The sequence below is a fragment of the Phragmites australis genome, chromosome 18 (assembly GCF_958298935.1).
Source record: "Phragmites australis chromosome 18, lpPhrAust1.1, whole genome shotgun sequence".
NCBI lineage: Eukaryota > Viridiplantae > Streptophyta > Magnoliopsida > Poales > Poaceae > Phragmites > Phragmites australis.
The window spans coordinates 13,883,747-13,955,835 of NC_084938.1; the positions used below are offsets into that span (position 1 = coordinate 13,883,747).

General features: G+C 43.9%; 2 protein-coding genes and 2 pseudogenes across 3 annotated transcripts; 3 read left to right on the forward strand and 1 right to left on the reverse strand.

Annotated features, from left to right (window-relative positions):
• The first annotated feature begins 14,568 nt into the window (after nucleotides 1–14,568).
• LOC133898550 (uncharacterized) lies at nucleotides 14,569–15,201 on the forward strand. The gene has a single exon (XM_062339262.1). The coding sequence runs from the start codon at nucleotides 14,569–14,571 to the stop codon at nucleotides 15,199–15,201; it is 633 nt and encodes a 210-aa protein (XP_062195246.1).
• A 3,770-nt stretch (nucleotides 15,202–18,971) lies between these two features.
• LOC133898551 (uncharacterized) lies at nucleotides 18,972–30,945 on the forward strand (annotated as a pseudogene).
• A 781-nt stretch (nucleotides 30,946–31,726) lies between these two features.
• On the reverse strand, nucleotides 31,727–35,124 carry LOC133899600 (grpE protein homolog 2, mitochondrial-like). 2 transcript variants are annotated; one of them, XM_062340608.1, is made up of 6 exons: nucleotides 34,865–35,122; nucleotides 34,196–34,370; nucleotides 33,933–34,123; nucleotides 33,653–33,820; nucleotides 33,345–33,473; nucleotides 31,727–32,156 (listed from the first exon to the last, which is right to left on the reverse strand). In XM_062340608.1, exons 1-6 carry the CDS (start codon nucleotides 35,009–35,011, stop codon nucleotides 32,064–32,066), a joined length of 903 nt encoding a protein of 300 aa, XP_062196592.1. In that variant the 5' UTR covers nucleotides 35,012–35,122; the 3' UTR covers nucleotides 31,727–32,063. The 2 variants fall into 2 exon arrangements, with proteins under 2 accessions (XP_062196592.1, XP_062196591.1); XM_062340607.1 differs by having other exon boundaries at nucleotides 33,933–34,370; nucleotides 34,865–35,124.
• A 7,718-nt stretch (nucleotides 35,125–42,842) lies between these two features.
• On the forward strand, nucleotides 42,843–49,841 carry LOC133898552 (uncharacterized; annotated as a pseudogene).
• The last annotated feature ends 22,248 nt before the right edge of the window (nucleotides 49,842–72,089 follow it).

Consider the following 72,089-nt stretch of genomic DNA (forward strand, 5'->3'; position numbering starts at 1 on the left):
GTCGGCATGGAAGCTCTGATCCATCTCTCATTCCTTGAGTCCTTCCCCATCATGTTTGTTCTAACATATATAATTCTCTTTAAATCCATACATGACCAAGTGTGTATGGACATTGTCTAGTTTCGGGAACTTTTTATCATTCCTGCAATCGTGACATGGATAATACATTGTCATTTTACCATGATATTTCGTATCCGCCAAAGTAGCATTCATAAAATACTTCACCCCGCTCAGGTGCTCCTGACAAGTTCGGGTCTCAAGGTACATCTAACTTCTGTCTACCATCTACAATGTAAAAACATTCATTCTTGATTAACAATTATTATCGTAATTACGTGATTAAGCATGTAATTAAAAAATTCATATAATTACACTAGATCTATAGCATTTATGGTAGATCAGGCAAACCTGGTATCAAATCTAATATAAATACAACTCACTTGCATTAAGATTTTAGATAAAGATGCAATATAGTCAATTACAACTCAAAGTACAAAAAATCTACCAAATAGGGGTTAGAGGAGGAGGAAAGGGAGAGATGCAAACCTCAAAGACATAGTAAGAATTTAAACTTCAAATCAACAAGATATTAGAGTCCCTCTAGCAGAACCGAAGAAAATCGCCAGATCTACTATGCGTGCAATAAATGTTGTGGAGATAGCGGGAATCAGCGCGCGCGCATAGGAGGAATGGAGAGGCTACGGCTAAGTCTGGATTATATAGGGATAGACTATCAGTGCCGGCTGTGGTACACAGCCGTCACTGATAGTTAAAGCTGACACTGATATTATCCATATCAGTGCCAGTATTTTATATTGAGCCGGTACTGATAGCCCCACCCCTTACAATATATACATAAATAATGCCACATATTATGTGCTGACATGATTATATGTGCATGTGCTTTATGTGGCATTATTTATGTTGTTGTCAGTAAAGGCTATATATTGTAAGGGGTGGGGCTATCAGTACCGGCTCAATATAAAATACTGGCACTGGTAGGGATAGACTATCAGTGCCGGCTGTGGTACACAGCTGGCACTGATAGTAGAAGTATCAATGCTGGTTTGTTGATCCAACTGGCACTGATACTTGGAGTATCAGTGCTGGTTGTAAAACTAACCAGCACTGATAGTAGAAGTATCACTGCCACTTCCTGCATACAACCAGCACTTATAATTAATTTTCCCCTTGAATTACAATAAATAGTTTTCAGCTGATACAAATTACAGTTTTCAGCTCCTTACTTTAACAGTCAAAGCATACACTTTGAATATTTAGATACAATATTTAATTTGCTTTCTAACGATGTTTGAGGCGGTTGTTGGCTATAGATTGATTTCGAGTGAAATAACACAAAACATCAACTTGTTTGGTCAAAGCCCTAATATCGGCTTCACTTTTTTACATGCCCCTGATACAAATTACAACAAATCCTAAATTAATTATTACATCAAAGCTACTTTCATTTAACGATTATAGCTTTGTTATGATTGCAGCGTATGTATGTAGGTTCCTCAGTGTCATCAATGAGAGGCAGGTCGACATCCTCACCGAAAGGAGGCAGGTCGTCGAATTGATTGTAGTCTTTCTCGTCGACGACATTCTCAACACTGATAATCTTTCTTTTTCCTTGTAGAACCACATGACGTTCCTTCTTGTTAACTGGGTCTGTGTCCTTTACATAGAAGACTTGAGTTACATCTTTGGCAAGCACGAATGGTTGTTCTCTGTATCCGACGAGTTTGAGGTTGACGATAGTCATACCGTACTTGTCGGTATTCACTCCACCTGGGAGACTGACCCATTGGCACCAGAATAGGGGGGCCTTCAATTGTTCTCCATGTTGAAGCTCCCAAATCTCCACCATGAATCCATAATATGTCTCCCTGTTGCCACCGCGGTCATACGTATCAATACGGACACCGCTATTTTGCTTGTTGTCTTGTGCTCTCATATAAACTGTATAGCCGTTAATGTCGTATGCTTTGTATGTATGAATCATAGTTGACGGCCCATTAGCTAGTATTTCCAACAGTGTATCATCTATACCTTTATCCATCATGTGTCTACGTAACTAACTATTGAAATTATCTTTGGGCGCTCTTGCAATCCAATCGTCTGACTTTATTGGATTTGTGGACCGTAGCATTTGCACGTGCTTATTGATATACGGGTCCACTACAGTTGCTTGTTGCAAAACTGCAAAATGTGCTTGGGTGAATAAAACACAATCATTGGAACAGATTGTGTTATGACCTAGAGTCCCTTTCCCCTTAAGCCTTCCCTCATGGCGAGATACATGCTTACCAATTGCTTTCAGATCCATGTAGTTGACGACGAACTCAACGACCTCCTCCGTTCCCCAGCCTTGGGCCATGCGATCTTCTGGCCAACCTCGGTTACGAACATATTTCTAGGTCCAACCGTGCATTGAGTGTATCTTTTGTTTTGTCAGGTATATCCAGTAAGGTACCAATCAAGCTGTCAAACACATTCTTCTCCACATGCATGACGTCGATTGTGTGTTGGACCATCAAGTGCTTCCAATTAGTTAGGTTCCAAAAAATTGATCTCTTCTTAAACATAGGAGTGAGTTTTCAAGCTGGGAATTTTGTACTGCCTTTCCCCTTTCCAAAGATAACTTTAAGATTCTTTACCATCTTATATACATACTCCCTAGTGTAAACCTTCGAAGCTCGACGAGTCTCCACTGTCCCGTCAAAATCTCTTTTATTCCTGCAGAACGGGTGATCCGAGCGCAGAAACCTACGGTGACCCATGTAGACCATTTTCTTACACTTCTTTAGCCATAGCTCCCCTGTTTCATCTAAGCACTATACACATCCATTGTAGCCTTTTAAAGTCTTTCCCGAGGTTAGCAAGAGCAGGCCAATCTTAGATTGTTACGAACAGTATTGCGCCTAGGTTGAAATGCTCGCGTTTGTATTCATCCAACACCCGTACGCCATCTGTCCATAGTACAAGGAGATCATCAAGCAATGGTTGAAGATACACATCGATATCGTTGCCAGGTTGATTCAAGCCACTGATCAGCAAAGGTATCATAAGGAACGCCCGCTTCATACACAACCAAGATGGAAGGTTGTAGACATAGAGAGTCACGAGCCAAGTGCTATGAATATTACTCATATTGCCGAAAGGATTCATCCCATTCGTACTCAACCTGAACCTTATATTCCTCATTTTAGCTTTGAATTCCTTGTATTTTGTATTGAAGTTCCTCCATTGCTTTCCATCACCAGGGTGTCTAAGCATTCCATCTTTCTTGCACCCTTCGGCGTGACATCGCATCAACTTAGCATTCGCTATGTTGGCAAACAATCGCTTCAAACGGGAGATTATAGGGAAATATCAAACCATTTTAGCAGGGGGTCTTTTATCTTTACTCTTCTCCCCTACGTCATCGCTATCGATATCATCAATGTTGCGTTTGTACTGTGATGCACCGCAAACGTGACACGCTTCCCTTTCTGCATCCCCGTTGCGAACAACATGTAGTCATTTCAACATGCATGAATTTTCTCTACTTCCAACCCCAACGGACAGATAATTTGCTTGGCGTAGTACATTTTTTTAGGCAACTTGTTGCCCTCGAGAAGCAAGTCCCTCAAAAATCGTAACAACTTGTTAAAGCCCTTATTAGATAAATCATTGCTAGACTTCATTTGCAGCAATATCAGCACAACATGCAACTTGTTGTGCTCTTCCTTACAGCCTGGGAACATCGGTGTTTTATGTCCTCCATCATGCACTGGAACTTTTCGTGTTGCCTATCACTGGTGAAGTCTCCCTCCGCATTGCGCAACATTTTGTGAAGTTCGTCATCATCGTTGCCGACAAAAGTATCTTCGAACGCCAACATATTGATGTCTTCGTCAGCCGTCATATCATTGCCTCTGTCTTCCTCGACTGTGGACTTCTCTTCATGTACAACCTCCTCATGTTCACCGTGCACGGTCTAGCGGATATAGCCAGGCTTGAAACCCATGCGAAGCAAGTGTGCACGGATCTGCTCTATGCCTGAGAACTGCTTCTCATTCTTGCAATCAATGCACGGATAGCATATATAGTGATCATCACTCTTGCTTTTTGGCTTTCTGTACGCCGTGACAGCCCTCAAAAAAGCATGCACACAATGAAAGAACTCTTAGCCGCGACGGTCAGACTTGTATATCCATGTCCGGTCCATCTGCAAATTTATGATTATCATTATGTTTTAGCAATTAACAAAAAACCGATGAAATGATAACCATGCAATATTTTAAAATGCACATCTAATTTATTGAATTACCTCGCATCTCGATTGCTTCATGTTAGATGACCCATCACCTTCTGGCACTTCACTAGGTCAGAGGACCCACCTTCTAAATACTGCCGCATTCACTTGCGACTAGCGGGTGGAGCATCCCTACAGCACAATATTCATTCAATATGTTGATCTTATTAGAGGTGATTTTAATCTTTTTTTTTACTAATTCACTACTAATTCACAATATTCATATTCAATATGTCAAAGCACACATGCTCTAAGGGCCTGTTTGTTTCAGCTAGAGATTCTGAAAAGCAGCTTATAAAAGCTGGATTGTAAAAAGCTGGATTGTAAAAAGCTGGATTGTGAAAAGCTTTTAGACTGTAGATTCTAAAAAAATTTAATGGACAGTTTAGTGAAATGGACTTTCACAATCTATCAAAAGCTGAGGAAAACCAGCTTCTCAGATTCTCACAATCCAACCAGCAGATTTTAAAAAGCTATAACCAAAAGCTGCCTGTTTGTTTGAGCTTCGGATTATAAAAGCTGAAAGCCAGAATCCAAAGCTGAAACAAACAGGGCCTAAGACACATGCAGCTGAGAGCATGAGAGACTTCGAGTTCAGAGGTTGGAAAACAAAACAATATTAATCGTCTCTTAAAAAAAACAATATTAATCTTTATTATTGAGGCAATGAAGTTGACCCGAGTCGGGTCTAAATCGAATCGCCACAATAGACTTTCATTGTACCTACTTAAAGAAGTTTACAAGGTAACCTAAATTTGCATAAACTGAAAAGGTATGTGGCGGAATTTCTCACAAAAATGAGCAAAGCCACTAAAGCTTGATCTCTTCCCTCTTCCAGCCATCTTTCACAAAGTCACAAATAAGCAGCTCAACACTTGTATCTCTTCCACACAAATTCCTCCACACAAATGGTGCTTTCGAGGCATGGATTTCCAAGTTCAGATGAGTTTTAGTGTGCCTCTTCTCCATCTCCTTACCGTGCTCGTTGACCCATCCATTCATTCATTCTGGTCGAGCTCGGTGGGTGTCAGCGGTAGGAGCATCAGTGCAACCATGTGAGTCCGTTGGAAGCACGTGTGGTCGACGGTGATACCCGAAGCATGGCCGGCGGCGTGCAAGGCGGCACAGCAGCGCACGACGCCGAGGGTAGCCGCGCCAGCTTCGGGCCGAGGGGAAAAAGAGGTGCGCGAAAGGAAGAGGATGACCCTGTGAAGCTCACTATGTGCTCGGTTGGCGCGAAGAGACGACGGTGATGCGGCTCGATGGAGAGGGGTGCAAAAGGTTGGTGCGAAGAGCTTCAAGAAGAATTGGCACGAGGAGCTTGGGGAAGAGGAAGACGCCTTTAATAGACAGTCGACTTATTAGTGTCGGCTCGTAATATGAACCGGCACTGATACTCATTATCAATGCCAACTCATAGTTACCAGCTAGCACTGAAGTATCAGTGCCGATTCAACCTGGCTCAATCGTTGATTGAGCGTGGGAAGTTATGAACCAGCACTGATACTTTATTATTGCCGGTTCTATCATAACCAGCACTGATGGGGCGGCACGGAAGACTGATTCTATTGTAGTGTGTGCTGCTTTATGAAGAACCAAAAGTTGTGTCTAGTTTGGACGCTGTGCAGGATCAATAATCTAAACTGCTGTCTTGAGCATATGGCGAGGCACACATACAAATGGGCCACAAGTTAGCTAGCGGCAAATGCATGGCTTGATTCAGCTTCCTCCATGGTGATTTGGCATATAGTATTTTGAGAATGTTGTTTGCTAGACCTTGTACTTCTGAGGTTTGACCATAAAAAAAAGCATTTTGTCCTCTACTTTTTTTGAGGAAACCTTGGGCAGGCGTTCTGCCATTTCATTATAGAAGAAACTTAGAGTTTATGTTAGAGAGAGAGGGGGGTGGGGGGAAGAACTCGGACAGATACAGGTTGTGACAGAGTTCAGCACAGCACTAGGCCTTCTTGCGCCAAGTGCAGTGCATCAACATCATTTTTTATCAAGACGGACAGCTGCTGTGCCGTGGCAGCCTTGTTGTTGAAAACCCGCCAACATCGTTCCTTCCAGAGGTTCCAAGTCATATATGTGACTAGCTGTTGGTGTTCCATCACCGTTTCGTTAGTTGCTCTACCCATCATCTGATTCCACCATGTTTTGAGCTTGGTGGCAGGGACCGGCTGCTGAAGTGCTGTCCTGTGTGACCATCTTGCCACTTGTGCCCAGACTTGTGCTGAATAGCTACAATTGGACATCATGCGTAGTGCTGATTCATTTGTCATGCAGCATAGTTGACAGATCGGGTTGGCTTGCCCGCCACGCTTCAGTATTCTATCCGCAGTGAGGAGTTTTCTTTGTAGCAGTAGCCATATAAAGAATCTGCACTTGTGTTCGATCTTCGCATTCCATATGGGCAGCCAATTGTGGTCAGGATGTGCCCTTGTGAACTGAACCTTGTAAGCTGAGCTCGCCGTATACTTGCCGTTAGCCGTGAACCTCCAACAAATGGTGTCCTCCTGGTTGTTGAGGTTAAAATCCTGCAGCTGGCTCCATAAGTCCACGAACTGTTGCCTCTAAGTTCGCGGATATACGCCGGAGACCACGCATCCACTTCCTATCTGTCAACCTAGCGGCAACTAACTGGTTTTTGCGCCATGCAAGATTGAAGCAGGCTGGAGCAATCTCTCTTGGCGGACAGCCATGCAGCCACAGGTCGTTCCAGAAGCTTGTTTTGTGGCCATTGCCGACTGTGATCTTTGTACATAGTTTGAACAGCTCCTCATCGGCGTGGGTGCTTGGTAACTGCATGTCTGACCATGCTTTGTTGGGGTCTATCCATTTGAACCATTGCCACCTCAGTCGGAGTGCTCTGCTGTAGTTTTGTAGATTGGCAATACCCAACCCACCAAGTTGCTTGGGGCAGCAGACGTGCTTCCAGTTAACAAGGCAGTCGATTCATTAGAAATTCCGGCGAAGGCAGTCGATTCGCTTGACTGCCCATTTGGAGAGTGGAAACACTATGATGTGGTAGGTTGGGATGGAGGATAGGACCGAGCTGACTAGCGTGAGTCTTCCTATCTCGGTGAGTAAGCGTCCTTTCCACCCGGGAAGCTTGGCCCCAATTTTATCAATGATTGCTTGTTTATCTGCTCATCGGGGACGTCCAATGCGGAGGAGTCCAAGATATTTACATGGAAAATGACATTGCTTGCCCTGAAAGTGGATCATGATGGCTTCTGTATCCATGTTCTGAGTCAACCACCTCCAAGTCAAAAGCGTTGTCAAGAGGGAAGCTTTTTGAAACCATGCCCCTGCTCTCGCCCCTCCCGTCTCCTTCCTCCCCAAGCCCGCTGCCGCCGCCCCCACCTCACAGCCCCAACCAAGCTCGCCGGCACCACTTCACGTATTGCTCAGCCACTACTCCGCAGCGACATCCACCTCCCCCACCCTCGACCGCATTGATTTCAATTTCTCCCATAGCCCATAGCGACTGTTGAATGCTGTTGGTTGCGTCAGGGGAGAATCTTCCCCATCTCCGTTTTTTGACAACGAGAAGCCATCTTTCAAGGAGGTGCTCCTCCATGCCTCTCCGGCACGGACCCCACAGCCCATGAATGCTCCTGAGGTGGGGAGGGTGCAGTGCACGCAGCTACCCAAGGTCTGCGTCCAACTTCGCTATGACTACAAGATGGGCAACGGCTCATCCCCGACTCCCAAGGCGACGACCATGACACTGTCCCCTCCTGGAAAGGCGCGCCGGCCTTGCCTCCAGTCCGTGATTGTTGCTCCATTCCGGGTACCTCCCCCTGAGGCCTTCCGGGGCTGGTGCAGTTCTGCGGGCCACCTTCCTGTGAATCCTCCTGTCTGTCGTCTTGGTCAACCATCGACGCAGCGCTCATCTACGGTTGCCAGCAATAATTGGCAGGAGGTCTGGGGGGAACGATGACAGAGAAGGGAAGCTACGCTACACTAGAGTCTGGTCACCCCGAGGCGATGCGTCAGAGATTAGCTCTTGTGGCCTACCCTCGGGAATGGCCAACGGCCCGTGTCCCAACAACTCAGACCATCGCGCTCCATCGACACCCAGGAATCCTTCTTCCTCCTCTTTAAATTGCGGGCTACCGGATGGTGTTTCCGGTGCCTCGCATCCGATCACAAGATCAAACAATGTAGAGACCCACCAAAATGCATCCTCTGCCTCAAGTCCGGCGACCGCGCTCGCCACTATAGAGCAAACCCAACCATGCAGCCCACATTCCCACTCCCACCACCGCCAACATCCCACCACTTCCCTCCGCTACCCGCCATCAACTCTACACCAGAGCATGCCCCATCCGCAAAACTCGCCATGGAGGTCAACCCCAACCCTCAATGCTCACGACCAGATTGGGTGACTACTTGCGCCCCTTTCACCGCTGCCAGGGGTGCGATTGAATACTGCCTCCTCACTAATTGCGGTGATTGTTATAGCCATCGGCAATGCTCATGATCGGCCGCCCTGCAAGCGGGTCACCGCGACGTTCGCAGATGCAGTGACGGCCAAAGCAGACACCATCCAGGCCTCCCTGTACCCCCAGAAGGGTATATTGTCGATTTCAAGTCAGAACGCCATAGAGATGCAGCCCTCGGCATCCCACCAGGTTTCCACATTGGTGACATGTCACTGCGGATCCTGCCTTGGACTGTAATGTCTCATGCCAATGTGGAGACTTTGCACTTCAACGTTCGCCTTTGCGTCGAGGGGATCCCACGACATGCATGGGACCTCGACACAGTGGCGAAGTTTCTTGACACAACCACCATGATGGAGAAGATCGACCGTCACCCACGTATGGAGCAGGAGTCTGCGTGCTGCTGTGTTTCGGTGTGGGCCAAGAACCCAACCGCCTTTACCAAGGAGGGGACTCTGCTCCTGGAGGCGGGACACGGTGGCAAAGTTTGGACCTACAACAATGAAGGTTACATCAATGAGCGCCGCCCACACGTTGGCCCGGTAAACATGGTCTCCTACAACACACTGATTCACCTCGAGCACATCATCGACTACATGCCACCGATGACGCCAACCTCCAACAAAACCTGGCCGAGGCAGTACCCCTACACCTGGCTCCTTGGCATTCATGACACTGACCGACCTCCATCACGTCGGTCGGTCCTTGATCGCCTGGGACACCATAAACGCGACCGCTTGCCGCCTGGTGGGCGTACCATGGCATGGGTCGCCGGGGCACTGGTAGCCTCAGCACCAAGGGGAGTGGGTCCCAGAAGTGGGCCTGCTACAAGCGTGACAAGAGGTGGTCCAGGAGCCTGTGAACCTGCCTCACCTCCCAAGCATGCCTGATGAGGTAATGGCTCCGGTAGAGGATGCTGACACTACTGGTGTAGAAGGTCCTGTCCTAATGAAATTTCAGGCTTTGGAGCTTGCTTGCCCAGATGATCCCATGTTGCTGGAAGATGACCTGACAGCGACAGTAATGGCTTCGTCAACACTCAAGCAAGAACATGGGCCCCAAGCTCAGCCCCTGATCTTCTCAATAGCCAAGATGGGACCTTTGAGCCCTGAACAGCCGGGTGCATACTTCAGTGCCACTAATTAGTGACTTTTTATTGGCCCTTTACCTACACCATCACCCTATGCGACGGCCCACCCGCCAAAGTTCAACCCAATGACTGAATGGGAGGCGGAACAAATGAAATGCAACGTACCATAACTCAGCACAAATGCAGACCAACTAGGCACTCCTGCTGTGACCAACTCCATCCTACTCGATGAAGATGCAGAGCTCACCGCCCTTCCTCTAGGTCTGCTCAGCTCACTGCCTAGGGACAACACAACAACGACACAACACCATGAAGCTTCCTCCTCATCAGCCACAACTGGAGCACCATCATCAATTGATGCATTCATCGCCCACCTCACCACTCAACCGTCGGCACCGTAATTGATGCTCCAACTGGAGCTTGCTCAGGGACCAGCAGCATCAACCCTGATGCAGTTTGTGGCACCACCACCAGCACCACTGGCGCCCGCTCCACCAGTGCCTGCACCACCCCAGGTTCCTGCTCTGGCACCAGCCCTAGCTCTTGCACCAGCACCTCAAGTGCCGCCAGCTCCATCTGAGGAGCCACGGAGGAGCGCTCGCCTTTTCACCAAGACCATAGTCAAGATTGACCTAGTGGAACGTGCTCATGCGGTACTGATGCGCAAGTGGGCTCTACTTGAATAGGATAAGTCGCCTCAAGAAGAGCAAGCAGCACTTCATTGACATGTTCAAGAACCCTCTGCCTCTGAACGCCATCCGTGCAGCGAAAGATCTCTTCGACGAGGGGGATGCGCCTAAGAACATGGAAGGGACAGCTACCATCAACGGCGCTTGAATGTACCCAGATGCATGCCCCAAAAGACCGGTGTCTAATCAGTGGTAGTGTCATGCTCTCTGTGAGTTCAGTAGAAAGAAATAATTGTGTAGTTGTAGGGTGGATCATTGGTAGGAGGATGGTGGATGATGTGTGGGTATCAGTGCTTGTTGCACAGCCTCTTGCTCGGCTCCACGACTGTGAGGCCACCGTGAGTCTTTGTCTGCTACAATAGGCAGTTAACCAACGGTGCTTTGTCCTCATTCTATGAATGGAAATTGCATCATATTTAATTGGAATGCTAGAGGATTGAATGATATATCCAGAAGGCAGGTTGTTCGAGACTTCATACAAGACCATTAGGCAACATTGGTATGCATACATGAAATTAAGTTATCCCAGGTTGATTATAGCGTAATCTCTTAGACCCCAAGCCAGTAATTCATAGGAGGATATGCAGTGTTGCCAGCACAAGGGACCAGGGGTATCGTGATCATTGCCTGTTCACAAGAGCACTTCAAATTCGGCCACATTGAAGTGTCACACTTCTCTGTTTTGGCAGTGATCAAACAACGCGTAGACAATTCAACTTGGAGCCTCACGGGTGTGTATGGACCGCAAGATGATGAAGAAAAGCTGCAGTTCCTGGTAGAAATCAAAGCCATAAAATTACACATGTTACCGTAGTGGGTCGTCATGGGTGACTTCAATCTAATTTATCGCTCATCTAACAAGAGTAACTACCGGATCAACTGAAGACTAATGAATAGCTTCAAGGATGCCTTAGATGTGCTGGCATTATGAGAAATTCACCTCAATGGGAGAAAATTCACATGGTCTAGTGAAACGGCAACACCAACTCTTTCCAAGATAAACCACATTTTTTGCTCTCATGATTGGGAGCTGGCACACCCAAATTGTCATCTGTAGTTGATTTTTGGTCTCTGACCACTATTGTTGACATGCTCACCACTCAACAAAAGATACAAAGGTTTCAGATTCGGGACATACTCGTTACGCATGTCGGGCTTCATTGAAACAGTTCTGGATAGTTGGACCAAGCCCTTCCTATCACATGACAAGATCAGAGTGCTCCATTCAAGCTGGCCTGTCTAGCCAAAGCGCTTAAGAAGTGGAGTCGAGCACAAGTAAACTCTCTAAAGCTCAAGTTGGATATTGCATAGGAATTCATGTTTAGACTAGATCAAGCTCAAGAATACCATCCGCTAAGCACTGAAGAAATGGTTTTGTAGAAGAAGTCTAAGACCGGACCCTAGTATTCGCTACAGTGCATCGAATCAAAATTCGCCAATGGTCACGCTTCATAGGCATCAAAGTAGGGGATGCGAACTCCAAGCTTTTTCACCTCCGAGCAAATGGCAGATGACGGAAAAACAATATTCCCTCTTTAATGGTAGAAGGTCGTACTATCACAACTCAACAAGACAAGGCTGGCTATTCAGTCATTACACACGGCAATTCAGTAGCAACCTGCCCAGAGCGCACTGCCTCAACTGGGATTTTCTCAACATCCAACGTCATGAGCTACAACATCTTGATAGTGTCTTAACCGAAGTTGAAGTGAAGAACGCCATATTCCAATCACCGACTGAGAAGACGATCGGTCCTGATGGTTACAATGGCTCCTTCTATAAGACTTGCTGGCTGATAATCAAAGAGGATCTCATGATTGGTTTACATCAACTCCACAACCTGAGAGCACAGCGCTGGAATCTCCTAAACTCAGCCAACATCACCCAACTGCCGAAGAAAGAAGGTGCTACTACTGCAGTTGACTTTCGACCTATCATTCTTATGCATAGTGTGGCAAAGATCCTAGGGAAGACGCTGGCCAATTAGCTCCCCACCTGGATGGCTTGGTGTCCCACTATCAGAGTGCCTTCATCAAAGGTACAAGCATCCAAGATAACTTCTAGTATATCCAAGGGGTCATGAAACACTTCCACAAGCACAAAACCCCAATGCTGTTTCTTAAGCTTGACATAGCAAAGGCATTTGACAGTGTGTGGTGGGACTACATGCTAGAAGTAGTGCAACAAATAGGGTTTAGGTAGCGCTGGAGAGACATGATGTCACTTCTATGGTCAACCACATCATCACACATCCTGTTGAACGGCGAGCCTGGTCATCCAATTGTTCACCGTCGTGTCCTTCGCTAGGGAGACCCATTATCATCGATGCTCTTCATCCTTGCGATGGAACCCATATAGCGCATTCCGGATTTGGCAACATAGCAAGGCTTACTCGTACCAATTGGTATAGACACAATTCGATTGCGCACCAGTCTCTACGTTGATGATGCAGCACTGTCTGTCCGACCCAACACCTCAGATATGACAAACCTCCAATGGATCCTTCAATGCTTTGGAGAATTATCTGGACTAATGACAAGTATCCAAAGTCCTCTCTCCTTTTCCAAACCATCATATGGCATAGTGGATTCATGCTACAAATACAAGGAATGCTTAATAATTCATTGTTGTCTTAAAAAATGAACCTGTCATCATTGCTAAGCCTTTGTTTGATTCTCTCCCTTGCAACACTAGTAGTCATTCATACGGTTGCCAATCCTTAAAAGAAGAAAGTGTTTGTAAAGCACAAAATTACAAACACTCGTACATACAATTGTCGTCATTCCTTAAAAGATGTATTGTTTGACACTTGTAGTTATAATGCAATCCTTGTTGGAAATTAATCTTATTTTGGTGTCTTTAGGTAAGTTAAGTATTTAGTATAGGCAAGTCAGATGCATGCACGTGGAAAGCTTGGATGGTTTTGGTTGGCTAGTTGCCATATACATACTCGTATAGAAGGTCTATGAGTCCGCGAAATACGTGATAGTCGATCAAGTCCGAGTCGTATGCTTGCATGTGTCCAGGTCGTAGAGTTCGAGTTGGAGTCTATTTTCTTATATGGCAAAGTACATGTGCAGGTGCACGGAGTCCAGATTGTATACAAGTCAGAGATGATGGCTTGTATGTCTAGCCGGTCATGTACTTAGGGCTTATATAAGCATGGGCATGTAATAGGAGTTTAGATGCATCGAGGGGGGGGGGACTCAAAGTACTTGGTTAGGTATCGGAGAGCTCGGATCTCTTCGGGGTGTCGAATCGTGGAATGCTCAAAGTACTTGGTTAGGTACTCAGAGAGCTCGGACCTACGATCGGGTCGAGGAAAGCTCGAGGTACTCAGTAAAGTACTTGGCGAGCTCGGATCTCGAATCTAGACTTTGGAAGATATAGAAGAAAAGAAAAGTCTAAGCTATTGCAGCCTCGAATTTTTGTGTGTTCTTGTGTTTTCTCGATGAGTTCCGGTTGACGGATCGTCTGTCTTGCTTCTCGCTGGGTTGTTCGTGTGATCGAGCGCTCACCTGGTCGGACAGGGTGATTGAGCACGTACTTGCGTGGTCACTGCGGATCACGTGGTCGTGCACATGCTAGTCGGAAGCTACACAAGTGCAACACGTCTTGCTGGTTGCTTGTGTGGTCGAATCTTCCTTGTCGGGCTCGCGTGACTGTATACTCACATCGTCAGGTGTTCTGCTCGATCGACTGGTCGCTGGCTCGAGCTGGTCACGTGATCTGCTCGTGGGAGCTAGTCGTGGTCCTAGTGGTCGGGGAAACCCAACAATTGGTATCAGACCCTCGACGACTTCGGTAAACTAGAAGATCTGTTGTGTTCGGTCAACAGATAGCAGAGGTAGCGAATCAACATCGGCGATGATGTTTGGATCAGGAGCACCAGCGAAAGAGAGTTCACTGGTGTCGCTACACTATCCAATGCTCATGAGGAGCAACTACACAACATGGGCAATTAAGATGAAGGTGTTCATGCATGCACAAGGCGTTTAGGACATTGTCGAGCACGATGAACCGAAGGAAAAGGTGGACATGAAGAAGGATCATATAGCTCTCACCGTCATCTATCAAGGCATCCCAAAGGAGACGCTGCGGGTAGTATCTGAGAAGGAAACTTCCAAGGAGGCATGGGAGTGCATCAAGATGATGTACCAAGGTGCTAAACGTGTCAACGATGCTCGTGTTCAAACCCTTAGAGAAGAGCTAGATGGCTTGTGGATGAAGAGCACGGAGTCGGTCGACAACTTCGCAATGAAGGTGAATTCCATCGTCAGCATGATTCGTGGGCTTGGTGACAAGATGGAGGACTCATATGGGGTAAGGAAGATCCTCAAAGCCACACTGAACAAGTTCTTGCAGATTGTCGCTTCAATCGAGCAATTCGGTGACCTCGAGACCATGACAGTCGAGGAGGTCTTCGGCAGGCTCCGGGCGTACAAAGAAAGGTTGCGTGGCAATGATGACGACATCAACATCAATGCTGAGCATGTGTTGCTCACCAAATCCCAATGGAGAGCCAAGGAGCAGAAGGATGGTGGTGAAGGCTCCTCCAACAATGGCGGACAAGGCAACAAGAATCAGAAATTCGACAATGCTAAAGTAAGGTGCTACAAGTGCAAAGATTATGGGCACTACCAGTGGGAATGCGAGGAGTTGAAGAAATAGGAGAAGGCGTTGTTCATGGCTGCAGAGGAGGATGACCACCCGGCGCTGCTCTAACGTGAAGAAAACAAGATTAAGGGGGAGTGTTGGAAATTAATCTTGTTTTGGTGTCTTTAGGTAAGTTATGTATTTAGTATAGGCAAGTCAGATGCATGCACATAAAAAGCTAGGATAGTTTTGGTTGGCTAGTTGCCGCCGTATACGTACTCGTATAGAAGGTCTATGAGTCCGCGGAATACACGGCGGCCGATCAAGTCCGAGTCGTATCCTTGCATGTGTCCAGGTTGTAGAGTTCGAGTCGGAGTCTGTATGCTCTTATGGCAAAGTACACGTGCAGGTGCACGAAGTCCAGATCATATACAAGTCAGAGATGATGGCTTGTATGTTTGGCCGGTCATGTACTCAGGGCCTATATAAGCAAGGGCATGTAATAGGAGTTTAGATGCATCGGGTGGAAAAGCTCAATGTACTTGGTTAGGTACTCGGAGAGGTCGATCTCCTCGGGGAATCGAATCGTGGAAAGCTCAAAGTACTTGGTTAGGTACTCGAAGAGCTCGGACCTACGATCGGGTCGAGGAAAGCTCGAAGTACTCAATTAAGTACTTAGCGAGCTCGGATCTTGAATCTAGACTTCGGAAGATATAGAAGAAAAGAAAAGGCTAAGCTGTTGCAGCCTCAAATTTGTGTTTGTTCTTGTGTTCTCTCGATGAGTTCCGGTTGACGGATCATCTGTCTTGCTTCTCACCGGGCTGTTCGTGTGATCGGGCGCTCACCTGGTCAGACAAGGTGATCGTGCACGTGCTAGTCGGAAGCTACTCAAGTGCAACACATCTTGCTGGTCGCTTGTGTGGTCGGATCTTCCTTGTTGGGCTCGCGTGACTGGATACTCACGTGGTCAGGTGTTCTGCTCGATCGACTGGTCGCTGGCTCGAGCTAGTCGCGTGATCTGCTCGTGGGAGCTGGTCGTGGTCCTGGTGGTCGGGGAAACCCAACAATCCTATTGAACCCGTGTTTTCAGTGTACTTATACAACATGAAATTACTTCCCTTTTCCATCCATCCCACTGTGGTAACTCTAGACATTACAACAATATAGCGCCATTCATTTTGTTCATCGAACCACATGGCAGGAAGGGCAGATCGTCACACACCACTTCTGTATTTTAAAGGAAAGGCCATTTACTCTGGATTAAAAAAAGAAGAACTTAGCCCTGGAGGCTAGGCCATTTAACTCCGGATACAATTATGCAAGAAGGTTCAACCACCCGTTAAGTTACAGAGAGGACCATACACAAAAGCCTCCAGTTCATCGAATACAACAAGTTTCACCAAAGCTTGCGAACCAATGTTCCATAGCAGTTTAGACAAGATTTGTTGGTTGCATAGAGAATCATTTCGCGCGTACAACGTTGCATCCAGTTGCCTCTTCCATTTGTATTGAAAATAATCATCTCGCTGCTGCTACCACTTCTATTTCTTTCCTGGTGTATCCTATTCTCAAATGTTCGTCACACATTTTGGTTTCTTTTCTCCACAACACTCAATCTTGTCCACCTAAATATTTTACTATTTCATATGTGTTGGAAGACCTTATAATGAAGGGCTCGATGGAGTTCTGGTGCTCTATATATTGTACTGCAAACGCCGAAGTTGGTGGGCTTATTCATGATAAATTGATTTTTGTGTTCAGAAACTCATAATTCATTGCTGCAATGATTTTAGTGCCTACATGTCGCTTTAGGGATGGAAACGGATCGGATACGCATGGAATCGAATTCGGATAGTACGATTTACCACATTTTAATCCGAATACGAATATGGATCCGGATATCTTCGAATACGAATACGAATCGGATAGTTCGAATACGAATCCGCATTCGGATATCTACTCGATCTTCGAAATTCAGGTTGAAAATTTAAATTTTTGAAAAAAATTTACTGAAATTTGATAAAATTCGAATGAAATTTGTTCTACTTTGATTGGGCCGGAATTTTACAAATTTTGTTCAAAATTCATGTTGAAAATTTAAATTTTTGATCAAATTTAACTAAAATTTGATGAAATTTGACTGAAATTGTTCCAATTTGATTGGGTTGGAATTTCATTCATATCTGAAATTTCTAAAACTTTAGCAAAATTTAGTTCCCTGGTTGGTGGATACGGATACGAATCGGATATATCTCGAATTCGGATATCCACATTTGAATCCGAATCTCGAAAACGAATTCGGATATATCCATTTTAGTATCCATTTCAGAAACGAATACGAATACGGATATCCATATTCGCATTTTAACGGATACGGAATCGGATAATTCGGATTTCCTGCCATCCATTTCCACCCCTATGTCGCTTGAATAAATAAGATGCTACCTTTGCTTATGCATTTTTATTTTCATGAGGCTATACGTGCTCGGAAATTGTATATTTTCTGTTTTCTGTATGATTTATGTATTGTTTACATGGAACTTGCTTGATGTTTTTTCTTTTGTGAAAGTAAGAAGTGCTCAAATAGGGCCTAATAATGTTTTTGTCTCCAAACTTTACCCGCCTGAGGGTGCATATTTTCATCCAGTAATCCTGGTTATAGTGTAGCAAAGTAAGCATATGCTTTTTGATAGTCTATCTGAAACTCCACTCCGGCAAATGCAAGGGCCTATCTTCCTCCAAGCTGTCCACGAATGAGATTGACGATGAGTAGTGTAAATCTACTGTACATGATGATCTTATATGTATACGAATATTTAGGGTCTCCTTAGATACTTAGAACATACAGTTGTATCTGGAAAAAGAGTCTCTTAACGTATGAAAACTACATGTAGGTATTAGGGTATCCTTAAATATGGAAGTCTATATCTAAGTTTAAGGATAATAAAGTTCTACTCGGAAAGGAGTCTAGGTGCTACATGATAACCCCTTATACATATAGCTAGGGGACCCTGCGGAGGAGGCATTGCGATCTATAGAGAAAAGCCATACACCTTGCAAGACAACGCACAAGGAGCATTCGACTAGCTGTGGATCCTGTCTAGACTAGCCACAACCCCTTGTAATCTGTCTTAATATTAATACAAGAACATATGACATAGGACACTATCACAAAAACAACAATAGCAGCATCAGTCATAGATGGTTACTTAAAAGCTATCACTGATAAATTACGCACATACGGTTGATAAGAAAAAAATATTTGTAATATTTCCAACTGTTTAACTAAAAGGCCATCTGTGTGTTGACGACTCCTAGACACAGACGATTTTCTTGAAAAATCATCTATGTATTGTTGAACAACACAGACAGCTCTGTATAAAAAAATCATATATGTCTAGTGACCGTCTACATATAGACGGTCTTTTAGTAAAACCGTCTATGTGTTCTCGCTCTCTTAGACACATACTATTTTTCATAAATATCTGTCTGTATCAGATCATCCGCACATATGGGTTTTATAAATATCCATCTGTAGTATATTAAAGATTCATAAAATATTCATACAAATTCGGATGAACAAACTTTTTATATGAAAATTGTAGCTTTCGACAAATCTACAACTTTGTAGTTTAAAACCTTTTCATTTGAAGTTATTTAGATGCCTAAATAATTATCCAGAGTTTTAGACAACAAGGGTTAAAAGGATTAAATATCCTATTACTATTATCAATGATTTACAGGTGAGATGGTAAGGTAGCTACGTGCGAGGTATGAGATCATGATTTCGACGCTTACAAACTGCATGCACGCAAAAAATCTCGTGATTTGTGACTTGCGACCCTATGGGTGGCTCAGGTACAAAATTAATTTTTGTTTTTCCTACGTTGAAAATATTATTTTTTTCTAAAAATAATATCACATAGGGTTTTTATTGAAAACCGTCTGTGCTATGTCATATTATAGATGAATGGTACTGTCTGTGACAAACTCAATATCACAGACATTGTTGCACAGACAGTTTCGTTCCCCATCTGTGATATGCATTAAAAACCGTTTGTGATACCGTGATCTGTGGTAGTGGGGTTATTATCCTTCGGAAGGTCCAAACCTATATAAATTGTTATCTTTTGACACTTGATTCGGCACGAGGTACTATCCCCTATATTCATCACGCACTAGGTGAAAACAGACAAATAAGACACAATTTAGTGACATGTTATTATACGACCCGTCACTTATATAGTCTTAGGTCTGAACTAGACATTGATAGGTCACTGATAACAGGTCATCAGTGACGGGTCATAATATTACTTGTTACTTCTCACATTAGTGACGGGTTATAACTACACTCGTCACTTATGACTTGTGCAGGGAGACATGTCATAAGTGACGGGTCATATTACGACCCGTTAGCAGTTATAAGTGACAGGCCATATTACGACCGTCACTTATGACCTAACATAGGTGATGAGTCTCTCTAGACCAGTCATAAGTGATGGGTCATATTACGACCCATCATTTATGAATGTAATGAAGTGACATGTAATGTTATTCCCCGTCATTTAGTCCCCGTCACCGACGCCGGCTCCCTGGCGTCCTTGTAGCAGACACCGCCTCCCCGCCGTCCCCATCTCTGTCGGCGACGTCGCCTTCCTGCCATCCACGTCGCAAAGGCTGCCTCCCCGCCATCCCTGTCCCCAAAGCCAATGCCGCCTCCCTCCCGTCCCCGTCCCTAGAGCCGACGCCTTCTCCCCACCGTGCCCGTCCTTGTCGCTGATGCTGCCTCCCCATCGCCGAGGCCGCCTCCCTGCCGTCCCCGTCCCCGGATCCGATGTCGCCTCCCCGTCATGCTCATCCTCGTTGTTGACGCCACCTCTCCGTTGCCGAGGCCGCCTCCACACTGTCCCCATCCCCAGAGCCGACGCCGCCTCCCCGCCGTTCCCGTCCCCGGAGCTGACGACGCCTCCCCACCGACACCGACAACTTGGGTGACTAGGTAAAAGCTCTGTTGATGTGGCGAGACACGTCGGCACAACGGCTGAGGTAGCAGTGACATGGTGCATATTGACAAACGAACCTAGGGCATCGGGTGGCTCCAGGAAGCAGTGAGATACACTGGCGGTGAAGGACGTTGGGTCCTTGTCGGTGACGGCGTTCCAGTGGTGGTGAGGCGACAAGGAGCGATGGAATCGACTCCCTACGCGCGGTAGATGGGCCGGGCATGGCCCAGGCGGGAGGGGCGAGTGGCGGTGGCTGCAGGCTGTGCCAGGGCGTAGCCTAGGCAGGAAAAAGGGTGGAGGCTGGTTTGGCTGGGCCAAAGGAGGAGAGATGGGCTGCAGGGGAAAAAGGAAAGAGAAAAGAAAAGAAAATGAAGGAGACTCGACCCGAGGAGGAAAAAGAGAATTTTCTTTTATGAAAGCATTGTTTCAAATACTTTTTTCAAAATTCAAACGGCGAGCCTCGATATTTTCAAAATTTTATTTTTCATACAATAAAACTGTAATGCTTCTACTCAGCATGAAAACAACACATAAAAATAAATACAACCTAAATTAATTATTTAATTTAGAAAACAAATTTCCACTTATAGTTTTGAGACAAGGAAGAACACCTAAATCTAAAGAAGAAATATTTTATTACTATTTTCAAAAAGTTAAAAATTAGGGCGTTATATTTGGCTCTGTATGTGGTTGGTATTTATCCTAGTCTTTTCAGCATAATGTAAATACTCCTTTGTTTGGGTCCTTAGAGTCAGAAGATTAACTCCACATGCTTTAGATAAGTTCGGGGCATCATCTATGGACCCTTTGGTTCGGTGAGTATTTGCTTGAACAAGCCATGTACTCATCCTTTTTTAATAAACTCAGTCGATAGGTTATATATACTGTGTTTTTGTATGCTGCCTAGTTATATGCATGGTTCTTGATTTGCCTGAAATTTGTATGCTTGTGCTATCTTCCTGCCTTGCCCCTGCTAGTGTTATGTCCCACCAGCCGTGGGCATGGTTCCCGCATATTAATTGATATGTATAGAGGTTGCGGCAGAACGCTAGCAGAGGCTATGCAGCAGAAAAACAAGTAAACTGACTTCATGCATGTCGAGAACACGTGCATAAAAAAGATATAACCAAGCATCACCACTTCGCCTGTTGATCATATTCTGTAGCCTGTCCTGTCCACTTTGTCGCTGGGAGAAAATTCTTATCATCGCGTCTACTGTCAGCACGCCCATCCTTTGATGATCTTAAAATCTGCCATCACCACCGAGCATGCGACACCTACTTGCCTAGAAGGAACCTGTCTATTTTTCAGCTAAGGGTCTATTTGTTTCAGTTTTAAATTGTGGCTTTCAGCTTTTACAATTCGAAACTGAAACAAACAGATAGCTTTTGGTTATAGCTTTTTAAAATCTGCTGGTTAGATTGTGGGAATTTGAGAAGCTGATTTTTCTCAGCTTTTGATAGATTATGAAAGTCCATTTTACTAAATTGTTCATCAAAGTTTTTTAGAATCTACAATCTAAAAGCTTTTCACAATCCAGCTTTTTACAATTCAGCTTTTCACAATCCAACTTCTATAAACTGCTTTTCAAAATCTCCAGCTGAAACAAATAGGCCCGAAGATCTTCTCCCAAAAAAATGGCTAGGGTTGGCCCACCTTCTAAGTGCTAGGGTTGACGACATTCAACGGCGGGGCAGCGTCGGCAGTGGATCCCTCGGGAATAGTTTTGTACTGTTCAAGTGGACCCCCGTGAACGGCGCCAACGGGGGAGGATACAGGACCAGGCGGCGGAGACGGCCCTGAGGTGGCGGCGGTACTTGCCGGTGAGAACTCTTGATAATAATTACTGGGCTTGGTTCGGTCGATTTCGTGGGCTCGAGTTGGCAGGACCGTTAGCTTCTTTAGGTCGGCCTGTTGGCGTTAAGATAGGAATATTTTGGATCTTGTGCGAGTTGAGCTCTCGGATTTGACATTTATGTTTAGATTCTGGGAATTATGTGTTGGTATCAGTAATTAGGGATGTTTGATGGTTTAGTTGAAAAGCTTGTGAATTTCTGATCCCCGAATATGTTGGAGAATTCTAAAATACTTGAATTGCGTATTGAGATTTGGTAATTGTGTATGTTATTGTGGTTCAGTATAATTAGGTAGGGGTTTAGGACTTTTCCTGGTACTAAACTAGTCTTGAGACCCTTGTTATTTCTGCAAGTAATAATTTGATAGATTCCACGTGGTAATTTGTGGTCATGATCATATTTGGCTTGGAATTTAGTTGGCTAAGCAAAGTTAGCATATTGACGAAAAGGATAGCTGTTGTTGACTAATCCAAGCAGATCTGCGCTGCACCCTAATTATTTGTTAGTAGATCATCAGGTAAAATGTTTACCCAACTCTTTCTTTGACCACTAAAGAATATACAATTCTTTTGTAGGCCTGATATTTGCACAATAGTTTCTGGATAGAAACACCTTTTTGCCAGTGGTTTAGGTTAGTTCACTAATTATGAATAATTATGGACTGCTTGTGAACTGTGAACATTTTAATATCGTGGGTAGATTAATATGTTACTGCATTTACATGGCTCCTAGTTGGCTATCTAGCTCTTGCGACTGTTCTATTTAATGGTATTTGGCGTTACTCTATATTTTTCTCAAATGTTCTTTATGGGTGGGTACATTAAATGGTTTAATATTCATGCTCATAGATCGCTGATACGATCTCTAGCCGTTTGATGCTTTTTTCACTCCTTGTATAGCTGTAAAGGATTATGTTGTGCTATTTTGCATATATGTTCAATATTTCTGATTTCTCATGTTGCCAAAATTAAAGTAAACTAGATTGGAGCTTATTTTCTATTGACAGCACAATGACTACCTAGGCTTAATAGTGTCCATCTACTCAAATTTGCAGAGAAGTTCACTGTTCATGGGACATTTATCTTCTGGAACAACTGGCTTTTTCAGTATTTGTTTCAATATCTTGTCCATGGATATTTACCCAATCTCTTCATGTACAGGTTTCAGTAGTTGAAGAACAAAAACAGGAGTTTGCGAAATCTGATGATGACAATAAGGCTAGTGATGAAGATCTGTCATCAGAGCCATCAAATGGAAAGATTGATATCAATGATACACCCATGGATGAATCTCAGGTAACAAGATCCTTCAGATGTGACACCATCATTAATTTGCAACAGCTGACGTTGACCTTGGTAATTTACTAATCTGTAATTTCTTTTGCATTATCTATTCCTCATTATTGCCGTTTCAATGTACACGACAGCCATTGTTCTTTTGTTTTTTTATTATCTTATTGATTGGCATCTTTATGCAAACAAAGTTGCTGCCAATTTTCCTTGCCAGAGCATATGGCTTTGCATCCCCAAGCATCAGGCCGTTTATTTTCCCAACTAGCATCCCGGTTTTTGAAGTACAGATATTTACTTCAAATGGCAATCCCCCAGTGCCAATCATGAAGTTCTCATGAGTTGTATAATAGTTGGTATAATTTTAAGCTTCGTATACCATATTCCTTGGTAGAAGTAGCAATAATTCACTGAAGATACCACTTTCCTTTCTGCTACTCAGTCTACAGTTCTACACTACTAACTCAAAAGGATCAACGACCCAATTGCACCCCCACCCCCACCCCCCCCCCCCCCCCCCCAGTTCAAAAAAGGGACACTTCGCCCCTTGACGTATAAAATGGGCCATTTTGGTTCTTGAGGTTTGTATTAGAGTCAAACATACCCTTGAGGTGACATGGCTCTCCACACCAACACATTTGCATCCATTCTCTTGACCTATCTTTGCTGACCCAGCCTGTGTGTCAGAACTTCGATCGAGCAACTCCAGCAGATTGTGTATTAGTCAAACGCGCACTTCAAACAATCAATCGACCCCAGCCAGCTACATCAAGAACTCTGATTTTCAGTGTCTCAGTGGATGCATGTGGGGATGCACATGTGCTTCCTATGCAACCTGTGACTGTGTTCTTGCTCCAAACGTCTGTCAATGATATCCTTGCTGAATTGAGAGAAACATTTGATGTAGATGGTGTCGAAAAACTATATAGTGAGCTGCAGTTTGGCAGCCATCTCACATGCTTAATGAGATTGGGCATGGTTGTCATGGTGTCGCTATAACGATGATATGACGGTGTTGCGGTGGTTTGGGTCTTGCCATGGCGAAGCCACGGTGCCAGCGTCTATGGTGTCCGCCATATAGGTATGGCGTCGTCGTGGCGCTAATATGTCACCGTGTGGCGTCTGTTTTCGTGTGGCGGACACCGTACTGGTTGGGCGGAGGGGATTAGAAGGGGAGGAGAGATCGAGTGGGTCACAAGAAGCGCATCACCTTTACCCACTAGCGATTGGTCCAGTGGTCCTCATTGATCCTCGCCGCTGCCGCCGAGATAGCTCCTTGCCAACGTGCTGCCCTCAGATTCGGCCGACGCGCCACCGGCCGCCCTCAGATCCGGCCGTCGTCCCCGCACTCGTCGTATCCGCCGGCCGCCCTCAGATCCTACATGTTGGATTGTGATCCGAATTTTTGTTGGACCAGACAAGGGACGCCTTCGGCCTATATTCTGGAACAGTCCGTATTAGACTAGAGTCATATATGTTCACCCCTATAAATATATCTTGTAAGCTGTAAGGAGAGCCAAGACGCTCATTGTAATTCCCCGCATTGTACACATCCCTGATACAGTGAAGATTACCGATTGGCGCCCGTGATTTTTTCCCGTAAGGGTTTTTCACGTAAAAATCGTGTCTCGTGTTCAATCCTGTCGTGCTTTATTTCTAACAAGTGGTACCAGAGTCGGATCAAACACACGAGCATAAGAAAAAAAAAAAATCTATTCGCCGTCTGAGTTTTTTCTCTTCGTTCAGTCGACCGATCTCCCGATCGCTGCCGCCGGTCTTTCGCCGATCCACGCGCTTCCCCGCTGCAGGCCGGCGCAAGTCCCGAGATCCGATTGGAACCCGCCCGTCCACCAGAGAAAAGCCAAGTCCACCGGAAAAAAGCAAGCGATTCACCCATCGAATTAGAAGGAAAAAAGAAACAAGTCCTGAGGACACTCAGACGTCCTCACGTGAAGAAAGGAAAAAAAATTAAATTTGCTAGGTGCACACAAGAATCGTACCAGAAGATTGGTTTTGATTTCATTGCTAAGCGTACACGAAGTGTACCAGGACTTCTTCAGTTTATTGCTTGGTGCACACAGATTGTACCAGAGGCGCTACTGATTATTTTTGTTGCTGATTATTCTTCATCATGACTTCTTTAAAGTATGATATTCCACTGCTAGACCGAGATACAAGGTTTTTTCTATAGCAATTAAAGATGCGAGTTATTCTTACGCATACTGATCTATAAGTTGCGCTTGATAATTTTGGAAACAAAGATCAAAAGTCTTGGTCTGATAAAAAAAAGAGAAATGATCGTAAGGCTTTATCACAAATTCATCTTCATTTATCAAACAATATTTTGCAGGAAGTTTTGTATGAGAAAACCGCTGCTGCTTTATAGCTAAAGCTGGAATCGATCTGCATGTCCAATGATCTAACCAGTAAAATGCATCTGAAGATGAAGTTGTTCACGTACAAATTACAGGAGGGTGGTTCTGTGTTGAATCATCTTTCAGTCTTTAAGGAGATCGTTGCTGACCTACAATCTATGGAGGTAAAATATGATGATGAGGATTTGAGTCTTATTCTTTTGTGCTCATTACACAGTTCTTTTGCAAACTTCAGAGATATCATATTATACAGTCATGATACACTAACTTTGAAAGAAATTTATGAGGCCTTGCATGCCAAGGAAAAGATAAACAGATGGTGTCTACTGATGGTTCTACTTCTAATGGAGAAGGTTTGATTGTGCATGACAGGACAAAGGAGAAGAATTTGCATAACAACCAAAGAGATAAAAGTTCGAACGGATATAGGGGTCGTTCAAAGTCCAGAGGCAAAGAAAAATTCTGCAGGTATTGCAAGAAAAATAATCATGACATATCTGAATGTTACAAGTTAAAGAATAAAGAAAAGAGGAAAGGTAAATCTATTGAAGAAGGTAAAGCATCTGTTGCCGCTTCTGATAATAGTTCTGATGGAGAGACTCTCGTTGCTTTTGCTAGATGTGCTAGTAGTGGTGATGAATGGATTATTGACTCTGCTGCGTCTTTTCATATATGCATACATAGAGATTGGTTCACCACTTATAATTCTGTTTAAGATGCTGGTTCTGTTAGGATGGGTGATGACAATCCACGTCCAATTGTTGGAATTAGATCAATTATGATAAAGATGCATGATGGCATTGTTAGAATCTTGACATATGTGAGACACGTTCCAGGTATGAAAATGAAACTTATTTCTTTGAGTACTCTTGATAATAAAGGGTATGATTGGTCAGGTGGAGATGGTATTTTGAAGGTGAAAAAAGGTTCTCTTATTGTAACGAAAGGTGATTTAAAATCTGCCAATTTATATCATCTTCGAGGCACTACAATCACAGGTGATGCCGCTGTAAGTTCACATTCATTATCAGATTCTGATGCTACTAATCTTTGGCATATGCGTCTTGGGTATATGAGTGAACTTGGTTTGGCAGAATTAAGCAAGAGAGGTCTTCTTGATGGACATAGTATCGGCAAGCTAAAATTTTGTGAGCATTGTATTTTTGGCAAGCATAAGAGGGTGAAATTCAACACTTCAGTTCATACAACAGAAGGTATTCTTGATTATGTGCATTCTGATTTATGGGGACCATCTCGTAGGTCTTCACTAGGTGGTTCTCGTTATATGTTAACTATTATTGATGATTACTCGAGAATAGTTTGGCCATATTTCTTGAAGCATAAATCAGAAGCATTTAAAGCATTTAAAGAGTGGAAGGTTATGGTTGAAAGGCAAATCGAAAAGAAGGTAAAGAAGCTTCGCACTGATAATGGGATGGAATTCTGTTCTGATGAATTTGATTCATATTGTAAATCTGAAGGTATTGTGAGACACTACACTGTTCCTAGTACTCCACAACAAAACGGTGTAGCTGAACGTATGAACAGAACTATCATCTCGAGGGCTCGTTGCATATTGTCTAATGCAGGTATGCATAGACGTTTTTGGGCTGAAGTTGCTTCCACAGCTTGCTATCTGATTAATCGATCACCCAACATGGCCATTGATAAGAAAACTCCAATTGAGGTATGGTCTGGTTCTCCAGCTAATTATTCAGAATTGAGAGTTTTTGGTTGTCCTGCTTATGCTCACGTTGATAATGGTAAATTGGAGCCTAGAGCTGTTAAGTGTATCTTTCTTGGTTATAAATCTGGTGTTAAAGGTTATAAATTGTGGAATCCTGCAACACAAAGGTGGTGATTAGCAGTAATGTTGTCTTTAATGAATATGCTATGTTGCCAAATGCTCCTGTTCAGAGTCAGCAGAGTTTGTGTGCAGGTGGAGCATTTTATTAATGCAGAAAGTACACCAGATACCGTTGTCCAAGATACACCTATTGCTGAAAATTTATTTATTGATCATGATTCATCTAGTGCTCCACATCCTTCATCCGTTGTGCAGCCTACATAATATTCTATTATAGTTGATAGGCCTAGAAGGCAAATTAATCCACCCAAGAGGTTAATTGAGGAGTGTAATATTGCTGCTTATGCTCTGAGTTGTGCAGAAGAAGTTGAAGGTAATGCAGAACCTTCTAATTACAATGAGACTATTACTTCTGCTGATTGCAATAATTGGATGACTGCAATGCAAGATGAGATGGAGTCACTTGAAAAGAATGGTACTTGGGATTTAGTCAAATTGCCAAAAGAGAAGAAGCATATTCGTTGCAAGTGAATTTTCAAAAGAAAGGAAGGTATTTCTCCTAATGAAGCAGCAAGGTATAAAGTAAGGTTGGTTGTTAAAGGTTATAGCTAGATTCTAGGTATTGATTATAATGACATCTTCTCCCATATTGTGAAGCATAGTTCTATTCGCATTTTACTCAATATTGCTGCTATGCGTGATTATGAACTTGAGCAATTAGATGATAAAACTGCATTTTTACATGGAGAGTTAGATGAAGATATTTATATGGATCAACCTAAAGGTTTTGTTATTCCTGAAAAAGAAGATTTTGTGTAAATTAAAGAAATCTCTTTATGGTTTAAAGCAGTCTCCTAGACAGTGGTACAAGAGGTTTGACTCATTTATGCTCTCTAATAGTTTTAAGCGTTCTAATTATGATAGCTGTGTCTATTTGAAGACTGTTAATAGTTCAGCTATTTATTTGCTTCTCTATGTCGATGATATGTTGATTGCTGCAAAGGATAAATCAGAAATAGCCAAATTAAAATCATAGTTGAGTAATGAATTTGAGATGAAGGATATAGGTGCAGCAAAGAAAATTCTTGGCATGGAGATCATTAGAGACAGGAAAGTTAGCAAGTTATATCTTAGTCAGCAAGGTTATTTTGAGAAGGTTCTTCGTCGTTTCAATATGCATGATGCAAAACCAGTGAGTACTCCATTAGCTACTCATTTCAAATTATCTTCAGCTCTATGTCCTGAGTCAGAGTATGATATTGAGTACATGTCTAGAGTTCCATATTCTAGTGCAGTTGGTTCACTTATGTATGCCATGGTCTGCTCTCATCCTGATATATCTCATGCACTGAGTGTTGTTAGTAGATTCATGGCTAATCCTGGCAAAGAGTATTGGAAAGCTATTCAGTGGATTTTCAGATATCTGCGTGGTAGTTCTAATGCTTGTTTGCAGTTTGGAAAATCTGGAGATGGACTTGTTGGTTATGTTGACTCAGATTATGCTGGTGATTTGGATAAGAGGATATCTCTCATAGGTTATGTTTTCACCGTTGGTGGTTGTGCTGTTAGTTGGAAAGCATGTTTGCAGGCTACTGTTGCTTTATCAACTACTGAAGCTGAATATATGGCTATTTCTGAAGCATGCAAAGAAGCTGTTTGGTTGAGAGGTTTGTATACTGAGCTTTGTGGAGATAATTCTTGCATTAATATATTCTGTGATAGTCAGAGTGCTATTTACCTTACAAAGGATCAGATGTTTCATGAAAGAACAAAGCACATTGATGTGAGGTATCATTATATTCGAGATGTCATTGCTCAAGGTGATATTAAAATATGCAAAATAAGTACTCATGATAATCCTGCTGATATGATGACAAAGCCAGTTTCTGCTATTAAATTTGAGCTATGCTTAAGTTTAGTTGGTGTTACAGTTTGAGTCCTAGAGACTTTTGGCGTCGGTGATATTTATTATTGAAGGGAGTTTATTGATGATTCTTTATTTGCTACAAGATGGAATTCGTCTCAAGGTAGAGTTTGTTGGATTGTGATCCGAATTCTTGTTGGGTCAGACAAGGGACACCTTCGGCCTATATTCCAGAACAGTCCGTATTAGACTAGAGTCATATGTGGTCACCCCTATAAATATATCTTGTAAGCTGCAAGGAGAGCCAAGACGCTCATTGTAATTTCCTGCATTGTACACATCTCTGATATAGTGAAGATCGCCGATTGGCGTTCGTGATTTTTTTCCGCAAGGGTTTTCCACGTAAAAATCGTGTCTCGTGTTCGATCCTGTCGTGCTTTATTTCTAACACTACCCGTCTCCGACCACCATCCCCAAGTTGAAAGTCCGCTGCTCCCGTCGCCCGAGCAAGCCTCCTCCGTCGCCCGAGCCGGTCACCTCCTCTGCCTGGAAGTCCACCGCCTCCCCCGCCTGGAAGTCCGCCGCCCCAGTCGCCCGAGCCGGCCCCCTCCGCTGCCCAAGTCGGAGGCATCGGTGTGTATGGCGGCGCCACGCCACGCGCTATGTCGCTGTAACGTTGTGAAGGTGGTAGGTCACCACGCCTCGTCACGTCGCCGTAACAACCATGAGATTAGGCGTGTCTTGCTCATCACGGTTCCTGAAGAAGTACCACCTCCCCTCGTGCGAGTCCTAAATTCATATTTTGAGTTACCACTGATTATTCGTGCATAGATTCAAACGGATGTGGCATGTTTCATGAATAATGAGACGTGAGTTACCACTTTTATCTGATCATGGAAGACACACGTCATCATAAGTGATCTCGAAGCAAATCCAAGACAATCCGAAACATGCCACATCCATTTGAAGTGGAGCATTTACAAGGGATATATACTTTGAAGTTCCTGTGAAGTCCTATCAAATTCGTCCATGCGAAATAGGTTTTTAGTTTTGATACTTATCAATAGCTCCCACATCCCAACCTATCAATTATACCGTTTGTGAATATTTTGTCATTTGCAACTGCAGCAGCTTAGTTTTCCCTCGTGCTGACTTCATCCCCTTTTATGTCATTTGACTGTTTCATTCCTAACTGCTGTATTCAATTTATATGGTCGTGTTTTGTTTTTAGAGTCTCTCAATTTTGTAAGGATAGAAAAAGTCCATCAAGAACTTAAATAAACTGTCCTGTTTCAGGCATCAGATGAGGATGCTTGAGATTCCGGCAAAAATGGTGGTGGAACAGACCTAAATTTGAATTTAGGTTTGAAAGACCCGGACGGTGATAATGAAGGTGATACAGGAGAGCAACACGAAGCGGCAAGGAATGCAGACAGAAAATAGATTGAAGAGGAAATCCGTAGCCCCTGACCTTGAGATGAGAATGTAACCGGCTGTTTGTTTCCTTCTCGAATTCTTTGCTATATGCCTTTGGGCGTGTAACTTTAGTTACATTGTCATCGTAGAGACAATTCAACAATATCGATTACAGGACCTGCAATAGTAATTTTAGTTACATTCTCGAATCCTTGGTTTCATTGGCTGGTGATGTTCAGAATCGGAAAACTTGTCTCCAGAACACATTGCTTCGCTGCAAGCGGATCGGACAAGTGAAACCAAGGATTGAAAAACTGGATACACTGAAAATCCCTGATTACCAGCTGATTGCCGGCGGCGAATATGATATTTCGGATTTTGATATTTGACCATCTACTGCTGCGCAGGACAACAGACAGCCACCTTATTCGACGAAAGTATACAAAAAAAATCAATACATATGTTGGCTAGATAGGAATATTCAATCATATGCAGCAAAATTCAATGCTTCTTTCAATACTTCCATCGCTAAAAATGTTGTTAGGTGCCATCACTGCTATAAAAAAAATGAGAAATCAATGGCACGTGTTTGTTATAGCTAATTGTGGGATATTGCTTCAACCGTTGGTTGTTACGTGCCTTTTTCAGTACACTTCAATTTTTTTAGTCTGAACTAATACTTGCCATTACCCTAAAAAACACTTTGCCTATTCTATCTTCTATTCTACTACTCCCCTGGTCTCCTCTCTTTCACCTCAACAAAGCCAAAATAAAATAAAATTTTCCAAATTGATCCTACATCGTCACCGTTCCTCTCGATCACAAAAAATGAAGCAGTAACATTTTCTCCGCCTGAACGCAGGAACGTGAGGAAATTTTACGCTAAATTCAATTATATATTTCATAGAATCATCGATATGTCAAACTGATAAGCAAGATAATTTGATATTCAGTCGGTGTATAACTATATATCTCATTCAGCACAGTATCTCAACAAACCACGATCGTATAGTATTCAGTCTGATGGGAGCGTTTCGTTCAAAGCACAAACCTGAATGCCATGCTCATGTCAGTATTCCTGTTTATGCCGCATGTACTCATCTCTGGCCAACAATTTCAGGAACGTACCTGGGCTCCAATCATGTTTTTAGTACTGACCGGATAAAAAACGACGAATTTCTGGACTAGTAGAACAAATTGGCTCGATGAACATGCTCATCATAACAAAAATGGTGATTTGTACTACAAATCTGCTTAAGACATAACCTATGAAATATGCTCATCCAAGCAAAAAAGGGCAGTCACTCTGAGTTTATTCGGACTTGCTTCATTTCTCCTCTGGCTCTTCTTCAATTGGACCACCTTCAGTGACACCAACTTCAGCAGGACGGAGAACACGCTCATGTAACATGTAGCCAACCTGAAATATGATACAAACCATTATTGTTAGAAAGGCAATAACACAAAATACAGTTTTGGAGGGTGGAAAAATGCTGGTGCAGCAATTAGGTCTCAAAACTCCACTTCACAGTATTGTTAAACATTTTCAGGAGTTCGGTTATCCTAAGGTTCATCATCTCTTGAACAGTTGAGGATTCCATCTGTTCGTTGAGGGTGAAATTCAAGACTTTCAAGTATATACGTATAGAGCAATTCAATTGCCTCTAAGGTTGCACAGGCCCCTTAGAACTTGCATCTTCACATAGATCCACCTATTCCTAAACTAGTACAAGTCGATGGCATACCATCTACTGGCCTTGCAAACCTTAATGTGTGAAAACCCTGGTGCAAATGAGGATAGGATGACGATGCCTAAGAGATGGTGCATAGTAGGAATAGTAAATGGAGCAATGTGTGATCCACAAAGGAAAATTAGAAGTTGTCAAGGTATTCATCCCTTTAACAAAATGTAAGACTACCATGATATTCATATGGTGCCATTTACTCAGCATTAAAAGAGAGGATTGTCTGAATTCTTAACTCTGAAGCTATTTATAGAATGCAGTTCAGGGACCTAGTAGTTTCTACCTTCTAATGTCGCTACTGCCCTCTTTGTATTTAATTTTTTCAAACACTGATAACTATGTGAAGCTATTCTTACTATTTCGCCATCGCATCTTATATGTATCAAAGTATGAGACTGCATCCTACTTGTTCACTAGAGAAAAGCTAGATTCTTTATAACCCTTTTTTAGATGTAATGTATAACATTTTATTTGTTCATCGTTTAGTCTACATAAAAGCCCACATGTTTTCAAGTGATGACTGTATTCTAAGCTTTTCAAGCTTTCACGATGCAACTCATATTCTTGAACTCAACACTCATTCTATTTGTCAGGCCAGCTTCATCCAAATATACTGTAAAAACATATGCTCACAAATATATAGCTTTATCAAACCCACAGGTTTTCAAGCAGTGGCTGTATTCTAAGCTTTCATGAAAAATTATTTTCTTTACTATTTTTCAGGCAAGCTTCATTCACATATACTGTAAGGCAAACTTAAATTCACCAACAGTGCAAGGTCAACCACTGAATCTCAACAAGCTATGATTTCCAGAGAAACAAAAAAAAAAAAAAAAACAACAAAACTAACTAAAAATGCATACCTTCACAACCGCAGCAATAGTCCCTGATGGTTTTGAAGGATCAGGTATTTGGAAAAGAGCATAGTGCTTATTTGGATCAAATTTTTCATTCAGAGGATCAAACTTTTCAACTCCAAACTTCTTGAAGACCTGCACACATTACTTATTAGTGTCAGATATGGTAGTACTGTCAAATATGTATGCATGCATGAGAAAGGGAGCAAAAGAGATGTAGAAAGGAAAGATATGTTATCTACTGATATTCGAAGCAAAGACAGCATAGTTCATATTTATTATGACCGATGCAGGGGAAATTAGAGACGAAATACCTCTCCAAGTTGCTTCTCAGTCATCTCAACACCCTCTAGTAGGGTTTTTAGTAGTGGCACAGCTTCATCAGAATTATTAGATGTATCTATCTTCGAGAAACTTTCCTTAGCAACAGATGATGCCCGAGACAAATTGTCCGCAACATCTAACAAGCTCTTGGAGAAGCTCTGTGTATAAAAACTATAGTGTAAGAGCGAATTTCCAGGGATAAGTGAAATGTAACATACTCCAGGTAAAACAAAAACCCACAAATCAAACTAGGAGATATGAAACACACACCTGTATGGCATACTTCTTGGAGTTGTCAGATTCACGCTTTGTTCTGGCAATGACGTTCTCCATCTCTGCATAGCTGCGTAATACCTTATCCTTCATATCTTTAATCTCCTCATCCTTGGACTTCAACAATTCGTCTTTCTCAAGAAGTAGCTTCACGAGGTCCTCCCTTGATAGGTCCAGGTCTTCTGAATCTGAATCAGAAAATGCAGTTCGTTTAGTAGCTCTCCTCCTCGGGTTACGTTGGGATATGGAATCTTGGGAACCTGCTTCCTGTGCCTTCTCAGTTCCAGGCACGTTATTGGCTTCATTTGAAGCTTCAGTATTCGCCCCAGCACTTTTATTTCCTCCATCATCTTGTTGAGGGGCAGAAGTTGAAAATCCAAACCTTTGAAAGGGCCATGTTGAGTATCGCACTGGTTGATTTAACTTAGGAATGACCTGTTTGTGAAATAACTAAGTTTATTCAACAGTACAAAAGACGAAAAGCAAAACAAAGATTCATATTCCGCGGTCGCCCGTTCAATTTTTTATCCAGCGGCAACCCTCATTGACAATTTGATATACGCTAGCAAATATCCGGGCAATCCGAGGGATCCATTCCAATCCATGACATCTAAAGCGTAAACCCTAGAACAGTAAAGCTGCCCAAATTCTCCTGACGGAATACCAAGTGAGCGCGTCAATACACACGGGAATCGCATCAATAACGTCACCTTGATGAAAGCAAATTACTCTACAAACTGTAAACCCCGCAACAAGAGAACAACCTCCACAAACTATCAAGGCAACCACCCGACCCTCAGCCTCCTCCAGAGGGCTACACGACGAAACCCTCGAAACCGACCGTTTGCAAATACACACGCAGCGCCATAAGATCAAATTTGACAAGCAACTCGCGCCCGCGAGCCTCGCACGGAGAGTAGAAATCCCACCTTGATCGAGGCGCAAGGCTCCGCCGCAGCCAGCGCGGACGCCCCAAGGAGCGACGCCGCGTCCGGCCGCCCCCGCGTCACCCACGCCGCAGAGGAGGCGACGCCCTGTCTGGAGATTCGCGCGAGGAGGCGCGCGGCCGCCGCCATCTTATTCGGCCGGAATCGAGGCGAGAGACGAGGAGAAACAATGGATTTGCGGCGAGAAGTTTTCAGGGAGGAGAGAGAGAAAGGTGGAAGGGTCTGGAAGGGTTTTGCGCCGCTTGGAGAAGGGGATATTTCTGAAAAGACAGTTATGCCCAGGGTTTGAAAACAAGTTAATTTGGTCCGCACCGAATTATAAATTTGACCAGTTTTCGAATTAAAATTTTAAAAAATTAAAAACAAAAAATCATATTTTTTTTAAAATACTAGAGACAATTTTAAGATCTTATTTGATTTTTTTTTAAAATAATGTCATATGTATTATATTTTATATGAAGGAAGTTTGAAAAAAGAAAAAAATACTGACATGAGTCGTATGAACGGCTCATCATATTAAAAAAAAATCTTAACATGCAAATTCGTATTTTTCTTATATAGGATCTTAAGAGGATCTTTAAAATTTGTTTCACTTCATTTAGAGTTTTATTAATTCTCATTGATTTTTACAAAATTCACAAGTATAAAGTGAACATGTTAAGAAACAACACTGTAATTAACCTTTTCACATCTATCATTATTTTTCCTACATAAAATATAATATAAGTAAATTAATAAAAGTAGTGTCATTAATTTTGGAGGTGTGATGGGTTAGTTATGAATTAATCTAGTTGTAACATATTTACACAATAATGCATGTTACAATAACTATTCTATGAGTTCATGTATTTTTAAAAGACATAGGATCAAGTAAGAAGATTAAAGAATTAGTTTCATGATTTTTGGATTAGCAAAGAATTAACTGTGCATTTAATTAGGTTTAGCAAATACATTTTTTCACATAAAATGTTCAACTTTTTATAATTATAAATACCTTTATCATGTAGAGCACGTTACAAGAAAACTAACAAAATTTGTTTCACTTCATTTCAAGCTCATATGAATTAATTATTGATTTTACAAGATTGAATTATTGTTTGTTTTTCCTTGAACTTTATTGAAATTTGATAAAACCGAACGATTTTTTCATGAAAAATGTGCGATTTTCATAGGAAATCGAGAAGTTTTCGACAACAAATAAAATGCGGGAAATGTGGTCAATTTTCGGAAGAATTTAGTCGGTTTTCGGTTGAATTCAACCGGTTAACAAATCGTCGAGCCGGTTAACGAATGGTCGATTTGACCGGACTTTGCCTCGGTCAAACCAGTTTGATCGGTTGAATTTGGCAAAATTATCACTGAATTTTGACTGCATTTCATGATATTTGTGAATTTTGAAAATTCACTGGGTCTGTTTTTTGAATGTCAAACGAATTTGTGAACCTTGGTTATGCCCTGTGCTACTGAGCATTGAGTTGGAGAGTGTTTGCGTCTTTTCTAGGACGGGCACACGGGCCTAAGATTTCACCCACGAGCATGTCGGATCGAGTACCCGCAAAGTCACATGTCGGGTGCGGGTGTCACAGTTCGTTTACTGGTGTCGAAAATTTGTTCCTGACAATGTGTCAGGAAAATAACGGGGTTACCTTCGCATATTAGAGATCAAACATGAAGCGAGGTACACGCAATGCATACATATTCAGTCCTTCGATTGGAGTGATATCCTAAGTCCCGTGTGAATGATTATATATATGTATTCACCTGAGTACTAACAATGTGGCTAACCTATTACAAGGAGTACATCAGATCTAATCTAACTTATGGCTAACTTCGTCGAGTTCCTCCTACGTCAAGCTCCTGATGCTTGTCTCGAGTAGCAAAAAAAAAGTCTCTTTAGGAGGATTTGGGTCCCTGCCTTATACAGGGGTGATGTATTACCTCCTATCCATCCGTAATCGATAGCGAGTTCTTCTTGTCATCTAACTAGATAAAAATGTTATAGATACTAGTCTTCTCAAGTTGGCTAAGCAATCGAGGCCTTCTTAATATACAACTTCTAGATTCCGGAAGTAGCAGGTAGCGCAGATTTGGTTCCGTAATATCCAGAGTTGTTAAATACGCATATGTTATACCCTGTCTGTATATGGTATATTCCTTATGCGTATATACCCTAGAGTTAGATATTTGATAGTAGTCCCCTAATTCTACTCAACAGGGAGGATTCTCTGTAAACGCCTACTCGAGTACCGCCAAGTCCAAGCCTGGTCGAGTAAGGTAGATCAAACTTATAGTCAAAAGAATCAAATAAGAAGATGCTCTTCTCTAAGCATCGAGTGAAAACACTTTTAGATCGAGCGCCCTGTTGTTATCCACACTCGAGACTTAAGAAGGGCCATAATATCAACTTATTGACATCCATATCTGAGTAAAGTTAAAAAACCTTTTAAAATTTGAAACAATGAGTACATGAGCATTTAATGCTCGTAGAATATAGATGGACATGCAGAGATCCGCACATTGTCATCATGTCGCTTTTCACGCCGATTGAAGTGGGCGACTTTGCCTTGGGGGTGCTTGACACTATCTCCAACAAGCTACGGCATCCAAAAGATTTCACCTTCTTCCGTTGAGTTTGCACCTCATGGCGTGAAGTGTGTAGGATGGGAATTCGCTCCATGGATCCTGAAAAGACCATTCGTGCACAAGGATGGATTGGTGGAGGTCCATCGCCTGGGAAGTGAAGCAGTTTTCGACCTTCGCTTCCGGGGTTTAGTCGGTGACAGCTGGGACGGAGCCTTGAACGTGCTCTTGATCGTCATTGAGCGAGGGCGTAAGATCAAAGTTAGGGTAATTAAACCGGTGACCGGATGGTTCTGTGATCTCCCATTGGTTTCCTATGATGCGTTCTGGGTGAACTTGGAGGGGTTTACAATTCATAAGGATGGGAAATTATTCATCATCATTGTGACAAGTATGTTGTTCTTTCATCTTCAGATGACAAAGGGAGTGCACGTTTATCTTATCAACGGACCACTAGGGTGGTTTCAGATATCTAGTGGCAAGTTTTGGTGGTGTATTTCGGATTTTCTGGATTGAGTGGCTTCAGAGGATCCATCGGGAGATGTGGCAACATTGGAATAATCGATACGCGAGTTTGAGATCTGGCAACTTGGTCTGAATGGTTTTTGACTGCTCCTGGTCGAATTTTGCGCATTTTTCCTGAAGGTTGGTGAATAAATTGATGATCCAGCTGAGCACAATGCATTGATGTCGGTCTCCCTCCACATGTTTGGCAATGATATTTGGGAGCCACTAAATGGGAGGTTGTTCCTTGGATGAAAGAAAGATTAATTCTACTGAGCATGACCACCGAAGTTGTATCATCAGTACCTGGAGTTACCAACCCTGGTTGAATTCTTAGGTTCCATCAAATGAACTCAGCTTAGAACCAGGACGATTATGACGTGCTCGAAATTTCTTATCATGACGATGTTTCCAGGATCATAAAAACCCTTGAAGAGAATTTCAAATGGTGTTCTTGTAAATAGATATCACTGAAACTTTCTCCTTAGTCGAGCAGTAAGCTTTTTGGTACACTTTTGTCTGATGATTTCCATGAAATATTGCTGATATTTTGCCTATCTAACATGCTATTATCAATATTTCCTTATCGATGAAATAGAGTTAGCATGAGTAGATGCAATCTTGACCCGTAGGCATGCAGATCACCTTTAAGACTTATTGATCGAATATCCATTGGTATATATATCGTTGAAGATATATATTGTTATAGCTCTCGACTATCTACTCGATGACGGAATCAAGTGAAGAATAAAGCCGTAGCATGAAAGTATGTGATGTAGTCCCCAACTCTCTGCTTGATGTGATAATCGAAGCAGAGAGTAAAGCCGTAGCATCAAAATATACTTGACGTGGCCCCTGTCTCTTCACTCAATGACTGAATTTGAGTATAAAACGGAGCATAAGTATTCACACAATATGACTTCCAGCTTTCTGAATGGTGCGATGACTAGAGACAAAAAGTGAAGCAAAAACATCGAATTGAAATTATATGATATAGCCCTTGGCTCCGTACTTGATGAATGAATCGAACGGAGAGTAGAGCATAAGCATAAAAAATGCGCAATGTAGCCCTGACTTTCTGGTTGATATGATAATCAAGACTGAAAAAGGGTATAAGCATCGACACATTACTCTCGACCACATGCACGAGATCTCTAGCCCCCGAGCACATGACTATGACTATTCCATGGTCATTGAGTGAAGTCGAATTGATCGGTAGGTGAGCATTGAAAACTCACTCCCTCTCGTGCTCATTTTCATCACAACCCTTGATTTGACGTATTATCATGACTATGTACTCCTCTTTACAAAGATTAGACATGTCATAATACCGCAGCGATGCCTCGACTTCCGCCATACGTGCCATGCAACCAAGGCGATCTCGCTATCATGCCCAATGATATCAGATCTTGACTGCTCCATGTGTATAGTATGAACCATTCCCGCCACTATAAATAGAGGGGACGACGCATTCCCGCCAACAATATCGGATGCTTATGGGTTGCAGGGGCAAGCTAGCTTTTTCGAGCTCCTGCAGGAGTCAGCACAGCCTGAGGAGGTGGATTTTCTCAATCGACGAGTGTGGTGGGTGGCGGCCAGAGCGCGGCCTCTGTCGAGGCGGCTGGCTAGAGCGAGGCCCGCGGCGAGGAGCTCAGCCCTCAGCATGGAATATGGCCGGAGCACCTTTTTCAAACATTTCGTACATAAGAAAAATCATTAAATGAATATATCAGAGTCTAACTTGATGTGCGAACTATATAGTGAATCTCGCACCCATACAAATTGTGTAAAAAGAATTCAGAAGCAAGATCGTTGTTCTTCTGGTTTAGCTGAAGGTCCTTAGATGCAATGTGTTCTTCAATAGATGCAATGTGTTCTTCAACAGAAGTGCTTATGCTACGTAGCCATATAACCTAACAAGTTATCACTATCAGTCATATGGAAAAACATACACAAATTACACAAAGTACAAGCTGATGAATAGTGATGTTCAATTAGACAACAGTAATCAGCCACTGCAATTTACTAGGTTACATCCTTTCTAGCACTGTCCAAGAACATGCATGTAGATACACATTTCAGAAGCAAAGCGAACTTTATTCCATCCACCTCGAGCCCTCCATGTTGAATTGACTCATATAATAAGCTTGCATGTTGTTCCTTATTGAGTTGTTTTGATCCAATTTCTATTCACTATATTCATTTTTTTTCAATTCCCAAAAGTTTGTGAAAAATGCAAGTTTGCATATTATATGAGTCAATTCAATCAAAAGTTGCTTATTTTTTGTGAAAAATGCAAGTCTACTAGATCCTACATAGAATGCTTTTAGTAATCATTCTTGCATATTCTACTGAAAATAGGACGTATCTCTAAGAACAAATTGAATGTTAACTTGTAAATTTTTTTGGCTATATAGTTGCTATCTACTTCACTAAATTAGTTCGGATTGTGTAAGGTGAAGTCGTGTACATATTATGTGTAGCAATGATTCAAATCGCCAATGTCTCTATTATGTGTAGCATTGTACATATTATATTTTTACTTATGAGAAATGAAAGCATGCTTGTTCGATATCTTGCATCTTTATATGTCATGAGCTATTATGACATGTCCATGAGCAGGACAATCTGCTCATTAATGGTTGATGACTAACCATAATATAGGCAAATTATGGTTGATGACTAACCATCTGCACGTTTTACTTGGCCTTTTTCTAAGTATGAATCGTTGCATATATTGTGATCATAATTTGATTACATATCTCATTAATTTTGACTCTAAATCAAGTGCATTTTGTGTCTAAAATTTTTATATAGGAATGACATGTACAAAATCCAACCACCGTGCACGGCCCCGTCCCGTCCCCCCTCTGATACAAGGTCCCTCCTCAAATCCAGCTCTAGCCTCGGTACAAGATGAGCCTGTTGTAGCATCTAGGCCCCTAAGAAAAAGGTAAGAGTTTCGGTGATTAATGATAACCATATCATTGTGACTAACATTTCAGCCTTTAAGCAGCATAAAGGATAAAGAAAAACTTAATTGTCAATGATGCCTTTACACTCTTGCTCGTTAAAAGACTTATATGATGATCAAAGGACCGGAACGTGAAGGATAAGGATCTACTAGATCTAAGTGTCACAAGGAGATGAAAGACACTTAGAGTAGTATAGGTTCTTTTTCTACTTAGTCTTTTGACCGTACTATAAAGAGGGGTTAAGAGTTGTAGCTTGACTTAGGAGAGTCTAGACATAGTCGATACACACTTGTGACTTTCCATTACTAGGCTAACCTCAAAAAATCATTGGTTCCGAATCTCGAAGGTAGAACTCAAAATTGTTTTGAAATAGATAAAATCAACGAAATTTCAGTTCACCGGATGATCCTCTGTATCAGAGTAAGTTCGCCGGAGTAAATTCCTAAGAGTTCTGACTTGAAAAATTATTGAAGAGCACGCCGGATAGTCCGGCGTTCGATAGGTGAAATCACCGGATAAATAGAGAGCGATGAAGTCCAAAACTAATTCTACACACCGGATAGTCCGGCGTAGCAAAATATGATCACCGGATGAATTTATACAGAGAGGTTGTAAACTATCATTTGGCCCATTTCAATGCGCCGGATGATCCGCTGTAAGACATGATTAATCACCGGAGGTTTAACGGCTAATGGAACAGTTAACGGCTATTTTGTCAGAAGTATTAGCATCGGATATTCCGTTGTGAAGCATGTTATTCACACTGGACCTTCCGGCGTTAAGAAAAAGTTCTGGGTTGTTAGGCAACGGCTAATTTTCAATCCTTAGCCGATAAATACCCACTCATTTGGACCTCTCTTCTTCTCTTGCGACCCTGTAGCAGCTCATACACTTGGTGTGTCATTTAGAAGCAAGAGATAGAGCACTTGTGTCAATTCTAAGTTCTTAGTTGAGGATTAAGGACTTCCTTGAGTGCTTGAAGAGTAACAAGTGTGCATCTAGCTGTTGTCTAGGCTTGGTCTTTGTCAAGTGAAGCTTGAGGCTTGTTACTCTTGGTGGTTGGCAACACCTAGACGGTTTTGGTGATCGGAGGTTTTCTCGGTGAGCTCTTGGAGGACTTGTGGGAGCCCCGGGAAGAGATGATGTACTTGGTTTGATGCCCGCTAATCCGGAGATGGAGAAGGGGCAATCAAGAGGGAGCACTTGAGTCTTGGTGACTCAAGAGGAAGCTACATCCTTGGTGGATGCTCCAACGAGGACTAGGGGGAAGTGCCAACTTCTCGAAACCTCGGGAAAAAATCGGTGTTCTCTTCTCCAACTATTTACTTTCCCGCATTTTACTTTGAGTATCTTTGCTATTGCGAGTCCTTCTTTAAAATTCTCTCTCTTGGTTATTTTGCTTATTTAGTTGCCGTGTCTTAGTTTAAATCACGTAATCGCATTCTCTCTTATCTAGGCTAAGGTTTTATTTGTTTAAGCGGTAGAAGTTTTAATTAGCGCCCAATTCACCCCCCCTTCTTGGGCCATTCGATCCTTTCACCTGCAAACATGAAGCTGGACCAGACGGGAGGCGGTAGTCCGAGTGCATACCTGAACATGGATCAGTTTGAGTTGGAGACAGCCGCTAAGGTTGCATAGGTAGGGCTGAAGATGATGCTTCGGAGGGTCAGATTGATCCTAATGCTGATGCTCTGGAGGGTGACGAGATGACAGGAGAAGAGAGGAGTGGACGAGGTCCCAGTAGGATGCCCGAGGGACATTTCATCATCACGAAGGTTAATTCAGTCGGGGAGCCCACGAGACCTAAAGTTGTTCCGGGGCTGTTCAAAACAACAATCGGGTGTCTAGTGAGGGACCATGTTGCAATCACATATAGAAGTTAGAGAGGCAGACGAGATGACATGTGGGTGGTTCCCGATAACATCATGGAACAAATGTGGGGCAAGTTGGTGGAAAAGTTTGAATACCCTGAAGGATGCAACATGGTCAAAGCGAAGCGTCGTACCATATCAACAATGGCTATCGCGTTCAAGAATTTCAAGGGTAAGCTATGGAGAAATTATTACTTGGTGGGCTGGACACCAAAATGGGATGATTATCTAATGGTGGAACCATTTTGGAATAATTTCATAGAGTATAGGCGGTCAGAGGAAGCACAACGACTAAGTGAGGTAAACAAGGCCAACTCCTACAAGAACCTGTACCCCTATAGAACTAGCTTGCGTGGGTACGTGAGGAAATATGATGAGTGGGAAGAGATGGAAGAACAAGTAATCCAAAGTGGTGCCACACCTCAGACGACCGATTGGATTGAACGAGCGAAGCACTATCTGTACGTGAGAGGGTGACTTTGTCGGCAGATGGCTGCCTAATCTTCAAAAGCCACAGAGAACAGGAAGTGACGAAAGGAATTGTAGATGCCCACTCCCAATCTTCCCAAGGCTCTTTCAGGCTAGAAAGGAGAACGAGCTCGCTGTGGTGTCAACACCGGGTACATACAAAATATATTAATGCTTCACTTGTCACATGTTTTAGTTTTGGTTTCTTACTATGTTTCCCCATAGTCGCACTGGGCGCATGAGCAGGCCCATAGCACGTACGAGCTTTTTAGGTCGCAGTTCAACCGTCTTCGTCCAGACAACATGGTCTGGACCCCCTATAGCCACCTGTTCATCCAAGTTCATGCACCTTTTAGTCTGTCTCTATTGTGTAGCCGCGACGAGGAGAACTGGCTTACGAAGAAGCCGCTCGTCTTCGACATCTTTCAGTCTTTCCCCCTTGTCAACGTTCGCACGGTTCCAGACCACGTCCATAGGTAACTAAAATCAAATAAATAATCCATAGCATTCGTCTTATTGACAGTCTATTTAACGTGGTTGACTTACAGGTATACACTAAAGGGACAGCTGGGTGGCAACCTCTGGGTAGATCACTTGGCTCTATACGTCTCAGCGTGGTCCCATGCCCTTGAGGATGTTGTCGAGGAACCTCGTCCTTTTGCCGAGCTGAGCTTCGAGGAGTACCTACGGTGGTACGTCCCGCGCACACATACACGGGTCACCTACACCCCAGAGACTGTTCGGCACCACGTCGCATCGATTACGGAGGCCTACCCAGGCCATTGGGACGAGGACACTTCATTAGCAGTATGTGTAATTAATATCTCATTTATTTATCATATAATCCCATAAGAATGACTATAAACTGGAATTCTCATTTCTTGTTTGTTTCAACATGCCGATATCATTTATGATATCCATAGGGACGCGACTGGAACCATGGACTGCCTCAGGCAAGGGGTGCAGCGGGTGTAGCGGGTTTTTGACAAGACCGTGTGGGCCCTGAAGCTTACCTATTGCTGATCCACCGCAGACGTTGCCGGTGCTCCTGCCAGGTCGAGTGGGGTCCACACAGAGTCGTCCAAGATGTCTGATGTGCAACGCCGCCCACCACGACCAGCACCCACACGGCCACCTGGACCACGCCCTACATGCTCGGACACAATAGGTACGCATATTTCATACGCACGACGGTTAGAGATATTCTTTTGTTACTGATGCATTAATTTCAAAACAAATATTAGGTGCACCTACATACATGTCGACGTTGCCACCTAGACTATGCCCAGTGCCGACACCTTCACCACATGTAGGCCTCTCAGGTAATGGGTGACACTAAATTACCGTATTCAATATATTCAATAGTATATCTAATATATTCTGCAGGTTACTACGGTTATGAAGCCGGGCCGTCTTCATCTACACCTCGACCGGTCGCACATCCACCGTTTCGGAGCTCCACCATTCGCATCCTACTACGGCACTCACGCCTGGCCATCTGCTGCTGCACCTGCATATCATACAAGTACAATATTGCATTTTATATAAATACATTCATTTCCACAAATTCATCTATTTGTAGGCCCCTCATGTCAGTACACATGAACGACGACGGAACCTTCGTAGTCGTCATACCCTAATTAGGAGAATAAGCCTGGGCCAGACCCCCCGTTTGACCTCGTGAGGGACTTCTTCGGGGCCACACTGGACTACGACGTCGTCGCGCAGTCCCAGCTACCCAGTGCTCCACTTTGGACACAACACACCCAGGAGGAGGCCTCGACACCTTTGATCCCTACTAGGCCTACTAGGTAGGTTGGTCCACCCGACGCCTTAATCTACTCTAGGGGCCACGTGAGGCTGAACCAGCGGCATTGTCTTTGCTTTTGTAGGCCTACCAGGTAGGTGGAAATGGCCGATGATAGCGGGGGAGACAACAATAGGATTGTACCTTTGCTTTTGTAACTTATAGGTCTGTTTCATGATGCATCTTCGATTAGCGAACTAGTCTTACATATTCGGACGTATCTACTTTCTATGGTCTACTTACCATGTCATAACCGCATTTCTTAATCCAACGTGACCGCACGCTAGTTGCATTTCTTAATCCAATGTGACCACACGCTACTTTCTATCGTCCTCGGCTTCATATGAACCATTCACGACAGAGCTAGAAAAGCATTTCTTACAAAGCTACTTATACACGAAGCGACCACAGACACCTTTGTCAGGAGTCTAGCTTTAGACACGAAGTGATCACACGACTCAGCTTTAACCATAAAATAACAACACATCTGTCCTGACGTAATCTATAGACACAAAGTGACCACACGACTCAACTTTAACCATGAAATGACAACACCTCTGTCCTGACACCGACTGTAGACAAGAAGTGACCACATAGGAAAGCTTTAACCATAAATTAAATGATAACACATGTATCTTGACACATGGAATCTCTGCCCAGCATCAATGCCACAACTTTTCCATTCTTGAGCAGGGAATCCAATGCTCCAGCCCCCGCCAAATCCATGCACTCAGTCCATGCACCAGCCCACAGCCACCATAAATAACCCCACCTTCCATGGTTACACCACTCATTTCTCAGCTCTCTCAACTATAATATCTTCCTTAGCTCCACCAAGCCCACCTATGAAACATTGGGGGATTTTCATACCCCAGGGGTCGAACCACCGATGTGCTTCTGTGGCAACCTTTGTAGGTTTCACGAGGCCAAGACATTTCCTACACCTATGGCCTACGTTTTTTCATGTGTGCCAACTACCAATACGACAAGCCTCAATATGAACCGTATGAGTATCCACCGGTATAGAGAGATGGATCAGTCATGTGGCACTTTCCACATCTTGTTCCCAATTTTACGCACTGTTTTACTGATCTCACATCTTGTTTTATTTGTCCAATTTTCTCCACCTATCTATGACTTCATTGAATGGCTCAATATTGAGCAAAATGAAGACCAAAAGTGGTGGGTCGACATGAGCATGCGGTGGAGGGGGGAAGCGTACACACGCCAGAAGTACGAGCAACAGCAGGAGGAATTACGACTGAAGTGGTAGGAAGATGAGCGCATGAGGAAGGCAGCGCAGCACCATACCGCGGCTCAACCCCGCGAAGCTGAGAGGGCAAGAAAGCAGGAAAGGGCCCGTCACGCTTAGGCGGCTGGCCCCGATACTCTAAGAAAGGGCAAATATCCTAGGTGCACTCAGTAGAGAGCATCTAATGTAACCCGGCATATTTTCACTCCCTAAGGCATGTCAGGATTAGCAGCGGCACGCTATTAGGTTGGTCTTTAGGCGTACCGTACATGCCACCATTTTTATCGTCGTGTCTTCATGGTTATGGTCCCATGTAATATTTGCCACTGTATATCCCATGTAATATTTGTCACCGTATGTAACCTCCGTACCATGTAACATGCTAAGAGTGTTTCACATCTACAATTGGTCACAAAATTAGATTTTGTATCCTTCCAACAATAGGTCACTAAAAAATTACTGATACAATTTACATCAAATATATAAACAAATATCGACAAATTTACAACTACCCATAATTTCCAAAATATCACTACTCCGTGATGCCGTTTTGGCCACTTTTTGACCGTTTCGATCCAAAATTTCCAAAATATCAATTTCCAACATTTTTCACCGACTGAATATGCACTATTTTTTAAATTGAGCTATACAAACGTTAAATTTAACAAACAAATTTCACCAAGACTACTCGCCTTATCAGTGGGCGGGCAGGGCTACCCGCCCTCTCATAGGCGGTTAGTCTCTACCTGCCCTCGGAGAGGGCGGTTAGGGTGGCGAGCGCCGGGGTGGGCCCCACCCGCCCTCTGAGAGGGCAGAAGGGGTGACAGTGGCACCGTGGCATCCTTACCACCTCTAAAAGGGCTGCAACCCTTTCAAAGGGCGGTATGCGTCTATTTCTATAAATCTTGCCATAAAAAATCTATTTCTGCAAATCTTGACACATAATTTGAGATAATAGGTTATCTTTTTAATTGTGTTATAGTAACTTCACAACTTTTAATTTATACATGAAAAAAATAAATATTATAAGGTGCATAATACTTATACAATTGTTTGAGAGTAGTTTTATAATTCTAAATTTTAGCTTATGAAACAGTTATTTCATAAAACAACGATATCTTTCTCTCACCTTTCTTTATTTACGTTACCTAAAATACTACGTAATATTATATGAGATGATATGTAAGAAAACTGACGTGTACCACTACTGTTACTCTTACCTGCCTAGGTCGCTCTGTCTCCGGTACTAGTCAATTAACCGAGTCCGTTTCTCTAAAAAAAAAAGGTGTCGGTGAGGCGCCCAATCGCCAACGCTTTCAGATGTATCGCAACGCCAACGCTTTCAGATGTATCGCAACGCCACGAAATCCCCTCCAAGTCTGTTAAACCATACTTGATCGCCGCCGCGCCACACCAAGATGGCCGCCGCCTCTCCTTCGCCCCCGCCAAGGAGGCTGCGAGCACCGCCCTCCTCTCGCGACGGTAGTGTCCGCTGTGGCTCCAGTCCGCCGCCCTCAACCTGGACACCTGGTCCTACGATCGCGCATACGGCGCGCGAGACGGCAAACCTCGTTGCCGTTCGGCAGCTACGGCGCCAACGTCTTGGTCATCGACGGCGACAGGGTCCACGAGAAGCGCAGGACCTTCGCTCGCGGCGCCGAGCCGCCGACAGCGCGCTCCACTCCTTGTCCGCGGCGCCGATCGCGAGGCTCACCCTGTCCGCGGCTGGACTGACCTACGGCCGCTGCGGGGAGTTCGTCCGCGATGTCCTGCCCAGGCTTCTCGCCCACCCGGCGACCTCGCGCGTGGAGGAGCTCCGCGTCGCGTGCAATGCCAACCCTGACACCTACAGCGTCCACGTCAAGGACGAGGCCAAGCGCGGCGAGATGTACACGCTGTGGCCCGGCTCCCTGCCGTGCGCCGTGACGCTACGCGTGCTGGACCTGACGGACTGCACCCTCCAGTCCCCGCCGCTGCCCAGCGCTTGTATCCCGCCCTCGCCGCCGCCCCGTGCCGGCTTTCCGTGCCTGCCGGGCTCCACGCTCCAGCCGCCACCGCTGGCCCGCGCCGGCTTTCTGTGCCTGCCGTGGTCCACACTCCAGCCGCCGCCCCATGCCGGCTTTCCGTGCCTGCCGTACTCCACGCTGCAGCCGCCGCCGCAGCCTCGCGCCTGCTTTCCGTGCCTTCCAGAATCCACACTCTAGTCGCCACTGCTGCCCTGCGCCGGCTTCCCGTCCCTGACGGCCCTGCGGCTCCATTTCTGCAAGCTGACTCTTGACGGTCTCCTGGCCATGATCCGCGGCGCGCCGAGCCTGGCCAGCCTGAGGCTCGAGAAGGTCCTCTTCCATGGATTGTGTGGCTATTGCTCAAAGAACAGCCTTCGCCTCCACTGCCCGGCCGCCACCGACCTCTCCCTCCTCTTCGACGCCTGCTGTGACTTCACCATCGTGGAGCTCGACGTGCCGCAGCTGCGCTCCTTCCGCTATGCCGGGCAGCTTGATGAGGATTCATTGTTCTCACTGCATTCTCCCACGCCTCCACCTGGCAGGCTGGCACGAGTTGATCTGGACCTGAGCATAATTGTGAACGGAACTTCAAATTACCCGTTTCACCGATGGGATGATCACTCCAACGACGTCAAACATGGGACGGATCTGGCGCTTCCTTCGCAGCATCTGCCACTGCAGGTCTTTGAAGCTCAAGCCCAGCTTAATTGAGAGCATCTTCATCAACGCGAACGAAGTAGCTGAGGTCCTGCCCACGTTCCCCAACCTCGAGCGGCTAGAGGTAGAAGGGTCCTACGAAGATGGCGACCGCAAGGCCGTGGCAACAGCTCTGTCCTACCTGCTCCATTGTTGCCCAGTGGCTCGTGAACTCAAGCTTAAGTTGAGTGTTCGTCACACTCCATTTAACTTTAGAAGAAGGCATCGGGAGGCACGGCTTAGGATGGAACAGAAAGCTCGTCTGGAACCGATCTATAGATAAATTCAAGATGTTTTCATCTTCGAAGTGCCCCTTGGATGACGATGATGATTACAGTGGCAGGCTTTTCCAGATCTCCCAGGCTGGACCGAGTTTTCGTTCGATTGCGTACGAAATAGTCTAAGTAAATTGTTCGTGCAATTCAGGATGGAGGAGGGACGCTGTTTGGAGGTCCAACTGCTCAAATTCTTTGTACAAAACGCGTTGGTTCTTGAGGAAGTGCATGTTGGCTATGGAGATCAAGACTTGCGCAAGCACATCAATTACAAGGTCTCGGAGTGGAGAGCGAACTCATTGAAAAGGAGGAACCAGTTCAAGAAAGCGGAATTCAAGGTCTACGATGAGAGGGAGAAAGAAGTTGCATCCTATGGTCGCAGAGAACTTTTAGACCTCTTCAAGTGAAAAGGCAGAAAACTAGGCATTAGGCCTGGTAAAACCGTGAAGGTCAGACACCGCGAAAATAATATTGTTTGTCCGAGATGGGTTTCATTGTCTACTTTATTTTGTAAAACAATGGTGGCAGAGGGGACTCATAAATATGGTTCACAGTTGGTACGGGAATTTACTTGATTTTTTCGCTTGTGATTTTCACATCATGTTTTGAAGATTGATCTTTAACCCAGGTAAATATAAATTGCACCACAACCTTATTGCAAGCACAACGATGCAGCTTCCCTGGAGGGAAAAGGCCACGCGCTCCAAAGAGACGTCATGAATTGAACCCAAGGCAAGGTCAATTATGCAGAACTCCAATCAATTGGCGCTAGTGGAGGTATTCTCAACGCTTGCAACAGAAATTTCTTTTCTCTGACTGAACCGCAGCTCTCACAACACACGGTTTTAGCGACGATCACCATATTAGCTGATAAAAAATCATAGTCTTTGACATTAGTCTCAGCCCGCAAGGGGATAATGAAAAAATTGCCGCCATTCAGGAAGTCAGGCAGCTAAAGCCAATGATGAAGCAAGAATGGCTACTAGTCGAGGATTTCAACCTCATCTCCAGTCTAGCTGATAAAAACAACTCTCGACTTAACCTCCCAATGATGCGGCATTTCAAAAGAGTGATCGACGACCTGGCACAAAAGGATCTTAAATTACATGGTTAATGTTTCACCTGGAGCAATGAGGAGAATGAACCCACCCTAACAAGAATAGATCACCTCCTAGCGACATTTGAATCGTATCTACTCTTCCTGACATCATATCTAGAGGCTTTATCTTTAGGAGAGTCTGATCACACACCACTTTTTCTAACATGTGAAGCAATGCAGACGACCAACACTTCATTCCGTTTCGAATCATTTTGGGCCTCCATGTCAGGATTCATGGACACGTTAAAATGACATGGTCGCAACTGGTCCTGGTCTCAGATGCAATTATTGCTTCCACATCAAGCTAAACAGAATGGTGAAAGCTATAAAAATTTGGAAAAAGGAAAATATAGGAGACATCAAGCTCCGCATGGTAATAGCTCGCAAGGTGATTTTCATGCTTGACGCGGCATAAGAATTCAGAGTTCTGTCTCGAAATGAGCTGGACCGCAAAAAAAATCTAAGACACAGACTACAGGCACTAACGGTGCTGAAGCGAATGAGAGCCAGACATCACTCAAGATGCGTCCATATAAAAAAGACAGACACGAACAAAAAGTTTTTTCACATCAAAGCCAATGGTAGTAGGCAGAAAAAAATCATTTAGACATTGCAAACAGAAGAGGGATTGGTCTGTTGACACCATGACAAAGGAAGCAGTATTGCACAAATATTATGTTGAACAGCTTGGCACAAGTGTCCCACGCCAGCTATTATCAACTGGGATGCTCTAGAATACCAACAAAGAGACCTTTTAAGCCTTGAAGCACATTTCAATGAGAAAGAATTGCCGGACACAATCAACTCCTTGCACCCAGAAAAAGCACCTGGCTTCGATGGATACATTGATTTGTTCTATAGAAAATGCTGGGATATAGTCAAGGAAGATCTAATGGAAGCAATCTAGGCTTTCTATAGGATTAGATCGGATAAGCTACATTTGGTAAACACTGACAATATAGTTCTCCTTCCCAAAAAACTTGAGGTCGTGGTAGTTAATGGCTATCGTCCAACAAGCATTATGAGCAGCCTTGCAAAGATCATCACCAAAATCCTTGCAAATCGGCTTGCACTGCACCTAGATGACCTTGTTCAAAGAGGGTAGAGTGCTTTCATAAAGAAATGGTCAATCCACGACAATTTCCTTTACATGCAAAATATGATCAAAGATCTTCACAAGAACAAGTAGCCGACACTGTTTATCAAACTTGACATTTCTAAAGCCTTCGACTCGATAAGCTGACCATACTTGCTTGAAAAGCTCCAACATCTCGGTTTTGGACAAAAATGGAGAGACTGGATTTCTTTCTTGTTGGCCACCTCCTCCTCTCAGGTCCTGCTGAATGGAACTCCGAGGAAACCTTTTAGGCTGCACGGGGGCTAAAGCAGAGCGATCCGCTGTGGCCAATGCTTTTCATCCTAGCCATTGACCCACTTTAGAAAATCATCTCGCGAGCCGCACAATAAAGCATCTTAAGGCCTCTATTGACAAGATCAGCGAAATTCTAGTGCTCTTTGTATGCAGACGACGTGGCTATTTTTGGAAACCACGACACAGAAGAATTGCAAACACTACAACAAATCCTACATGCTTCGGATAGTGCTCAGACTTGGTAACTAATCTATCTAAAAGTGAAGTCTATCCAATTAGGTGTCAAGAATTGCCTATGCAGTTGATCCTACAAGGCTTCCTAGGGAAAATAGGGGATTTTTCATGCAAATATTTAGGCATGCCTCTTCATACAAGAAGATTAAGAAAGGTTGATGTGCAACCACTCATAGATAAGTTAGCAACAAGCTTCCGGGCTGGCAAGGAAGGCTATTCTCTCTAGTAGGTCAGTTCACGACACTCTTGTTAAGTCCATTCTTTCATCAGTACCAATATATCACCTAACCATAATGTCATTATAGAAATTGCTTCAGAAGAGAATTGATCGAATAAGATGGAGTTTCCTATGGAGAGGGGAAGTCCCCGAAAATGTGAAGGGGGAAATGTCTTGTTAATTGGCCGACAGTCACCAAACCAAAAGCACTAGATGGTTTGGGTACCTTAGAGTTGGAAAAATTTGCAAGGGCATTGAGGCTTTGATGGCAATGGTTTGAATGGCAAGAACAAGACTGACCATGGAAAGGTATGCCGGTGCCATACGATGACAAAGACGCAATACTCTTCAATGCATCGACCAAGGTGTCTATTGGGAATGGAGAAAAAGCCACATTTTGGCACTCAAGTTGGTTGAATGGGAATGTTCCACGCAACATTGCATCCCTCATCTTTGACAAATCATTAAGGAAAAATTTCAAAGTCAAATATGGCCTTACCCATCTAAGGTGGCTACGATATGTAGGAATGATTGAAATAGAAGAAGGGATACAATAGCTAACTGACTTATGATAGCTTGTGAGAGACATCAACCTGCAGGCTGACCTACATGACACAATTTCATAGAAGTGGACTGCAAATGGCCAATATACCACACATATGAAATTCAGTTCATTGGATCCATTAAGAGATATAACATGTGGAAGATATGGCGGGTCAAAACTAAACCAAAATGCAAAAAAATTTCTTGGATCCTCATGCAAAATAAAATCCTAACCGCAAACAATTTAGCGAAATGTAACTGGTCGTGAAACCAAATTTGTCTGCTATGTGACCAAGACAGTGACACCGCCATACACCTGTGCAAAGATTGCGTGTACACAAAAGAAGTTTGGATGCACATTTCGCATTGGTTGTACCTACATAACTTGCCGCATTTCACTCAGTATTAAACTCTAGCCAGTTGGTGGAGAGCGGCATCCAAAAAGATCGACAAACAACTTCGGCGCGAATTCAATGGTATTGTGATTACCTTTTGGTGGAATATTTGGAAAGAAAGGAATCGAAGGACGTTCCAAAACAAAAGAGAAGATGCACTCCGGGTTGCACAAATAACTAAAGATCATATAGAGGAATTCTAGGAAGCGATATCCTCCGTCTCCTGAGTTGTGTTTTTACGTCCTTGGTGTCAGTTCGGGTTGTAATCTAGTGGTTGTTGTTTTGGCCTACCAAGTATATTTCCGGTCATAGCATTGTCCAATCTACCTTCATAAGTCTGTAGTTTCACTTTGTACTCTTTGTACTCCTTGTCTATTAAAATCGGCAGATCTCTTGCCGTCTGTTTAAAAAAAAAAATTCCGATTACCGTGTCAAAATTTCAAGAAAAAAATGAAACCTTGGCCTGAGCTTCAGTGCAGCTCCTATAAGCAAGATCATCAGAGTGGACCATGATTTAGATAACAATTTGATATGACTAGTCAATAAGATTGAATCTACATCACACTTCCCCTGTCACAGAACTGACTAATCCAACCCGTTCACTAGGCTATGTGCAGTAGTGCATACGGCCTTCTTCAATATAAACCAATTCACAGGACTCACCCGAATCGGAAGCGCAACGCATCTACGTTGCAGCACCAGCCGTCTCCTCTTCTAGTTCCTAACATCTCTCTCTTCCTCGTAGATAGTTAATACTCTCCACTACGGGGATTCATCGTTCTAGCTGAAATCGCTCATGCCCGACCTGATTGAGTCGACATGTAGATGGAGTTGGAACTGGACTGGAGAATTTTTGCGGTCGCAGTCCCCAGTGACCTGTCTCACCGAAGAGATGTTGGCTGCATGATCCATCATCCAGATCACCCTTATCATAAGAGCATCTGGCGCTTTCTTTGCAGCATCCATCTGTCACTGCAGGGCTCTGAAGCTCAAGTCCAACGTAATTCGAAGTGTCTCTAGAGGCTAATTTGTTGCCCTTTTCTGCGCCACCCATAGCTTGGGGTGATGCCCAAGCCGCAACAGTAACTCTGTCCTATCTTCTTTATTGCTGCCCGGTGATCCATGAAATCAAGCTCAAGTTCAGCACTTCCTATACTCCTTTCAGTTTTAGAAGCTATCAAGAGTCGCGACTTCGTTGTCGAACTGATTTAATTCCGTGTGGTGAATGCAATGCTTTTCGAATGACGATGGAGAGTATTATTTGAGGCAGCACATCAGTTACAAGGTTGCAGAGTGGAGAACAAAATCATTTAGAAGGAGGGACCTGCATGAATGGTCTATCAAAATCAGATCTAGTAGTTTACTCAGGTGCAGCCTGCTTTTGCAGTTTTATTATTTTGTTGCGTGGGCAAATTGATATATGAAAATCATGGCACGTAATCGAGTCCGATTGTGGCACGTAACAGAGTTCAATCGTGGCACATCTCTACCACGCAATTCTCACTACTAAAAAAACCCTATCACTGTCGGCCCGAAGGGCCGATAGTGAAGGGGTTATCGCTACTAACTGATGGCTTCAACTGATAGTGATGTCCTGAGCATTACTACCCAGGGCATCACTGCCTGCTGAAGACTTTAGCCAGCAGCGTTTTGCCTCTCCTCTCTCCTCTCTCGGCTCTCTCTCTCCTCTCTATCCTCCTTCTTTGTGTCCTCTCTCCATCTCTCTCTCTCTCCCTCTCTCCTATCTGTCCTCCCCCTCTCTCTCCTCTCTCCGTCTCTCTCCCTCTCAATACATGCATACAATAAGACACATATTAAATATAATAAAGACTCTTTCATTAATAAATAGTAATTCATGCCTTTTATTAATACATAGTAATTAATGTGATTCATTAATATGGTGTCAGTTGGCTATATGTACGCTATCAAACCCCCTGATAGACTTCCTCCTCATCGCATACTCTATACTAGAAGGTATGATATCATCTGAAGGTCTCTCACGCATCGATGGTAGAATCAGTTCATGAAACTCACCATTTGAGTTGATAACATGTTCGATGAAAAACCCGGTGATTTGTCCTTGAATGACATGTATTTTCCTCAGGGAGTAACACACTTGTGTGTTGTTTGAAGCGCTGTGTTTGATGAATTGAAAGAATTAGTCCTTGAACACGTATAGAAATTAAAAAGAAGGAATCGATATGTAATTTCATACCTCAACATCAATGAACCTAACAATGTTCCCATCTCCATTGAATGCGTGCATGAAATTAAGAACATAAAACCCGCAGGAATTGTTGCCATATGGCTACCTCATACACTTCAAAAGGAAATGATTGGTCAGTGGAATGAATTGAACATTACTATTTAGTAGGAAATGCAAGATATGAATATTCCCTGATGTTGGGGAAAAATATATTAGTCTGAGGATAATGGTTGGCGATCGCTATCAAAGGTCCCTCCAGAGCCTTCGATCTCTGAACTCGGCAGGAGGCCCTATCCCCGGAGGTTGCGAATCCCTTTGGGCCACCTCTCCGACTCATGCGTAGCCTTTCCAAGATGCGAGGCTACGACAAGTACCCCTAGAGCCTTTGGCCTCCGAACTCAACAGGAGGCCTTATCCCCAGAGGCTGTAGAACCCTTCCTGCCACCCCTCCGGTGCCCATATGGCCTTCCGAAGCCTAAAGGCGCAACCGGCCTCCGGAGATAATATTAGGGAAGAAAGGACACCCCCTCTGTAGCTGACCTGACACGAGGTGATAGGCGATAAATGCCGGTGCAAGTGGTGCTTATCCTGACACCCCAACACGATGCAAGCTGTCCTGACATTGCCAGCAGAGCTGCACCGAGCCTTAATTGGCAACCGGCTCACCCCTCAAGGGGCAATCACCAAAATAGTTACCAAGGTAGATATTTATCTTCTATGTGGTAAAAGGTAGTTATCCAGGATAAGGCCCAGTAATTTGGCCAGGTCCCAGATATTTGTTTATCGTGATAACTTGTACACTAAGCTATGTACTGCCTTATAACTAGAGGGTCGTGGTCACCTGGAAGAAGAGGTAAAAAAAAAGCACGCTCAACACACCACAGAGGAGCAAAATCACAAGTCTTCCTGTGATACCCCCCTAGTTTAGTCCATATTTTTACTATCAATACATTTATGGTGTTCCTTCCTCTGAAACTTCATCTCCAAGCTTGAGTCTCCTCCTTAGAAGAAACTCTCGCTGTACTTGCTGGGGCAAGACGATCTCTTGCTCCAATAGCGCGCCGTGCATGGGGTTTCAACAAAAATGGTAAATGAAGGTTTCGGAAGTCTCTGCGTTTTTGCCTGGTGATGGCGCACTGTTGGAGCAAGATATCATCTTGACAAACAGAGCTTTTGTTGAGGATCGCCTCTCTCGTCTGGCCTTCGGCTTCACCTCCGACACGCTGTCACCAGGCTCCGGGCAAATTACCTCCGGAGCCAGGTAGTGGATAAGGGTCGAGGGGGTCGAGAACCACATCTCCCGTCTGGCCTTCGACTTCACCTCTGACATTCCGTCGCCAGGCTCCGAGTGGATTACCTCCGGAGTTGGGCAGCGGCTAAGGACCCGAAGGGTCGAGGACCACCTCCGCACCTTGTCACCAAAGGTTCCAAATGGACTTCACTGGGTCAGAAATCTAGAACAAATTTGGAAGAAGGCCATACCGGCGCCGAGCCAGAGGAGTATGCAATAACCAGAAATGACAAGGTCGCCACCACTTCACCCGACCCTCCTTAGTTACCCTACGTATCCACCACCGCCATATTCCCGAGGTGACCTCTCCCCCAGAAGGAATGAAACCAGCGATGATCTATGTGAAGGCTCGGTACATCAGTCATTCAAAAAACTTGCCATCGCCTACGAAGGGGACGAAGAAGCACGGCTCGAAGGCACACAGACATGTGGTCCCCTGCTCAAAGGATCTCCTTACACTTCGGCCCAAAAAGAAATACAATCGCCCCCAAAGGTCCAAATTATATTATTAAACAAATCGTGCATCCGGAGGACGCGTACAAAGAAGCAAATTGTACAAAGGCCGCTGCAGAGGAGACAAACCCCGAGAGAGCAAACCGGGGGGGGGGGGGGGGAGAAAGAGTACATGGTGGCAAAAGACAACTGTGACCCACGATAGGGCCATAGTCGAACGGCAAAATAGGGATGTCCACGAAGCACCCCCGAAGGCTACCTTCGCCTCCTACGGATCCTGGTAGGGGCCACGCATGGAGCGGCGTATACAACTCATCCGCGGCCTGCCACCATGGAAGCTGATGCAGTAGCCTACCCCGAGCTATCAGAACACGAGGAAGAAACCAAAGGGGCCACCGTTAGGTCCTCCTCCCGCTTCTTCCTAGCCCTCACCATCGAAGTCGCGCTCCTCCTCGTCACTCTCCATCCGTAGGAGATCCCAATCGATCTTCGCATCATCGTTGGAAATATTGATGATCTCGATAGGCATGATCTCCTGAACTGGGCGTTGGGTAGGGGCAACAGGCAGCTATCCACCCCGCAGGGATGGAAGCTGGACGGCCATCGGCGCCACCACCGGTGGCCGAAACAGCCTAGCCCCAGTAGAAGCTGTCTAGATCATCGATGTTTTCGAAGAGGATGGGGAGGAAGATGATGCTATATTCAAATTCAAGTTAAGTGCTCGCTCGTGGGATGGTGATAGATCCAGCCAGATGACCCCCACTTTATACCCGAGCCGAGCGGCCACATACGCCCAGGAAAGGAAGCAGAACCAACGCGGCATCGCTCAGTGGCATCCCTCATTAATCTCTAGGAGCCTGTGGCCGTATCCCAGTCGTTCCACTGACACATGGCAACATCCCATAGCAATGCCTCATTTTCTTACACGAACGTCCCGTCACATTAATGACCTAGACTCCTTTCAGTGCCTGCCAGGGGCGTGGGTGCAAGACCCTAGACAAACCCACACATTATTCAGTCAGAAACGTGCCAGTGACACATCCCATCCTACCATCCTCAAATTGGCAAACGTGGGGATTCACCGATCCCACACGTAATCCCCCACTCTGACAAACTCAAATGGCGAGAAGACCCATCACCAAAAAAGTCCAAATAATCTAAATCGACCTCGGCACGGACCTCCGAGTACATCACCTCCACTGACGCCCCTCTGGCCTCGAGTCCTGATACCGCATACTCCAACTCCAACAGGCTCTGGAACGTACCTCCTCTTCTGATACGTCTTCGGTCTTCAACTCCGACTTCAACGCTGGCTGCACCTCCGACCTCAGCATAACCCCAGGGTGTGCCGCCATCACCAATGCACCGTCAGCATTGAGCTTCACCATCAATGCCCACAGTTCCCGCCGAAAAACTCCTCAAGGACAGGGAATGGCCTTCGGACATTCTTGTTACAAACCCGGGCTGGAGTTGGTTTTCCTCGACATCCTCTCACCCCTCCAAACGTCGAGGCCAAAGAACGACAGGGTACTGTTGAGGGAAAATAGATCAGCCTGGGGATAATGGTTGGCGATCGCTATCAAAGGTCCCTCTAGAGCCTTTGGCCTTCGAACTCGGCAGGAGGCCCTATCCTCGGAGGCTACGAACCCCTTCGGGCCACCTCTCTGGCTCGTGCGTGGCCTTCCGAAGACTCAAAGCTACAACAAGTACCCCCAGAGCCTTCAGCCTCCGAACTCAATAGGAGGCCATATACCCGGAGGCTGCGGACCCCATCGGGCCGCCCCTCCGGTGCCCATGTGGCCTTCTGAAGCCTTGCGTGACTGGCCTCCAGAGATAATATCAGGGAAGAAAGGACATCCCCTCTGCAGCCGAGCTGACGCAAGGTGACAGGCGATAAATGCCGGTGCAAGTGGTGCTTATCCTGACACCCCCGGCAGAGCGACGACGGGCCGTAATTGGCAACTGGCTCACCCCTCAGGGGGCAAGCACCAAAATAGTTACCATGGTAGATATTTATCTTCTATGTAAGGTAAAAGTAGTTATCCAGGATAAGGCCTAGTAATTAAGCTAGGTCCTAGATATTTGTTCATCGTGATAACTTGTACACTAAGCTACGTACTGCCTTATAAATAGGGGGTCATGGTCACCTGAAAGAAGAGGTCAAAAAAGAGCACACTCAACACAGCACGGAGGAGTACAATCACAAGTCTTCCTATAATACTCCCCCTAGTGCAGTCCATATTTTTACTATCAATACATTTGTGGTGTTCCTTACTCTCAAACTTTATCTCCAAGCTTGAGTTTCCTCCTTAGAAGAAACTCTCATTGTACTTGCTGGGGCTAGACGATCTCTTGCTCCAACACCTGCATACCGGAAAGTCAGTTTTTACATCATACTGCATCCTGAATGGAAAGTAAATAACACTCTTTTTGCAGTATCTTGTGTACATAATATACGTGAATATGAATACCAATTAATTTAGATGCAATTGATGAGAAGATTAAATAATCTAGTTTACCTGTTTAGCATGTCGATGAAGTCTTGTTAAGTTTTCTTATCTCTCGTTTGTCAGTCTAAGATAATAATCTTGCTCAAGTCTGGGTTGATGATAAGGAGGATCTAATAAAAACTGTAGGAATATGTCATCATAGCAAATTAGTACTAAAATCGAGTTGCCCATAAAAAGAGAATGCCTTAGCATGTAAACACGTATTCAAAGCTGTAGGTAAGAGTACGAATTTCTTGTGTTGGTGGTGAAGCAGACACTTCAATAAGTAGTTTTCGATGAAGTCTGGACTCTCCCTTACAAGTTCCTCATTGACATGCCCAGGATCGATGAATCCTACTTTATTATCTAATTCTTGTCTGCATGCGTGGATCATTATTTTACGAAAGAGAGAAGTTAGCCATGTAATTTAAAGGTACAAGATCATATAATGTGAATTATATACATAAGTCAGTTATAGAGTCCATGCTTTCACTATAGCCACATAGAGGGTATCTTCCTTGTACATTTCATACAAGCACTAGAATTTCACCCAGAAGTAGCTGTCCCCATTGAGGAAATATTAATCTCTGTATCTTACAGGGAACGCTTCAAAACCCTGCCTGGACCGCTCCAAGTACCACATAATAATCAGCGCATTTGAGTTGTGAGGTTATTTTCTATATCTGGTTTGACCAAAATGATTGCCCAACTCAAACGGTCATGTAATATCCAACTTTGAGATTTTCGCTGCCCCAACAAGTCGTGATAGTTCCTCTGTTGTTAATCTAGAAGTAGCCAGGAAGTCTCCAATGCTTGAACTATCCTTAATGATTGGATCTAATTTGCTCTTGACCTGCTTCTTGTTGATGCGTTCTTAGTTAGTTGGTGGCTTACTTAAACTCAACCACGTCTGTTTAACTTTGATTATATTTATGAAAAATTTCATACTATCTTCAGGCATGCTTGTACCCCATCCATGTATGACTTTACCAATGAAATGTCCAGCAAATGTACTAGCGCTCCTCTATTCTAAAGGACTCTGTTCTATTCTACTTCTTCTGTTTATTGTTCCTAACTTGAATGCTGGGTGCTCCCATACCCAACCAACATCTGTAGATCTAATGGAAATATAAGCTTTGACACTACTTACCAAACTTATGGTCCATGTTTTGCATAGGATAAGTAGATCATTCATCTATGGTGCAGTAGTTAATCCTTCAACAAACTACTATTTCAAATGTCTCAACAGGCTACACAGCAAGCCAGCATGGCCAGTCTAGATGAGTTTATTTTCTCATGTTGGCATAAAACCAATATCATCATTGGATTTCTAATGGTTAAAGAACAGAAGTGATACAATTGATAAAGCTATAAAAAATGTGGGCGCAATTGAAAGTCGTGGCTACAAAAAATCAGGACTTAAAGCAATTAGTTAGACTAACAAGATAGCAGCTATGGACTTCATGTACTTCCTACTACAATGGCAAATTGCTCGCTGTACAGATACCTGTGGTCATTAGCATACAATTGAACCATTTGAGGCTAGCTTTGCAATGTCCCAAGCTAACTTGTCCTACAAATCTGACAGCCAAAATAAAAAATTCATATCTCCTAAACTAATTAGCCAAAAATTATGAAATAGGAATTCATGGAAAGGATTTCAAGTCCTCTACAACTTTCTCAACTGACCAAAAATTTATTCAGCTTCTAACAGAATGAAAATCTAAGCCCTAGCCAAATTGAACAAACTGTGTTAAACAGATTAAAACGGGTCCTCCTCCCTCTTCCTTCTAGGCAGCGACGGGGATGGAGGAATGGAGGAAGGTAGCCTTGGGGATGGTGGCAATGGGGACGGGGCGGTGGACTCGGGGACGGTGGCATGGATGCAAGCAATGATGTGGATGGAGCGACGGACTTAGGGATGGCAGCGTGGAGGCAGGTAGCGTCAGGGCCGATAGTGTCACTGAGGGGGGACAGGAATGACAGGGAGGCAACGGCGATAGGGATGATGTTGGCATCCTCAGGGACAGTGACGGAGGGCGATGAGGCGGTGCTGGCTCCCGGGATGAGGAGGGGAATGACGTTGTTGGGGATTGGGAGGACGGCGTTAGGGAGGCTCCAAGGCAATAGGTGAATCAGAAGTGGTAGTAAGGGCGGCAAAAATTTTCTAAGTGTTGGTCAACCGCGTACAACATTTTATAGGGAAGGGTCTTTACTGTTGGCTCAATATGTGGACTGATAGTGAAAGGGACTTCACTGTTAGCTCAATATGTGGACTGGCAGTGAAAGGGTTCCTTCACAGCCAGCACACAACTTTGGCTGGTAGTGAAACCACTTTCACTGCCAGCCCAAGTGGTTCGTAGGCAGTGAAACCCCTTTCACTACTAGCTGGGAGGGGGCACAAAAAAATTTGTGCGTTGCGCACTACAATCGAGCATTGAACCCACAACCTGCCCCAAGTATGGCCAAATAAACTACTGCACTAGTGAAGTGTTTTTGTTGATGTTGGTACTAAAAATGTTTATTAAGATTTAATTAAAATTCAGCAAGCCAATATTCATATTAATTTTAATTTCAAAACATATTTATTTTAATTTCAACTCGCTATATACCTAAATTTCTATATTCGAGCTTGCTTACTAATTAAAAAATTATAATTTGAGCTTGCTATATCTAAAACAAATTCATACATATTAATTCATTTTATTAGGTAAACAAATCGAATTAGTCCTTCATTAATACATAGTAATTAATGTCCTTCATTAATATGCAAATAAAGCTACTTAATCTAGCTTAACAATTCGCCCTTCATTATAATCACGGCGTACATAGTGAGGTTCATCAGTGTATTCCATGATACCTAGGTCAATGCCCCCTCCGAAAGGATGTAGCATGTCGAATTGATTGTAGTCTTCCTCGTTAACAACATTCTTCACTCCGATAATCCTTCTTTTTCCTTGAAGAACCACATGGCGCTCCTCCTTGTTAGCCGAGTCCAGGTCCTTTACATAGAATACTTGCATAACATCTTTTGCAAGTACAAATGGTTCTTCTCTGTATCCAACGAGTCTTTGGTCCACTGTAGTCATACCGTACTTGTTGATACATGCCCCTGGGAGTTAGACCCATTGGAACCAGAAAAGAGGAACCTTTAATACTCCATAGTCGAGCTCCCAGATCTCCTTTATTAATCCATAGTAGGGCTCTCTATTGCCATTACAGTAGTAACTGAGAGCCACGAGGAGGAGCCTCTGCTTCCCTAAGCTCTTCCTTTGAACTTGGTGCATGGGCTGCCCGGAGACCTAACCTAGAGGGAGAACATCAAGAGTCCTCCCAGCCACCACACGTACAATGTCTTCACCTCCTTCTTAATGGTGAATGTTCCCCTACAAAATAGCTACTTAGGGTGTGATTGGTTGCCCTCATGGATGGATCCTGGCTCGACGAATATGTATAATCTCATGGAGAAATATGTTTGGTTGCCCACATGCATTGTTCTAGCTTGGCCCAGCGGATGCAAATGTACATCCGTAGCCTAGCCCAGGAGGGAAGCTCGATTTGAGCTTCTCTCCACAACCTGGCTCAACAGATGCATGCTCCTCCATCAGCTCATGTAGGTGGGCCCACTTGTCAGTGCCACAAAATTACCTTTATGCGAGCGACAATCACAATCTCAAGTCTTACATCCGCTCACGCAACCTTAGATTCAAACAACAAAATAGAAACTCAACTTAGCCTATCTAGACAGATACAACCAACCAAACACTCTTCTTTTCAACAAATATAACTTTTGTCAGCCTGCTTCCCTTCAGCCTGCATATACAGTTCATGAGGGCAAGATCCCATGCGGGCAAACAATAAAACCCTTAGTGGACAAAATGATAGGTATTGACATGAGGTCCTGCAGTTGTACGCGGTGCGGGTCAAGAGAGTCCACAAGGAGGCTCAGCATACAGCTGCTCAAGTGGCCGAACTCGAGGTGGAGGCCACTGAGATGCACCGCCAATTCTCCTGGATGGCTGCCAAGAAGGATAAGGCATGTGCTGAGTTAGAGGGCCGGACGAAGGGTAAGTATCCGATAAACCACATGTTCCACCTCTTCACCTTGTCACTCCTAACATGGTGCTCTGTAGAACTCTCCCAGACCCAGGAAGCCATGGCCCAGGAGGGGACCCAGATGATCATCGCCTGACAACAACTCGATGCAGCCATCGACATCTTCCAGGAGGCGCTTGCTGGAGTCAGGATCCAGGCGGAGCATACCGGTGATGGTGACATGGCCGAGCTTGCCACCTAGGTGACCAAACTTGCGAGGACTATGGGGGGCTCCAAGGGAAGGTGGTCGAGCACCTCTCGAGCTAAGTTAGGCAGGGTGCGGAACAAGTAATTGCCTTTGTGCTGGCCATAGTGAAGGCCCATTACCCAAACATCGACACCGACATTGTACAAGAGGGCTTCAGGGACGAATTGGAGGAGTCATTAGTGTAGAAGGTGGAGGAGGTGATTGGGCTGACCAAGGCTTTTGTGGACGAGATGGACTTTGGAGTTGGGTCCCTACCGTAGAGAAAAGCTCTTCGTCACCCTAGGTGCGCGTATGGGATGAAGGACCCAAGAAGCGACTTATCCCATTGTCGGGCATGAGAATGCATAGGGAGACAAGTAAAGTAGGAAAAGATTTCAAATGACTTCCTACGAAATATGACCTTTTATTATTACAAAGGTACAATTATTACTTACACTTGGGATTTACAGAGCTAATTGATGATCCTAAAGCTATTGTAGACCTAATATCTTAAACATAAATGGAACATACCAGATTAAGCTGATAACCAGAGACCTTATTACTTTAGAGGTAGCATAGGTGCTGTTACATGGATTTCGAACTAGTCGTGGAACCAAGCCCCCTGGTTACTGGGTTTATGTCTCGAGGCATTATGGTCATGGTCATGACTAAGGCTTGTCATTCACCTTGATCCTTGATCTCTTGTGTTATTTGTTGAGACACCATGTTGAGACTCCGCTTGTCACAGCGGAGGCCTGCTTTTGGGCAACCCCGGATGGAGATGGCCCCTTCAGGTCAAGGGATCTTCACACACTCGTAAACCTGGTGTGCGGCAGCCATAAACTTGGCCAAAGTTGGTCATCCCAAGATGGCGTTGTATATCATCTCACAGTCTACCATGTCAAACATGATCTTTTCTCTCTGGAAGTTGTCATGCTTCCCAAAGGTAATGGAGAATGATATCTGGCCAATATGTATAGCCTAGGATCTGGGCACTATGCCATGGAAGGCTTGCATGACCGGCTTGATGACAGATTGATTGTTTCGGATCGTGACTACAAGTTTATGTCCCAGTTTTGGTAGAGTTTGTAGAGTGCATTGGGCAGAAAACTCTCTCTTAACATGACTTTCCACCCTCAGATGGATTGTCAGTCAGAGTAGACTATTCAGATATTGAATTACATGCTCCATGTTGGTATTTTATTTTGGAAGTAGTTGGGAGGACCATATAGCCCCAATAGAGTTTGCTTATAATAATAACTACCAGGCTATTATTCGGATGGCGCCTTTTGAGGCCTTGTAAGGCCTAAAGTGTGTTTCCTTTTATTGTACTGAGATTTTGTCCGAGAGAGATCATTGCTTGGTGTTTGGTCTGGATTTGGTTCAACAAACATTAGATAAGTGGCACCAAATACGTCAAAACCTATTGGCTGCTCAGAGTCGACAGAAGAGCTACGAGGATGTTCGAACACAAGATCTCGAGTTTATGGTTGGCGACCATGTTCTTCTTATAGTATCACCAACCAAAGGCATTGTGTGGTTTGGTACATTTGGGAAGCTTGGCCCAGGGTACATTGGCCCTTTCTTGGTTTCACCCTGAGTAGGCAGTTTGGCTTATTGTCTTCAGTTGCCAAAATTGATAAGTGGAGTGCATAATATTTTTCATGTTTCTATGCTGAGGAAATACCTAAGAGACAATAGGATTGACCTTGAACCAATTTTGATTGAACAGGACTTGACCATGGAATGACGTTTGGTGCGCATCTTGGACATATGTGAGCAAGTCATGAGGAGGAGGACCATAAAGAATGTGAAGATCTTTTGGACGAATCAGTCTGAGCATGAGGCAAAGTGGAACTTGAGGGTCAGATGCAAAAGAAGTACCCCACGCTCTTCAAAGCTGATGAGTGTTAATTGTCATTTATTGTCGCATCTTTGCTTTGTAGTCCTTTCCTTTCATAGATTTGGAGTGGGTGGATTCATGGATAAATCTTTTTAAAGAGGGGAGAATGTAATACTCGATTAATTATGTAGCTGTTGCCTGAAAAGCTCTGATATTCCTCATACCACATCACCAGACAATTCGGTGAGTTCATTTTCCATGCACCGAGGCACCAAGTCTGAAAATATTCTGGTGTGTTGCACATCTCAACACTAGACCATCCGGTGCCTTGAATTCCAATTCCTCCAAAAATTCCAACTTTTTGTTAAATGCTCGAGTGGTCATCTTCTCTAAACACCGGATAATCCATTGTACTTAACTTCAATTTTCCTCAGAAAATGTCCCTTCTATTAAATACTTCGGTGAATATATTTACCATCACTGGACAATCTAGTGAGGTTATTCAGCTTCTGCTCAGAACAGAAATAAGGTCTAATGATTACAAGTCCTTCAGCACCGGACATATTCCGGTGTGTTGCACATCTCAACACTAGACCATCCGATGCCTTGAATTCCAATTCCTCCGAAAATTCCAACTTTTTGTTAAATGCTCGAGTGGTCATCTTCTCTAAACACCGGATAATCCATTGTACTTAACTTCAATTTTCCTCAGAAAATGTCCCTTCTATTAAATACTTTGGTGAATATATTTACCATCACTGGACAATCTAGTGAGGTTATTCAGCTTCTGCTCAGAACAGAAATAAGGTCTAATGATTACAAGTCCTTCAGCACCGGACAATCCGGTGAGAACAAAAACTCTAAAGCTCATCCAATTCAATCGACTTTGAGCACTAACTTCTTGACTTCTTACCCATGGGCTTCTATGAGATACCTAGTGCTAGATTTTTGCAGGTGTGCATCCAACTAAGTCTAGACTCAACTATGTCAAGCTACAATACTTAGCCCCCCTTTATAGTATGGTCAAAAGACTAGAAAGGAACCTATATCTAATCTAAGTGTCCTTCATCACCTTGTGACACTTAGAACTAGAAGATCATTAATTTTGACACAAATGTCCTTTGATCATCCAATAGAAACTCATGAGGGACAAAAAACACCCATATAATCATTGTGAAGTAAGTTTTTGATTCCCTTCAAAACATACGCGTTAGTCATAATGGTACAATTGTTATTAATCACTGAAACACTTACCACTTACCTAGGGGTCTAGATGCTACAATAGCATCGCCTAAACTCCAGGCTCACCGGCGTGTCAAAGACATCGAAGTCCAATGCCTTAACGCCCCTACGGTTTGAGCCTTTGGCTTTCTCCACAGTGCACTAATGGGCCACCCTTCTAGTGCTCATCCACAACGCAGTGATGGACCACCCTCTCATCCTCCTTCTTCTGGGCACGCTTATGGGATGTAGCTTCTTGCTCCTCCATAGCGCACAGCTGACGGACTGACCTCTCATCCTCCTCCTCCTGGGCATCCTTACGGGTCCTTGCTTATGGACCAAGTGCACTGATATGCATCAATGAGACACATATTTCAATAATAAATACACCTTCATTAATACATAGTAATTCATGTCCTTCAGCCTATGCAAAACATGGACCATAAGTTTTGTAAGTAGTGTCAAAGCTTATATTTCCTTTAGATCTGTAGATGTTGGTTGGGTATGGGAGCACCCAGCATTCAAGTTAGGAACAATAAACAGACGAAGTAGAACAGAACAGAGTACCTTTAAATAGAGGAGCGCTAATTCATTTGCTGGACATTTCATTGGTAAAGTCATACATGGATGGGGTACAAGCGCTACTTACAGGCCTTACTAATTGTTGTGCACCGCTGATTTAGCAATATTTTTATCTTGCTTACATGCCGCTGGACATCTCAGAATTTTGACTTGCTAAAAAGCACAAGAACTGGTGTACAAGAGGAGAAAAATCTTGAACCTGACTGCTGCACGTACAAGTGTTATTTGGCATCCAACTGCTAAGATAATTCTATACGATTTTCCCCTCCCTAGTCCCATATATTAGTGTGTATGGTTTGGTAAGATTCTGCTCCAGTGTTGATTGGTAACAAGAGCTAGATGAGCTGTGAGAGAGAGGTTCCACACCTGAGACAAAGGACTGAAGCGAACGATCAACACGCTTCCTATGTGGGAGGGGTGCTTTGTACTCTAAGGATGAAAGTTTATGCTTTACAACCTCCAAAGACCAGGAGGTGACACAAACTCTTGCAAAAAGGCTTGTGGATGCCCACACTTGGTATGCATAAGGCTCTTTCAAGCCAGATAAGGATAGAGATGAGCTCACCTTAGCCCTGAGAAACAAGGAGCACCGTAGTCGTGCATGAAGCATTGACGTGATGGGTTGGAAATATGAATTCGTAGGCGCCATTAACAGTTACAAGAGTCGAAAGAGATCTCAAGCTGAGCAAGATGCAGAAAGAGAGGTAGAACGAGCTAGGATGATGAACATGCTTGAAATTGCACTACAACATGAGAGGGAATAGATAGACGCAAAAATAAGATAAGCAGTACAAGAAGCCATCAAGCGTGAACGACACGCCATTGGAAGCGAACAGAAACAGCCGGCAACATCTCCTAATGTTGCACGCTCCAGCCCTGTTGGTCGTCGGAGCAGTTGTGCGTCCACGGGAGTTAATATTAGTCTACAGGAGTTAATTCATGACCTTTATTAATACATAGTAATTAATATCCTTCATTAAAATGGTGTCATTTGGAGATATATAAGCCGTCTAACCCCCTGTTAGCCTTCCTCCTTGTCACATACTCTCTACTAGATGGTACAAAATCATTTGAAGATCTCTCATGCGTCGACGACACGATCGGTTCATGAAACTTGCTGGCTGGGTTGATAACATATTCCATGAAGAACCCGGTGACATGTTCTTGAATGGCATGTATTTCTGCAGGTTGTAACACACCTGTGCGTTGTTTGGAGCACTGCATTTGAAGAATTGAAAGAATTAGTCCTTGAACACATATAGAAATTGAAAAGAAGGCATCGATATGTAATTTCATACCTCAAGGTCATTGAACATTACAGCGTCTCCATCAGGGCTGAATCTATGAATGAAAGGAAGAGCATAGAACCCATAGAGATTATTGTCAAGTGGCTGCATCGTACACTTCAAGAGAAAAGGATTCGTTGGTGGAATGAATTGAACCTTTTTACTCAGTAGGAAATGCAAGTTGGTTTTTACATCATACTGCTTCTTGTATGGACGATACATTACACTCTTTTTGCAGTATCTTGTGTACACTCTGTATGTGAATCTAAATAGCAATTAAATTTAGATGCAATTGATGTGATGATTAAATTTTCTAGTTTACCTGTTTAGCATGTCAATGACGTCTTGGTAAGTCATCTTATATCTCTTTTGTGAGTCCACGATAATGATCTTGCTCAAACTTGGGTAGCCGATAAGGAGGACTGACAAGGAGGATCCAATGAAAAATGCAAGAATATGTCACCATAGCAAATTAGTACTAGAATCAAGTTACTCATAAAAGGAGAACACTCTGGCATGCAAACACATACTCAAAGCTATAGGATAAGAGTATGAAGGTCTTGTGTTAGTGGTGAAGCAGAAACTTCGATAAGTAGTCCTCGATGAAATCTAAATTCCATCGTATAATATTCTGGTTGACAAGCCCATGTTTGAAGAATCCTACTTTATTATCTAAATCTTGTCTGCATGCTTAAATTTCCATTATACAAATAGAGAAGTTAGCCATACAATTTCAATATACAAGATCATATAACATGAATTATATGCATAAGTCACTTAAAGAGTCCACACTCTAATTATAGCCACATCAAGGGCATCTTCCTTGTACATTTCATACAGACACTTGAACTTCACCCAGAAGCAGTCGTCACCATTGAGGAATATTCATCTTTGTACCTCACGAGGAACGCATGTATACCCTGCCTAGACTGCTCCTAGTACCAATGACGTAATAGGCGTATTTGAGTTGTAAGGTTTCTTTCTATATCTGGTTTGACCAAAGGTTTGCCTAACTCAAATGGCCATATAACATCTGACTTTGACATATCTTCTCCCACAATAAGTTGTGCTAGTTCTTCTGGTTTTAATCTAGAAGAAACCAGGAAGTCCCCAATGCTTGGAGCATCCTGAACGATTGGACCTGATTTTCTCCTGGCCTACTTCTTACTAATATGTTTGTAGTCAGTCGACGGCTTGCTTAAAGCCGCCCCCATCTGTTGAGCTTTGGCTATATTAATGAAAATTTTCATGGTATCTTCAAACACAACAGGCTTCAGTGGAGATGGTGGAGGATGGAAAATCCGTGACACTGGCGTCCATAATCTTTTTGTTTAGCAATGAGTGAATATACATCCTTTGGTTCTACCACCTTATATGGCACTGACTTCTTAGATGATGTCTTCTGCTTTGATGCTGCGGAACCTGATCATGTTTTCTGAGTTGATGGCTGGCTTCTTGAGCAGTGGACTTCTTCGAGGCGATGGCTGAGGTGGTGAACTTCTTCTAAGAGATGGATGAAGAGAGGGAGATCTATGAGGCAATTGCGGCCCGATTGTCATGGAGAGTATAGGTTCTAGAGAGCTATCCCAAGTGGAAACACTATATAGGCCTTCTCCCACATGATAAATGTATGCTCGTTCTCTCCTATAGTGCTTGCCTCCTCTACGGGGTAATCCATCTCAACATGACGGTACAGGTCAACCGCATCGTCTACTTCGACCATGGCATAGCCCTCTGGTATCGGATGTCCATGCAAATGTTCATGGGAGCTACGAAGATAAGCCACGCCAGAAGCCACTTTGATGGTAATGTTTATAGAACCAATGTGTAGTTCACACGGTGTCTGTGCTGTGATGAGGTCCACATGATAAGTGATGGGGCCAGCTCTCGAAACTCCCGTGGACACACATCTACTCTGATGACCACCAGGGCTAGAGCGTGTAACATTAGGATACGTTGACGGCCATTCCTTTTCGTTCACAATGGCACCCTGTTCACACATGAGGGCTTGTTGCGCTGCTATTGCTATCTTTTCATTTGTATATTCCCTCTCTTTTTGTAGTGCTTGTTCAATAATTTCCATCATCCTAGCTTGTTCTGCCTCTCGTTCTGCATTTTGCTCTGCTTGGGACCTCTTTCGACTCTTGTAACTATCGACACCGTCTGAAAATCCATATATCCAACCCATCACCCCAACGCCTCGTGTGCGACCACCGTGCTCCTTGTTTCCCAATGCCTTGGTGAGCTCGTTCCTTTCTTTGTTTGGCTTGGAAGAGCTTTATGCAGACTGCTCGTGGGCTTTCGCAAGCTTTTTAGCAAGAGTTTGCGTCACTTCCTGGTTTTTGGAGGTCATAAAGCATAAGCTTCCATCAGACGAGTAAGAAGCACCCCTCCCAAGAAGTAAGCACGTCGATTGTTCGCTCCAACCCTCGGCCTCACGCGTGACACCACTCTCTCATAGCTCATCTAGCTATTGTTGCCACTGCCATTCTTTCCTCGCATACCCACGACTGCTGACTTTGTGGGGTAGAGGTTCTTCTTTGAGTTTGCTTTGTTCACCTCACTCAACCTCTGTGCTTCTTCTGACAACTTGCACTCCGCAAAGGCATGCTAATGATCTTTCAATTACGGGCATTTGTAGAAATCTAGCGTTGTACCTTTCTACACATAGGTTCTATTCAGTGTGCCCTTCCAATTGTTAAATGAGAGACCCATGATCATTAGTGTCTTACACTTAACTACTTCCATATATGTCTCTTTAGGGAAGTCAAACATCTCTAATATCTTGGGCCACAAGATGTCATTCTTGATCAAATTAGGAACCACATGCGGATCACCACGTTTGCCAGTCCACAATATGTAGCTGATGGGCATGTGATCCTTAATAACCATCGCACAGACTAATTTTTATGGCCCCAGCACTCTCTCTAGTGCAATTGGCTCCCCTGCTGGTGAGACCTCTGTGATCACAAATCATCATCCCGTAGGTATCTTTGAGGGACCTTGGACACAATGATGCTCAGGCATCTACAAATAAGCGAAAAAACTATTGAAAACTTATACGATCATATGTACAACAGATGCATTTATCTACTTATGAAATACCTCATCACCTCCACTGGCATTTGTTTGGTCCAGGTTGAGCTAGGTACTCAGGCTACCTTCTTCAATGTTTGACAGCGGCACATCTCCTTCCTGCACCTGGGTCGGACCGGAGGAGCCACCTTCTTGAGCATTTTCCATATGATCGTAACGAGCAG

Bases quoted from the DNA above. Each gene is read 5' to 3' on its own strand.
- LOC133898550 (XM_062339262.1), top strand. From the start codon at position 14,569: ATGAAGAAGGATCATATAGCTCTCACCGTCATCTATCAAGGCATCCCA.
- LOC133899600 (XM_062340607.1), bottom strand. From the start codon at position 35,011: ATGGCGGCGGCCGCGCGCCTCCTCGCGCGAATCTCCAGACAGGGCGTC. The intron at 34,371-34,864 runs GTGGGATTTCTA...TTTCACAAACAG, and splicing joins AGCCTTGCGCCTCGATCAAG to GTCATTCCTAAGTTAAATCA. The intron at 33,474-33,652 runs GTATTTCGTCTC...TAATGTGTGCAG, and splicing joins CTGAGAAGCAACTTGGAGAG to GTCTTCAAGAAGTTTGGAGT.